Source organism: Podarcis muralis, chromosome 6 (assembly GCF_964188315.1).
Source record: "Podarcis muralis chromosome 6, rPodMur119.hap1.1, whole genome shotgun sequence".
Classification (NCBI taxonomy): domain Eukaryota; kingdom Metazoa; phylum Chordata; class Lepidosauria; order Squamata; family Lacertidae; genus Podarcis; species Podarcis muralis.
In genome coordinates this window covers 86,155,924-86,226,347 of record NC_135660.1, presented here as the reverse complement: position 1 = coordinate 86,226,347, position 70,424 = coordinate 86,155,924, and the positions used below count along the sequence as shown (strand labels likewise).

General features: G+C 44.4%; 3 protein-coding genes and 1 long non-coding RNA gene across 4 annotated transcripts; 3 read left to right on the top strand and 1 right to left on the bottom strand.

Annotated features, from left to right (window-relative positions):
- The first annotated feature begins 284 nt into the window (after positions 1-284).
- TM9SF3 (transmembrane 9 superfamily member 3) lies at positions 285-24,686 on the top strand. Its single transcript, XM_028729014.2, has 15 exons — positions 285-447; positions 7,257-7,452; positions 8,463-8,585; positions 10,132-10,292; positions 10,979-11,056; positions 12,088-12,219; positions 14,600-14,766; positions 16,556-16,650; positions 18,253-18,383; positions 19,412-19,551; positions 20,895-20,963; positions 21,053-21,199; positions 21,884-21,967; positions 22,105-22,181; positions 22,795-24,686. The coding sequence occupies exons 1-15, from the start codon at positions 370-372 to the stop codon at positions 22,860-22,862; spliced, it is 1,746 nt and encodes a 581-aa protein (XP_028584847.1). The 5' UTR covers positions 285-369; the 3' UTR covers positions 22,863-24,686.
- Positions 24,687-26,715: 2,029 nt separating this feature from the next.
- EIF3F (eukaryotic translation initiation factor 3 subunit F) lies at positions 26,716-37,134 on the top strand. The gene is made up of 8 exons (XM_028729015.2): positions 26,716-27,295; positions 30,350-30,420; positions 30,799-30,878; positions 32,096-32,233; positions 33,224-33,315; positions 35,192-35,328; positions 35,430-35,543; positions 36,768-37,134. Exons 1-8 carry the CDS (start codon positions 26,731-26,733, stop codon positions 36,843-36,845), a joined length of 1,275 nt encoding a protein of 424 aa, XP_028584848.2. The 5' UTR covers positions 26,716-26,730; the 3' UTR covers positions 36,846-37,134.
- A 5,684-nt stretch (positions 37,135-42,818) lies between these two features.
- ANXA7 (annexin A7) lies at positions 42,819-70,007 on the top strand. Its single transcript, XM_028729026.2, has 13 exons — positions 42,819-42,978; positions 49,359-49,413; positions 53,963-54,185; positions 55,390-55,485; positions 56,803-56,840; positions 58,568-58,670; positions 59,859-59,953; positions 60,615-60,728; positions 63,299-63,469; positions 65,277-65,447; positions 65,553-65,628; positions 66,563-66,675; positions 69,693-70,007. Exons 2-13 carry the CDS (start codon positions 49,360-49,362, stop codon positions 69,813-69,815), a joined length of 1,377 nt encoding a protein of 458 aa, XP_028584859.2. The 5' UTR covers positions 42,819-42,978; position 49,359; the 3' UTR covers positions 69,816-70,007.
- LOC144328065 (uncharacterized) lies at positions 67,451-68,272 on the bottom strand. Its single transcript, XR_013393309.1, has 2 exons — positions 68,061-68,272; positions 67,451-68,000 (listed from the first exon to the last, which is right to left on the bottom strand). It is a non-coding gene; the product is annotated as an uncharacterized LOC144328065 (long non-coding RNA).
- Positions 70,008-70,424: the final 417 nt, after the last annotated feature.

Genomic DNA, 70,424 nt, shown 5'->3' with positions numbered 1-70,424 from the left:
CTCACTTAATTCAGCAACAGCGGCCCCCGCATGGCTTTAACATGCCGTTCCTACGCAGCTCCTCCCCGCACGCGGGATTGACGGCTCACCTCGCCCCGCCCACTCATTGGAAACCCGGCGCACGTCGGGCGCCTCCCGCACTCTCTCTTCTATCTCTCGTCCCCGCGTCACAAGATCGCGCGGGGTGGTGCTTGGCCCCTCCGCCGACGCCTCCCTCCCCCCACTCTCCCGCCTGCGCCTTCTGAGCCTTTTTGGGCGGCGCCGGCCGCCGTAAGCGCCGGCTGTTCCGGTGTGCGCCCGGATGACGTGGCGGGAACGGCGGAAGCGGCGGCGCCTCCTTTTCTTCGGCGGCGGCTGGTGGAGACGGGGATGGCGCCGGCCGGGCTCCTGTGGTGCGTGGCGGCCTTGCTGGTGCTGCGGGGCCGCGCCGACGAGCACGAGCACACGGTGAGGCGGCGCGCCGCGGAGGGCCTGAGGCGGCGGGGTCGGGCGGCCTCCCCTCTTCCTTCCGCCCTGCCGTCAGTCAGTCGCTCGCTTGCCCGCCCTGCCTGAGAGGGCCTGGTTCGGGGCGGCCCCTCTGCCTCCTCCAGGCCTGTCCTGAGGGCTGCGAGAAGGGAGAGGGCCCAGTGGGGCTTCGCTTGGTGGCGGTGAGGGCCCGTCGCGCGTCTCTCCCAGCGAGGAAGGCTTCTTGCCCTGTTGGGACTTCAGAACCGGGGCGGGGGCGAGGGGGCCTCGTCAGGAGCCGCCTTTTCTGCAGTGGAGGGGGGAGGCGAAGCGGTCGACCGAGCTCAGGATGCCGCGCAGCTCCATCCTGCGTCGCCCGGCCCCGTTAAATTCACCGAGCATAGGATTGCGAGTGAGACTTTCGCAGCCCCGTGTCACGTTGGAGGAGGAGAGATTCGCTGGATATCACCACCCCTTTCGCTTCCTTGAGGGAACGTTGCGCTGCGAGAGTTTGGTGTGTGGTGATGGTGGGGAAACGCCAGCCACATCCGCTTAAAAAAAACAAAAAAACCGTTCGTCTCACATCGCATAACGGGCTTGGCAAGTTTTGAGAACAGCGGCGTGGATGCGCTAGTGATAGTCGTCCCTTCACGTGAAAGTTGGGAGAGGCAGCAGCTTGCCTCTCTGCGTGTCTTGGCTTCTAGCATGGCAAAAGGTGGTGGGGGATACCTACGTTTCTGTGGCAGGTTATTGCCCCATTGGAGAGCTGTTAAGCAAGGGACTTGCATGTGCAATCTTGGATATGCTGCCATAAGTCATGGCCAACCTGCAGCGCTGTGGGGTGCACGTAGACTATAACAACACACAGGAAATGCGCAGCACATAAAATACTGACCTGGTTCGGGTGTCAAGTTAAGCCATTTTTTATTTTTATCTACGGTCTCATACAAGCAAGCAGTGTGTTGATTCACACTGTTCAAGTTTTCAGTTTTCTCTTTCCCCTGCTAACCCTTTGCTGCGGTGGGGAAGAAGGAAACCAGAGGCTGGCTTAGCATTACGGGTGAACCTGCAAAGCCATGGAATTGTTTGATTCTGGGACTTCCTGTTCATGTGTGCTTACTTTTCCCCTCTCTATACCTTTCTATAAAAAGAATATTCAAAGTGGCAAAGGGTGTAATAGGAAATTAAAACAACATAAAACATAAAAACCCACAGTACATATTTACAAAGTAAATTTGTAAAACAACAACAAAAAACAACCCCACAAACAGTATATTTATTTATTGTAAAGATTTGTGCTCTCCCTTTCAAGCAACCAACTGTAATGCACAACTCTCACATACACATCACCTGGCAGGCCTTGGTTTTCTAACTGGTGGATGGTTCCAGAGTTTGTTATCCTTCATTAAAGTGGAGCTGAATGTTCTTTCTGGCAGCAAGTGGGGAAGCAAACATCCTGCAGCCTTTCCATCCATAGCGAATGGGGCCAAAGCAGTCTTCCTGGAGGTGGGTGATGGTCATTGGTCTTCAGACCAACAACCAGAATTCCTTTTTAAAAGCCAATACCTGTTGAAAACTATTGGAAGAGGAATTGTAGAATTGGAAAGGACCCTGAGGGTCATCTAGTTCTAGTCCATTCACCTGCAATGCAGGACTCTGAAAAAACCTATCCATGATGAATGGCCACCCAACCTCTGCTTAAAAAACCTCTAATAAAGGAGAGGACTACCTTTTGAGGGAGTGTGTTTCACTGTCGAACTGCTCTTGTTCTCAGAAAGCTTTTCCTGATGTTTAGTCAGAATCTCATTTCTAGTACAGTGGTGCCCCGCAAGACGAAATTAATTCGTTCCGCAATTTTTGTCGTCTAGCGAATTTTTCGTCTTGCGAAGCACGAAATCCCATAGGAATGCATTGAAAATCAATTAATGCGTTCCTATGGTCAAAAAAAGTCCAAACAAAGCCAAATTTGGTACAACAACAGTTTATTAACTGCTCTTTAAAATCACACATACTGTAAAGAGCAGTTCAAAAATTGAAGGGAAAATAAATTAACTTTATAAACAAAACATGTCTTTGTTTTTAGACAAAGAAAACAAAGTCGCGAGATGTTTTCGTCTTGCGAAGCAAGCCCATAGGGGAAATTCGTCTTGCGAGGCAAATCGAAAACGGAAAAACCTTTCGTCTAGCGAGTTTTTTGTCTTGCGAGGCATTCGTCTTGCGAGGTACCACTGTAACTTGAATCCATTGATTCAGGTCCTACCCTTCTGAATGGGAGAAAACAAGCTTGTTCCATCTTTCATGTGACAGGCCTTTAGATATTTGAAGATGGCTCCTCTCAGTCTCCCCTAAACATACCCAACTCCCACAACCATTGGTTTCCAGGCCCTTTATCAGGGATATCCTGGTTTATTGAAAGGCAAGCAGAAGCAGTGATAGCAGCAAGCAGCTTTTTTTCAACAAAGAGTTGTACAGTCTTGGTGCCACTACAGAAAATGGCCAGATCTTAGACTAAAGCTGTGGTCCTATTCCTACTCAGAGGTAAGTCACATTGAATTCAGTGGAGCTAGGACTGCAGCCTTAGCCTATGTAGTGCTGTTCAAAGGCTACCCTCTGTCAAAGACAAGGAGGGATGAGTGTGTTCTGGCACATAGCATATGCCTTAATCCCTGGTATAACAGTGCTACTAAACCAACAAAGTTTTCCCTGGCAGAATATTGAATGCTTGACTTTACAGGTAGGGCAGCTGTTAACAGTTTTTGATAAATGGCAGGAATGCTTGTAACATGTACATAGAAACAAGGGGTTGTCTAAGGCAAATAGGAAAACTAAATTGTTTGTCATACTGATGAAAGCTGATTTTTTTAAATTGTGAATCAAGCTTCTCTATGAACATTGGTTAAACATTGGCTATTGGGGATGAATATTCAATAACATTATAGGTATCCTATGAGGATATATAATTTGTGGGAGCTATTCCATGCTTGGAAAAACAGGTTCTCTTATCAGTGTGATATAACTGAAAGTCTGGGGAACAATGGTATTCTTAATGCTCTTGTGTTGATTTTTAGGCAGTATTCTACCACAGATCGTCCTGGTTTGCACGTTATGCTAAGCCAAACATTAGCTTAACATGAATGTGTGGGCTCCCATGGAGTAGCTGGTAGCTGATTTTCTTTCTGCCATTGTTTCTGGAGCTGTGCTGCAATAAGTGAAGCCAAGATTTGCCTTGCCATGTTGTCTGAATCAGAGTTAATTGTTTAGCTCTCCCAGACTAACCATGGACTATAAACCAAGAACAAACCTTGGATTCACCTCGCTGAACCGGAAGCCCTGGTTTGGATGGTCCGCTAAGCCAAACCGGAGCACAGCGCAGCAACAAAAGGGCCCGTGGAGGAGTAAAGTGACTGCAAGCTTTTTCGGGAACCTGCTTATTTCTGCTAAGGCATAGTTTGGTTTTGTGTAGCTGATTTCACTTCCATAGAATCAAAAAGTGTGCAGCTTCTTGGAAGGAAGCCACAACTCCTCTTGGGTGTGATGAATGGGTAAACACAGAAGAAAACACTGGTTTCAGTGCAAACATCTTGGTTTGTATATTAACCAAGAGTTCTGTGTTTTGTCAGACGGTACCTCCGGTTACGAATGGGATCTGTTCCGGAGGCCTGGCTGCATCCTGAAAACTTTGTAACTGGAAGCGCCCTTCTGTGTACGCGCGCGGTGTGATTGAACGCTTCTGCACACGCACATGGCGAAACCCGGAAGTATACACTTCTGGGTTTGCCACGTTTGCAGCCCGAAGTTTACATATCCATAGGGATACGTAAGCAGAGGTACAACTGTATAGTTAAATTGGGAAAAGAAGCCAGGACCAGGCTTATTTCTTGGTTGGTTAACAGACATTAAGCCAGAATTGCCTGTTCTGGGCAAAATGAGGAATTGGCTTAATACAAGCCAGGATCTTTGTGCCGGTCAATGCACAGCGGGAAGGGCAAGAGAAGTGTTTGGCCCTAGTGCCCATTGGAAGCCTCAGAAATAATCCAAACTAGTCTTTTCTCCCATTTAAAAACAACATATCATGAAATTTGCATTTCATATAAATTACTATATTGTGGGCTTCCTACAGGACAGAGGGACTAGCTGGTCATTGCAGCGTAGCTTGTATCAGCAGGAAAAGCCACAGAGTCCATGTGGATGATACTGTATCCTATTTTATACCTTATAGTTATCTGCAATGTTTTAAGCTCTTTTTCCCATGGTTAGCATAGGTGGCATGGAACAAGTGTTTAAAAAATAAGATACGCCAAAAGAGAAATAACATGGTAAAAAGAAAGCTTCTGAGTTATGTATCGAATAGATTTCATTAACTTTGCAAACCTACATGCCAGAAATCATTTTTGTGGCTGAGAGATGTTGTCTTCACTGAATTCTCCTCCCACCTCACTAGCAGCCACCTGCCTTATATCCTAGACCAGGGCAGTCCAACCTCTCAGTTTAAGTGAGCCACAAGAGTACTTTGACACAGAACCCGTGAGCCATACACTGAATTAAATTACCATATTATAAATTAAAGTTTTTGCAATATAGTTAATATATATAACTAAACATACAATGTATAGATTTAATATATTTATTAAATAAATTTAATACACAAACAGATGTGAGAGCTTTCAAACGACACAGACACTGAATCCCTGTCAGGATAAAAAGGTGGGGTATAAATAAAGGTAAAGGTAAAGGGACCCCTGACCATTAGGTCCACTCATGACCGACTCTGGGGTTGCGGCGCTCATCTCGCTTTATTGGCCGAGGGAGCCAGCGTACAGCTTCCGGGTCATGTGGCCAGCATGACTAAGCCGCTTCTGGCAAACCAGAGCAGTGCACGGAAACGCCGTTTACCTTCCTGCCGGAGCGGTCCCTATTCATCTACTTGCACTTTGACATGCTTTCGAACTGCTAGGTTGGCAGGAGCAGGGACTGAGCAATAGGAGCTCACCCCGTCGCGGGGATTTGAACTGCCGACCTTCTGATCCGCAAGTCCTAGGCTCTGTGGTTTAACCCACAGCGCCACCCGCGTCCCCAGGGGTATAAATATGATGATGATAAACAACTTATTTTAGAATGCTCCTAGTTAAAACAGTTCGATCCTCTTGTGAAGCCAATTAACAAACTCAGCCCATTGGTTGTTACCCTGGCATGAACCAACTAAGAGACAAGGTTTCTCTCTGACCTTACTGTTCATAACACACACACCCCAAAAGCAATGTATATGTACCTGTAACTTGGGATAATATTTTATGCATCTGATGGGGGGGAAATGTAGTCCACAAAAGCTTATGCCACAATGAATTTGTTCATTTTTAAAAGTGCCGCAGGACTCTTTATTCTTATTTACCCTGCTAGCTTCTTTTAATTGCTTCTCTCCTCTGAAGCCTTCGACATTTGTTCCCATCTTAAAATGCCATATTCCAGCTAGATTTCTAACCCACGCCTCTTTAACATCTTCCTTGACGATTACATGACCCGTGTACTCTTATTTAAAAAGGAGTACAGATACTACTTGCTTTTTGCATAGGAAAAAATATATTTAACTGCACTTTTTTTTACACTTAGCAGCCCAAATTAGGTTGAAACCTAGTGCACTTTGGTCACTTTCAGGTAGGTAGCGAAAACCTCATTAAAAAATCTCATAAACTTCCCTGTGCCTTGTTCAGTTGCTTTTCTCCTAACTATCTACCCACTTGCTGCAGCCCTGCCTCAGCTTTCTGACACTGCAGTAGCCCTATGCTCCAAGATTTCCTTTGCCTTGTGTGAGGGTGCATGGACAACTGCCAGGGCACTGTGCTTGGCAAAGCTGAGGCCAGCTTCTATTAGTGCTGTGATCTGCAACTGCTGTGCCACCAGTAGGGAGCTGTGTGTTTTGGTGGCAAACCACCAATAATTGTTTGTCAAAGGAAGTCGAGATGATAAGCAGAATGTACCGGTACCCTTTTTTGAGAAAACTCAGCACCTTACTATCGTCTGCTGAATGTGAGCAGCCATCAGAAGTAAGATGGGATTCTTGGACATTTTAATGCCCATACATAACAAATGACAAACACTTCATTATCCTGCTAAACTTACACAATTCAGCCAACAGCGTGCTACCTGGTGCTGTTGGTCCTGACTTTTAAAGCCCTAAATGGCCTCGGCTCAGTATACCTGAAGGAGCGTCTCCACCTCCATCGTTCAGCCTGGGCACTGAGGTCCAGTGCCAAGGGCCCTCTGGCAGTTCCCTCCCTGTGAGGTTACAGAGAACCATGCAGAGGGCCTTCTCAGTAGTGGCGCCTGCCCCGTGAAACACCCTCCCATCAGATGTCAAGGAAATAAACAACTATCTGACTTTTAGAAGGCAGCCCTGTTTAGGGACGTTTTTAATGTTTGATGTTCTATTGTGCTTTTAATTCTGTTGGGAGCCTCCCAAAGTGGCTGGGGAAACCCAGCCAGATAGGCGGGGTATAAATAAATTATTATTATTATTTGCAGAAGATGGATGCAAGAGAGAAAAGGATTTGAATATGTAGTGCAGTCCTAATTTTAAAGTAAGGCTGTACAAGCTTGGCCTAATTTCATGTGAGTGGCAAGGAGGGAGTCTATAATTAGCTCCAGCTCAGTTGGCCCTCAACAGTTTACTTCTGCGGGAATGTGGCCCTTGAAAGCAAAAATGTTCCTCACTGTGTTTTGCACATTCTTCACAGATTTTCCTGTGAATATTTGCTCCATTCTAAATAACACATTTATTTATAATCCTTTTATTTTTCAATATGCTTTCTTTTCAGTACCAAGATAAAGAAGAAGTTGTTTTATGGATGAATACAGTAGGACCATACCACAATCGCCAGGAGACATACAAATACTTTTCTCTCCCTTTCTGTGGTGGATCCAAAAAAAGCATTGGTCACTACCATGAAACGCTTGGAGAAGCACTGCAAGGAGTTGAATTGGAGTTCAGTGGTCTGGACATTAAATTTAAAGGTAAACTGCTTTTGTTAATGTTTTCTAAATTTGCACATGACTGTTCCAGTCTTAAACACACACTTGGAATTATGTTCAGAAATTTGTTTACTGCAGCTCAGTTACTTTGTCATTAACCCTCCAACACCATCATTGATACTACTTTTGTTCACAATATTGTTAAGGGTTCAGAAGCAGACCACACTCCTGTTCCCTTCCATGGGCCTTTCCCACACCTGTCTTCAGCATCATAAAGGCTAATGCTGGTGTTGACCTTAAGATTAGGAAAAAGGTTTAGTGAGAATTGCTATTAACCAGTACAGTGGTACCTCAGGTTACATATGCTTCAGGTATTCCACTAACCCAGAAATAGTACCTCGGGTTAGGAACTTTGCTTCAGGATGAGAACAGAAATCATGCGGCGGCGCAGCAAGTGGTGCTTCAGGTTAAGAACAGCTTCAGGTTAAGAACGGACCTCCGGAACGAATTAAGTACATAACCAGAGGTACCACTGTATTTGAAACCAGGGTTTTAATTTGGTTCCCATTTAACCATGATGAAGGATGGCTGGAAAATTTGCACAGGCAGAAGCCTATCTCCTAAGCATAGGTATACTCACACACTTTTTTGTGGGAGTCGTGTGTGTGTGTGTGTGTGTGTGTGTGTGTTTGATCTGGTGATTTGGTTACTAGTTTGGAGAAAAGCATGGCAGGAATGATGGTCTATTCAGCCTGTGTGCTTTGAGGGACTGAGAGCTGTATATACTCAAAGCCAAAAAGCTGGATTTGGGTTGTTCTTAAGTCCTTAAGCACTTGATGCCCATCAATAGACTTTTGGGGCCTTGTGGGTGGGTTTAGTTTTATTTGTACTTCAGCAACAGTGCAGTGTAAAGGAGCTCAGCGGGGTTGAAAGTGGGGAAATCATCTTTGAGTGACTGATCTTTTTAGTAAAATAATGTTAGTGTAATATCCAAGGCTCAATTAACTTTCAGTTAATTCACTATTAATGCATTTTTTTAATAATTTCCACAGATGATGTGATGCAGACAACTTACTGTGAAATAGACTTGGATAAGCAAACAAGAGATGCATTTGTTTATGCTATCAAAAATCATTATTGGTATCAGATGTACATAGATGACTTGCCAATATGGGGTAAGAAATGTTTGCCTGCGGAACCGGAAAAGATTTAAATAAGTAGTATACCCTTGATCTTATCTGAAGCCTTTCTATCCTGCTTTATCCTACTTTCTTCCCTATTTGATCAAGCATTGCCACTTCCACATGAACCTTGAATAACTGGCAGTGGGAATTGGCACAAGCTACTCAGGCTTGCTTCTGTGTTTGTAGCTCTGAGTCATGCTGGAAGGAATGGGTATGTGTTACTCAGCTGGAGTGACACACATGATTACAGTTTTTTACTGTTTTATGGGTAACCTTGAGACCGGATTACTGCAACATGCTCTACATGGGGTTCCCTTGGGTTTAACTTGGAAGCTGCAGGGGATGCAGAATGCAACAGCTTGTTGACTGGGGTAGCCAGACAATACGTTACTGGGCACAGTTCAGGGTCTTGGCTTTTAACATTTGAAGCCCTAAATAACTTGGGACCAGGATATCTTAGGAACCACCTTGCCCACAATATCCCTTCTTGGCAACTGTGCTCCTCAAATGGGGCACTGCATGCTGAGACCACCATATGCCCCAGAAGTGCACTTGGAAACTGGGATTTCAGTGTGGCAGCTCGCATCTTTCTGGAATTGGTTCCCAGCTGATGGTGTTTAGGCACCTGCTGAATATTTTTTTAGGAAGGCTGAGGTGAAATTTTATATTTGATAAAATGATTTTGTTGTTTTAGAGTTTGCTGAATTGATTCGATTGTTCTTCAAGTTTGTGTTTCTGAGTTTTACTCTGTTTTTACTGTGTGCAACACTTTGATGGCTGTGTGCTGTGAAGCGGTCTATGATTTTTAAAGGTTTTTTTTTTAAAGCCGTGCAAGTTTTCCAAGGATATGGTAATGTTCTTGAGACCGTTGATTTGAGTAGGGGTGCAAGCTTTAATTTGTCTGGTTGATAGATTAATCTACTGCAGATTTAGTTAATTTAGTTTTAATCTATAATGATAAACTTGCAGGCATCTGTTTAAGGCCACTGGGGTACTGCAATGAGATTGTTAAAATGGAAGCCATCCCTTCCCAGTGCGTGATAGCTCTTTTTTATTACATTGTAAGTTGATTTTAAACTTCCAGGTTTAATGTTTATATCCAAATTCACTTTTAATTGATCAGTTAATGGGCAGCAAATTTGGTGAAATCTCAGAAGGGAAGTCAGAGAAGGTGTAGCTGAATTGAATCAACAGTGCTCAGAAGAGTGCGTCAGTGCCTATATTGCTCCTTGTCCCTGTCCATGACTAGCGGAAGCAAAATAAACTATGCACATTTGTTTTATGTTGTGTAATTTAGCTTTCTTACCCAAAATTTGGATTCCTGTGGGATCGTTTTGTGTGCGTGGAATGCAGAGTTTGCCTGCAGGCTGCAGCTCTCTCTATCTCTGCAACAGCAGGGAAGTATCTTAACTCTTGAAGCCCATCTTTATTGCCCTCAGGGGGCTGCACTTGTAGATGGCAGGCCTGCTGCAAAACAATACCTGCTTTGGTGCATGAATTAATAATATTACTTATATCCGTTCCCCGCTCTTTGTAGGTATCGTTGGTGAAGCTGACGAAAATGGTGAAGATTACTATCTCTGGACGTACAAAAAACTTGAAATAGGCTATAATGGAAATAGAATCGTAGATGTGAATCTGACAAGTGAAGGAAAAGTTAAACTAGTTCCCAACACCAAAATCCAAATGTCTTACTCTGTAAGTAATTCAAATTCATGGGTAACATTATTTATACTCTTACTTTAGTGGTGACTAGGCCATTCAGCGAGCTGAGCTAATCTCTTCGTTTTAGCCTTGCGTTGAGAGCTAACTGGTGTGCTCGTCACTTTCTACCCTATTCCCAGCAATATATAAAAATAGAGCTGGCAGTTGAATATAACTTCAAAAACTTACTCTCTCACCTCATTCTCTGGATTGCTGTATGTTGGGCCTCTCTGCATGCTTAGGATTTCCAAGTCCAGACCGTGAAAAGCACCTTTGTGCTTTAAAGGGTTTTATAGAAGCAGAGTTTTTCTTGAGTTTGGCTCTTGCATATTAACGGTGCTCTAGCACATGGTCTTCTGCTTCAACAGCCTTCTTCCTGTATGGTTGCCAGCTTGCTGTTATTTTTTTTGATGGCCCTTTCCCTGTGCCTTCAGCAGCAGTTGACATGGAGAAAATAATGACTGAAATAAACAAGTGATTCTTTATCTCTGTCTCCCTACTAGGAAAAGGTTCTCTTGCATGTTAGGCACAGGAGTAGGGTCACGAAGAAAGGTGGCAACTCAGATTGCCAGTTCACTACCTGTTTTATTTTTTCCTAACTATAGGTGATTTGCTGAACTGGAATTCAGTAGACCTATAACCAAATATTGTCAGCTTTCCAAGTGTTAATTTCTTTCTAGGTGAAATGGAAAAGGTCAGACGTGAAGTTTGAAGACAGATTTGACAAGTACCTCGACCCATCTTTCTTTCAACACAGGGTATGTTTCCTTTATTCAGTTTATGTATATACACATTATAATAATTAGTAACCCAGAAAACTCCTGTCCTGGTTAAATCTTGAATGGGTAGTGTCCGGATCAGACAGTGAACTCTCCTTCAGATCTTTAACCAGGGTTAAGGTTGGGGAGGTCACTTAAAACCTGCGGCATTTAAACAGCAGCATGCAACAAGAATTTCTTCTTCTTTTTTAGTGTCCCTAACTTCCATTAGCTTTATATATGAGCTCTTCTTCTAGGATATATTCCTTCAATCTTTTAATTTCACCTTGCCCCTCCAACCTTATTATTATTATTATTTAAAGGTAAAGGTACCCCTGCCCATACGGGCCAGTCTTGACAGACTCTAGGGTTGTGCGCCCATCTCACTTAAGAGGCCGGGGGCCAGTGCTGTCCGGAGACACTTCCGGGTCACGTGGCCAGCGTGACAAAGCTGCATCTGGCAAGCCAGCGCAGCACACGGAACGCCGTTTACCTTCCCACTAGTAAGCGGTCCCTATTTATCTACTTGCACCCGGGGGTGCTTTCGAACTGCTAGGTTGGCAGGTGCTGGGACTGAGCAACGGGAGCGCACCCCGCCGCAGGGATTCGAACCGCCGACCTTTCGATCGGCAAGCCCTAGGCGCTGAGGCTTTTACCCACCGCGCCACCCGCGTCCCTATTATTATCCCTTATTATTATTATTAGATGTGACTTAAACCTTAGTACAGTAGGCTACATTTCAGCTATGCAATGAACACCCACCACCGTTCTCCATCCAGTCAAACAAGAAGCATTATTATATTTCAAAGTCACATTTTAACCAGGTGGGGGGAGCATTTGATGGTGTGGAGCAGGACAGTGAGGGGCGTGGCTTGGGAACAGTCCCAAGGGCCAAGTTGGGAGGCCTTCTGGGCAGCATTTGACCCTTCTACTTGAGGTCCCCCATCGCTGGGCTACAGTATTTATTTTGTCTTTTGACTAGCTTGCTTAACTAATAAACAAGCTGACACATTTCCACTTTTTTATTTTAGATTCACTGGTTTTCAATCTTCAATTCCTTCATGATGGTTATCTTCCTGGTGGGCTTGGTTTCTATGATTTTAATGAGGACACTGAGAAAAGATTATGCACGATACAGTAAAGAAGAAGAAATGGATGATATGGTAAAAGTCTTGTTTATCTGCTACTATTTCTTTTTAACAATTGCATTTTCATTTCTAGAAAACTTGTCCAAATGACAGTAATTTTTCGGTGAAAGGAAAGGATCTCTAGAACAAGTTTTCGGTCAGATTTCAGTTCCTCTGGGTGTTTCTGTGTAATTTATGTGAGGGCTTAAATGCAGAAAGGTTGAAGTTCCTTGATATGGGGGTGTCTTGCTGCTCAGTTTATGTTCGACTGTCAGAGGTGCAGCTAGTCCTTTTGGTGACTAGGAAGCCTATCCTATTCTGTCAGCTTCCCCCATATAGTCAGTTTAATTGCTTGCATCCCCCTTCCTTCCTTCCTTCCTTCCTTCCTTCCTTCCTTCCTTCCTTCCTTCCTTCCGCCAGTGTGGTGTAGTGGTTAAGAGCAGTAGTCTCGTAATCTGGGGAATCAGGTTCGCGTCTCCGCTCCTCCACATGCAGCTGCTGGGTGACCTTGGGCCAGTCCCACTTCTCTGAAGTCTCTCAGCCCCACTCACCTCACAGAGTGTTTGTTGTGGGGGAGGAAGGGAAAGGAGAATGTTAGCCGCTTTGAGACTCCTTAAAGGGAGTGAAAGGCGGGATATCAAATCCAAACTCTTCTTCTTCTTCTTGGAGTGCATTTCCAACCCCCAACCCCAACATGCCTGGACAGAAAGTCAAGAGAACTCCCTACCACTACAGTGGTACCTCTAGATACGAACGGGATCCGTTCCGGAGCCCCGTTCGCATCTAGAATTAAACGTAACTAGTGATGGCGCGTCTGCGCATGCGCGCGTCGCTTTTCGCCGCTTCTGCGCATGCGCGCGACATCATTTTGAGCGTTTGTGCATGCGGCAAAACCCGGAAGTAACGCGCTCTGTTACTTCCGGGTTGCCGAGGAGCGCAACTCGAACGCGCTCAACTCAAAGCGTATTCAACCCGAGGTATGACTGTATAGGGAATTATTTAGGAGTGCAAGGAGTAGACTTCAAACAAGTGCAGCTGTGGTGTTGGAAAGTCTCAAGAGCATTCCAATATGCAAGGCCTCATAAAAGAAAAGCTGCTTGGAGCAACATTCCTTTTACTCTTTCGACCCTTGTTCCAAAGAAAGGAATGCAAGTGGATTATGGCAAAGAACTTTCTCAAACGCTTGCTGACCTGGCACAGTTGAATACAGATTGAGGCAAGGGCCCAAGCCATTTAATCCCTACTGGTAGTATAGCAGAGTATTGACACTCAAAAGCATGAGCTCATTAGCGAAAGAGCTTTTTGACTCCAGAGCCAATCAACACATAAGTCAGGAATTATGTCCAAGCAATCCACTCTTGGTGATGCTAAAACGGTTGCAGAGAGATCCTCTGAAACACCCAACATTTAGAGCACTGGAAATGAATGACCAAGAGCCACAGTACTCGAATGTTCTCCTTACATCAGAGGTTCTATGCTTGAACTCCTCTGAAAGAAAAGGTTTTTCTCCTTGGGGCAGTCCTTGAGAGCCCTTAGCAAGGTTTCTGGTGCTGTGCGCAGAATGCCCTTCCCCCCTGCCTAAGCTGATTGTCTACGGAGAGCATCTCTCTGGGATCCAGCATTTGAGTGACAGAGCCCCAGGATTTGGTGTTGTTGTTTTTCCAGGAATTCTTACTAAGGGAATGGGTACAGCTGAAATACAAATCTGTTGTAGCACCCTAGTCAAAGAGAATGGATCACAGCCAACCATGGCAACTCACTCTAACCACAAGTAGCCAGACGCCTGGCTGAACTGTCTGCGAAATGCCTCACTGTATCAAGCACTTGCCATTTAATGAGCTTTAGTACTCTCATGTACAGTGCTTTGGGATATTTATTACATCTCATGATACATAGCGTCTCACAAAGTGCTTCCTTCCTATAACAGTTTGGCCATTGTCTCTTTTTCTCCTCCTTAAATGGGTAAGGTAAAGGTAAAGGTACCCCTGCCCGTACGGGCCAGTCTTGCCAGACTCTAGGGTTGTGCGCCCATCTCACTCAAGAGGCCGGGGGCCAGCGCTGTCCGGAGACACTTCCGGGTCACGTGGCCAGCATGACAAGCTGCATCTGGCGAGCCAGAGCCGCACACAGAAACGCCGTTTACCTTCCCGCTTGTAAGCGGTCCCTATTTATCTACTTGCACCTGAAGGTGCTTTCGAACTGCTAGGTTGGCAGGCGCTGGGACCGAACGATGGGAGCGCACTCCACCGCGGGGATTCGAACCGCCGACCTTTCGATCGGCAAGCCCTAGGTGCTGAGGCTTTTACCCACAGTGCCACCCGCGTCCCAGGTCCTTAAATGGGTATTTTTGCTTAACTGGGATTGATTACTAGCCATTTCCTTCCTGGTGATTGTTTTCAAACTTTTTTGTGTGCAGGACAGAGATCTAGGTGATGAATATGGCTGGAAACAGGTTCACGGCGATGTCTTCAGACCATCCAGTCATCCTTTAATATTTTCATCTTTGATTGGTTCTGGCTGCCAGATCTTTGCAGTTTCTTTCATAGTGATCATTGTTGCAATGCTGGAGGATTTATACACAGAGTGAGTATTGCTTCGTGCCTTCATCATGTCTTAAAAGATCTTGGCTGAGATTCAGGAACTCCTTACAGTTTACAAAGTGGATCACATTGGGGCAATTTTTCTATGCCCAGAAGATGAGAACCACCACTGTGTGCATAAATCATTCTCAACGGCCATCATGGTGCAGAACTCTTGAGCGTAATTTCAGAAATGAAAAGTTTAAAACAACATCTTGGATCCTGGCTTTCTTGCTATGAACAAAACAAGAGTTCCTGTCAAGGTTTTCCTGTTCCCTTTGCCCCTTGAGGGCTGGGGAAGCCTTTGGAAATAGTGTGGTGCAAATGGAAAGAGGGAGGAGTTGGCAGAAACCTCCTGATTTTGTACTTTCTATGTGCAGATTAAAAGCATAATTAGTAACACAAACTGATTAATTGGGGGAACATTGTAGAGGCTCAGGGAACCTGGAAAGGCGCATCCCGTCAGATGAGGGAAAAGTTGACTTGGCCATGGACTAGATAAGAACCCAAAACCTGCTGGATTCCAAGACTGTTTTTCCAGTGACTGACATTCATTCAAAAGGTGTAAAGGGTAAAAAAATGCATAGATTAGCAAGAGAGAGCATCGGGCCAGTGGTGAAAAACAGCCTCTTGCAGCTCTTCCACTCTCTCTTCTGGAGAGACACTTTGTTTTTGTGGAAACCCTCTGGAACTGTATGTACAATCCAGAAGCTTCCAAGTGATCCTTGTAGAACAGGGGTCAGCAACCTTTTTTAGCCGTGGGCTGGTCCACCTTCAGACCATGTGGTGGGCCAGACTATATTTTGGGAAGAAAAAACTGAACGAATTCCTATGCCCCACAAATAACCCAGAGATGCATTTTAAATAAAAGCACACATTCTACTCATGTAAAAACACTCTGATTCCTGGACCGTCTGTGGGCCAGATTTAGAAGGGTATTGGGCCGCATCCGGCCCCTGGGCCTTAGGTTGCCTACCCCTGTTGTAGAACTTAGCAGAAACGAAAACTTGTGAGTATCGTTTCCGGACTGCTGTAATCTGAAAAATATTGACATTTCTGAAATTTCACTAGAGGGCTCCTATGACGATTTGCCTTGTGAATTGAAAGACCAACATCGGAATTAGCAGTATCTCCTATGGTTTTGATTCTTGTACTGCTAGGCTACAACAGTGATACCAGCACTTCTGATCTGCAAGGAATTGCGTTTAATTATAAGGGCATAGTTATTAAATAATTTAGATCTTGTAATAGAATTTGGCCAAAAGATTTTTAGGTAAAGTTTTTAAAAATATATTTGAACATAATTTAATGTTGCTTATTTCCAAAACTGTTAAACTGTTCTAGTTGTTACTTTTTTTGCAATGTGATACAGTTTGCATGCCATGGTAAGCTACAAACCATAGCTTATCACAAATGAGTCACACTGCTTGATTATTGCTCCTGCTCATGCTAGGGGAGGAACAAACTACAAACTTTGGCTAACCATGTGGTCTGGGAACATGGGTTGTTTTTCCAATAAGCCAAGGTTTATGATCCTGGTTAGGGGAAGTGTGATTGAGCAGCATTCAGCAGCTTATGGTGACATGTAACTGTGGCTATAATGGAATACTTAATCCAGATGTTCAAAGCACTTTGGGATTTTGTTCTTGCTGCACATTAAAATTGTTGGTGTTTTGCACTAGCTGAAGCTAAACATTCAGCATACCTTCCACAATTTGCTCCTTGTAACTTTTTACATTGGTAGACTTCAGGCAGTCATTTGTGTAGCCAAAACTACATGTCTTTCATTTTAGGAGAGGATCAATGCTAAGTACCGCTATTTTTGTTTATGCTGCAACATCCCCAGTGAATGGCTACTTTGGAGGAAGCCTTTATGCCAGGCAAGGAGGTGAGACTTTTAAAATTACCTTTGTATTAAATATAATTTTGGAAGGAATTTAATATCTTATCACCATCCTGGGTTGCTTTTTACTTTTTTGGGATTACCTGCACCATTATACAGTTGTGAATTTTATGGGTTCTGCAGACAGCTTTGTGCCGAGCAAATTTCTCTGTGGCGAGAATACCTTGAGTAAATCAACACTGTGGCCGCAGTTAGATGTTGCAAATACAGTAGTAGTATGCTGTTGTCTTTGGGATAGATTGCTCCCACCTGATCAGAAAGGAGTCAAGAAGGGCTCGGTAGTTAAGTCAGTGAAGGGTAAGCAAGTTTGTGTCCTGTGGCAGAGGTAGAGAAAGGTTCTTGTTCACAGTACCTCAGCAGCATGATAATCGGAATAGCTGAACAGGTGCTGCAGTATCTTCTCATGTCCCTTTGAGCATATGTGGCCATCTGAAGAAACCCTTTGGAATCTACTGAAGGCCAGACTCTGTTCTCATTTTGGGGGAAATATACACCCCAACCTAAGGCTTTGGAGAGGAATGGGAGGCTGCAGGCATTTCCTAGGTGACAGCAGACACCACAAATAACAAGAGGGCCTTTCTCCTGCAGATACCATATCAATTGTATCTATTCCTTGTCTTGAAAATCCCAGTGGTGAAAGACAGAATTGTGCCAAGATGTTGAACAGTATAGTGCTTAGGACAATGCCCTCTTCCAGGTGGATGCAGATATGTTTTATGAGCGCTTGTTAGCTACGGTTGCTCAACCAGCTGTGGCTCTATCTCATAGCATTGTCTAACCCCTATTTTACCACCTTGTGAGTGTTGCGAGTCTCTATCATGTGCTTTGCTGAAATCAAGATATACTGCGTCCATGGCATTCCCATGATCCACCATACTAGTAACTATCAAAGGAGAGCGTCAAACCATGTTTGGCCACCAGATGGTGAATGTCCTCCATCTGCCCTGGAGTTTACTTTGAGCCTTTTCTAAAAAGATACAGAAGCTATTCCTGGTATTAATGACTCATGATTGTTTTTGTTTTTTTTACCTTTCAAAATACTTATTTGACTATAGCATATACAGTGGTACCTTGGTTTATGAACTTAATCAGTTCCGGAAGTCTGTTCTTAAACCGAGGCACACTTTCCCTAATGAGGCCTCCCGCCGCCAGTGCCCTTCCACCGTTCGGCTTCCGTTCTTAGACCAAGGTAAAGTTTGCAAACCGGGACACAACTTCCGGTTTTGTGGAGTTCTTAAACCGAATAGTTTGTAAACAGGGCTGTTCTTAAACCGAGGTACCACTGTACAAGTAAGGTTGGTGATAGAATCATTTGAGATGTGAGTCTGTTTTAGATCTACGCAAGAAAGATAATACTAGGATCCAGACATTTCCAGCCTAAAAATTATCAGACTTTGATCTTAACATATTAATATTTTCCCTGAACCAAAATTTGTTTTTTCAGGGCTATACTGAATATGCATTATGGTTTCCTTTTACCTAATCATTCCTATATCACAACACAGTGTTTTTGGCTACAGATAGGAACATGTTCACATGCCACTTGAGTCCTGAATCTTAATTTCATTGGGATATTTCTCCTTGCAGGAAGGCGGTGGATAAAGCAGATGTTCATTGGGGCGTTCCTTATTCCTGCAATGGTGTGTGGCACAGCATTCTTCATTAATTTCATTGCCATCTATTATCATGCATCGAGGGCTATTCCCTTTGGAACAATGGTGAGTACATTAGCGCTGTAGGTTTCATCTATTAAATCAAGAAGGCTGCTATACATTGCCTTGGGAAATTAACAGTTTAAAGTAGGCGGGAACTTGCATGCAAAACTTTGAATTCCATCACATCAACAAGAAAGCCAAAAGCTTAGGTTTACTGATGCATCCTGATAATTAGTTTATTTAAAGCAAGGATGGGGGGCCCTTTCGGGGGTCTGCATGTCAATGACTTGCAAGAGCTGTAGTAAGACAGTCCCTGCCCCACAGCGTATAACATAGAATACACAACATGCCAAGAAACAGGGATTGGGGGGTGGGCGGGGAGAGAAGGAAGGTAAGCTCCACCACAAATCTTAGTTAATTTTTAAAAACAGCCAGCTACATAGAAGCAGTTCAGGATGCAAACTAGCCTGATATAATGACTGCTTCTAGATGACCATTGTGGAAAACCAAAGGCAGCTGGCCCCTCAGCAGAGATAGGAATCATCCAGCATATTCCTTTGACATAATTTATATTAAGTTCAGTTTTCACTCCAGTTGAAAACAAACAAACAAAGGGACTTCAGCGGCTAAAATGTTCGCAAAAAATCCCTACTTCCCCCATTTAAAAAGAAGAAGAAAGAAGTCATCCGCTGCTATCTTGAGAGAAGAAGAGTAGCTGGATTAGGAAGGCCCTGGGAATGCAGTCCAAGTTTGGAAATGGGACTTCTCTTCCTGACCCCCAGACAGCAACCTGTCTTTATTGGGGGAGAAGCCAAGCAGAGTGTGAGTTCTCCAACCCTGAGCTCCAGGACAGCTGATGCAGTGGGCTCCCAAAGTTCCCTCCACCAGGAGAGGAGAAGACAAATTCATTCCTGGTGCTGTCCACCACCACCCCTTCAGATACCTATCCTTTCATGGAATGAATCTTAGTGTTGCTATTCTGAATAGGCATGTTAAGATTAATGTTGCTAGGAAGCAGAAGTTGTTATAATGGGTGCATGTGCTTTGATGCATTTTATATCCTCTCTTCTTGTGTGATTATGAGTTTACAGGTGGCTGTGTGCTGCATCTGCTTCTTTGTTATCCTTCCTTTGAACCTTGTTGGCACAATACTGGGACGGAACCTTTCGGGTCAGCCCAACTTTCCTTGCCGAGTCAATGCTGTTCCTCGTCCAATCCCAGAGAAAAAATGGTAAAGTATAAATGGCTTCTCTTGGCATTCATGCATCTGGTGAAGTAGGTGGTTGCCCTTGAAAGTAGGTTTGCCCCTTTACTAGCCAAACTACCAAGGTCAGTTCAATTTTAGGTTAAATACTTGCTAAGAGATAAAAATCCTATGGGTGTCATTGGTAGTTGCCACATCTTTTTATCAGTGGTTGAGGCAATGTACAGTCTTATTTCTGGTCTGTTGCCTGTAATAAAAGGTAAAGGTAAAGGACTCCTAGATGGTTAAATCCAGCCAAAGGTAACTATGGGTTGTGGTGCTTCAGGCCAAGGGAGCCAGTGTTTGTCCACAGACAGCTTTCCGGGTCATGTGGCCAGCATTACTAAATCACTTCTGGTATAATGGGACACCATGACGAGTGCCAGTGCACACGGAAACACTGTTTACCTTCCCACCGCAGCAGTACCTATCTATCTACTCGTGCTGGTGTGCTTTTGAACTGCTAGGTTGGCAGAAGCTGGGACAGAGCAGCAGGAGCTCACTCCGTCACACGGATTCAAACCACGGACCTTCCAATTGGCAGGCCCAAGAGGCTCAGTGGTTTAGACCACAGCACCAATGATGAGCATTGTGGATAATTTGAAGAGCAGGATTAGGGAACTGGGCTACCCTCTGTGGGCTGCTTTTGACAGGTGGGCAGTCACCAGCTGTCAATCAGGTGATCCAAACGTCAAAGGAAGAACTGGGAGCTCACTCTTAAGTGTGTTCCCAATTCTGCCCTTCAGGCTGGGGCTGCAAAGATTTGGCACTGCTGCAAACTCCGCTTTTGGCAGAGATCCCAAGGGGAACCAGTCCCAGTAGGGCTTGCATTTGGTGCCAAACGCAACCCCTGCCTGCCAAGGAACAATTGGAGATGCACATTAAAGCTTCCAGTGGTTCCTTTTGCCTTACTTGCCCCACACATGTTGTCGATGTGGGGACAGGTGGGTGTGGTTGAGGGGAGAAGACCTTGTGTGCCTAATTTGGCCTGAAGAATAGGCGTTCCTTATTCCTGATATACCACTGCTATCATGTTTTTGGTTTAGCAATGATGTACTCCTTGCACAGGTGGAATTCAGGGGGCTGGCGCTCTAATTCCAGAGCAGTAACTGCATGCAGAATGCAACTAAGCCAGCAACAGTTCTGGAGAATCAGGACTCACATGGTCTGAACCTTACTGAAGTGATCACAGCCCTTTTAGATCTTGCCACCAGTGCATCCTTAAATCAGCTATCTGTTTGATTTCAGTGATTCTGCAGGAGCCCCTCTCTTAAGTGAGCTATTCCATTAGTTATGATCAAATGAGAAAGTTAATTCTAATTTCTTTTCAGGTTTATGGAACCAGCTGTTATCGTTTGCCTAGGTGGGATTCTCCCGTTTGGATCCATTTTCATTGAAATGTGAGTCTTCTGCCTAGAGAACTTTGCAAGCGCTTTAATTAATTAAACATTCATTTCTGTACAATAAACAATGCTTCTTTATTCTGCAGGTATTTTATATTCACTTCCTTCTGGGCTTACAAAATCTATTATGTCTATGGCTTCATGATGTTAGTTCTGGTTATTCTCTGCATTGTGACCGTATGTGTGACAATCGTGTGTACATACTTTCTACTGAATGCAGAGGACTATAGGTGGTAAGTATTTTTTCCCCCACTTACAAGTCAGTCTTAAGCAGCAAAAAACCTAGAAATTAGTGCCACAGAAAGTCTATTCTGCACTTGCAAGAAATCTGTCTTTCAGTGGGGTAACATGTAGCCTTTGAGGCAGGCAGGGGTCTGTGTGTTTGTGTGTGTGTGTTTTAAGCAAGCCTAACCAGATACATAACGTCATGCATTTTTATGTGTACTCTTTAAATAATGTAAACTTAAAACTGGTGATTCAATTATATTTTGAATTGTTTAGGTCTACTTATGTTTGATTTCTTTTTATTGACAATTATAATGTGTATTTTGTGTAAAATGCTGGGAAGATTTTTACAGTTAAATGGCATGCATATTCTGTTAGTTAAATATTTTCATTTAAATAATGAGTCTCCAATGTTAAATGCATTGTTTAAAAGTTATGCCTAGAAAAAGAAATCTCTCCCTTTGAAGTGTAAAAAACAGAACTGGAAAATGGTTGTGTTCCACAAAAGTGCACAAGGATTGTGGACAATTTGTGCAACAGTATGAAGAAAGCTAGCTTGTTTTTTCATGCAAGGTGGAAAATAGTTGAACAAATTTTATGACTTCCTGTTACAGTTCTTGTCTAGATTTTTCTCGTACTGTTTGCCAGGCTTTTATTCCCAGTTGTTTGAAATATTTGTGTCTGTTTTTCAGGCAATGGACAAGTTTTCTGTCTGCTGCTTCAACTGCAATCTATGTTTACATGTACTCCTTTTATTACTACTTTTTCAAGACAAAGTACGTAGCCTTTGACATTTTGTATTTTCCTTCCCTTTTAAATTAAGAAAGCTAATACTTCACATTTTAAAAAAAGATTAATTATTGGTAATAAGGGAGATACAAAAAAAATTCCTCTTCCTCTTTTTCCCCCTCAGGATGTATGGCTTGTTTCAGACATCATTTTACTTTGGTTATATGGCAGTATTTAGCACAGCGCTGGGAATAATGTGCGGTAAGTTTTCTGCAGCATACTGAAAAGCTGTCATCTCTCTTTTTTGCCAGGCCCATTCTGTCATATTGTGTTTCAGCCTTAAGTTAGCATGTATCCTGTCTGTGAGTTCGTAGACAATATATTGAGAAAACAGAGAACACAAGCTAGGAAGACTCCTAAATGGGGGGAAGCATTCCATAAATTGGTTTTCTGGACCTGATTCATTCTGGTTGAGGAACATGAGTTTGCTAGCTTATCAGATTTTTAGTCTTTAAGGTTTTTGTCATATGTATGGCTCTTGGCAGCACATGTACAGACACTAAGCCGAAATGCATGTGTTGTTTGAGATGAAAAGAAGCTTGCACTCCAGGGTGAACAAAATGTAATTTAAAAAAAAAATGATATACCAGAAATGACAATGGTGCATATCTTAAGCTTTTTAAGGAAGGAGCTTTTTGCAGGCTATATGGTTGTATGACATAAACATAATTATTGAAGCTTATCTGATGTGCTTTTACTTGGGAGGAAGTCCTAATGAATTCAGTAATACGTATGTGTAGCAGATATGATTGCAGCCATTGCCTTGTAGAACTTAAGCGAATCTAACCTATATATATTTGCCTTGTTTTTGCAGGAGCTATTGGCTATATGGGAACAAGTGCCTTTGTTCGAAAAATCTACACTAATGTGAAAATTGACTAAGGAAAGTGAACTCTGGAACGGTTAACCCTTGGGGTGGGGTGGGGTGGGGGACAGAGTATATAAACTTGCACACCAGAAAGCGCAAGGAGAAAATTGTGTATTTAACACTGGGCACTCTGTGGGTCTCTCTTTTGTGGATCATTTAAAGCAACATCTGTTTTCATTGATCCTAGGTTCTTACTGACTTTCTTCAACTGTTCTCAGCAAAAGCTTGGATTGTATTTGGTAGGCATCACTCCCCAGTACATGCTAATCTTCCCAAAAACTAGCTCACAAAGATGAAATAGACTAGCTCTCTTCAGTGAAGAGGACAAAACTGTATTTACACATTTGTTCCATTTAATTAAAAAAGGAAAATGAAACTTGTGGATCCTAAAACTTTGCTGATTAGTTTCTGGTACTTTAAAATACTGTTCTGGAAAGATTTCCTCCATCCAGCTGTTAGTGCTATTTTACAGGGTAAGGGGACACTGGATGCTACCAGGATAATTTGCAGTATCACCTATTCTAACATTTACATGCATTTGTTTTAAAAAGGCAAATATTTGCATGCAGTATCAGTCTAATAGGACCGACTTTCCATTGGTTCGTCATTAAAGGAATATCCAGCTATATCTGAGATCCATCCAAAGATTCTTAATTACAAAGGTGGAATTCTCTGCACTGCAATTTTTGTACAGTTAGCAAGAAAAAACGGTAAATAAAGATGATGCCATCAGTTTTTATTCAACACTTGGTGGTCTAGGTAACAAAAATAATTGAATGTCTACAATGATTTTTTTTCTTTTTTCCTAACTCAGCCGCCCATCCCCGGTTTGGCGTGTTTACTTGATGATTAAAAGGGGTAACAAGTGTATAAAACATTAAATGATGTAACTTAGATGTAGCTCCCAAATGTATTTGGATGTACAGATTTACTAAAGAATACTTTTTCTGATGATTCAATGTACAAACGTGTGAATTTAGGTGGCTTTTTACATCCTGCCTGCTGTTGCATGAAATTTTGGGGGGTTTCCTCGCAATGTGTGTGTGTGCGTGTGTCATGTTTTCTGTTGACTGAAGCTCTTTCAGAAGCAAAAACTTGTAATTTATAAGTTTAATTTTGTTTAGTTATCTCTGGACACTTGTGTAACACCTAAAGCAGTGCTGCTTTAAGTGTTCAGAAAATTTAAAATAAACTTTTCAGACAAATGTTCTGATTGTAAAAAATAGATAAATTTCGCACTTGGAAATTTTTTTCAAGCAGTACTGCAGAATACCAATTCTTTAATAAAGTGCTACATATTCTCCATATCTCAAACGCCAGAGGATAGGTCACATTCCAATTCCAGTGTGCTTTATTAATTTAGAAAGAAGCTTTCTGGTTCATGAGAAGAGGCACCTATTAAGTGTACAGGCTATGATGGTGAAATAGATAGTGGACAAATGACAATTATTTCTGGGGGTTTGTTGCAGCAAGGCCTTCGGGTTTTCAAAGATGACTGGAGGTTAATTTTAACATGTATCGCCAAGGCAAGGCAGATTCCAAATAATGCAGGTGTTCCCAAAAGACAAATTACTGTGAGGGGAGTTGGTTAGCCCTAAACTGTGTGTATGGTGTATGTATGTATAAAGCAAAAACAGTTTTCCCGAGGTAAGTTCACTTGGATACTTATTTTCACCTTGGAAAATTGTGGAAGAGGAGAAATAAATACAATTTACTGTAAGTGAATTGTGGCTGGCTATCTGAAAATGTTTTATATGTGTAGTTAAATTCCATGGTGGGTCTGCAGTTCTTTTCATATCTAAATGGCAGACAGATATTAAATGATTTTGGCCCTCTTATTTTGGTAGTGTTTGCAGTTCATTTTATAAACACTGGTTTTATTCAAAAATTCTAATAGAGCAGATTAAATCCTCCATACAGTTACTAGACAATCTCTTTTCAGGTAGCAGTGCGTAGGGGTTCTGCACAAACTTCATGGAAATCCTTGCAGATTGCACAGTAGTGGGATGCATAGCACATTATGATCCACAGTAGATTAGATGTTTGCCTCTGTTTGGAAACTGGAAATACTGTTGTTGTCGTTTAGTCGTGTCCGACTCTTCGTGACCCCATGGACCAGAGCACGCCAGGCACACTCCTGTCTTCCACTGCCTCCCGCAGTTTGGTCAAACTCATGCTGGTAGCTTCGAGAACACTGTCCAACCATCTCATCCTCTGTCGTCCCCTTCTCCTTGTGCCCTCCATCTTTCCCAACATCAGGGTCTTTTCCAGGGAGTCTTCTCTTCTCATGAGGTGGCCAAAGTATTGGAGCCTCAGCTTCATGATCTGTCCTTCCAGTGAGCACTCAGGGCTGATTTCCTTAAGAATGGATAGGTTTGATCTTCTTGAAGTCCATGGGACTCTCAAGAGTCTCCTCCAGCACCATAATTCAAAAGCATCAATTCTTCGGTGATCAGCCTTCTTTATGGTCCAGCTCTCCCTTCCATACATCTCTACTGGGAAAACCATAGCTTTAACTATACGGACCTTTGTTGGCAAGGTGATGTCTCTGCTTTTTAAGATGCTGTCTAGGTTTGTCATTGTCAAGAAATATTACTTAAACTAATTAGAACAGTGACCAGAATTTCAATATGGATGCCACTAGTGAGAAATCATTTTATATTTCTCGCCAATTTTTGGTTTGTTTCCTGTTCCAAAAAAAAAATCTAGATTATGTCACAAGGATTATGTTACAGCCCAATTAACGAAATAAGTAAATTAAGTGATGTGGTTATTTTGCATAATACTTGTTTATATTCAGCCCTTTAGTGCAGCTTGCAATGTTTAGGCACCAGGTGAGCCAGCCAGAGGGTGGGGAGAGTGTTTCATAGATGGGGCACCAGCTTACCTCAACGTATGTCAGGTTTATACTGGAGTAAGCAGTCATCGAGGTACCCAGGTCCTGCACCAGGGGTTGCCAAGCTTTTTGGACCTGTGGGCAAATCTTGGATTTTGAGTGAGTGCTGAGACTCAGGACAAACTCCACAGCAGCCATGGTGTGACTAACACAAAAGACTGCCACCCAGAAGAGGGGGCTTGAGACATCACAAAATCAGAGTAGTCAGGGTGATGCTTTTCTTGTAACTGTATTTCCATAATAAGAAAGGTAAGCCTTTTGGATTTCTGACTGCCAAACAGCTGTTAAAGGAACAAGAAAATTATTTCCCCTGCCCTGGCATCTAGGGCTGTGCTCCTGCAGGAAGCAAGCCCCACTTGAGATGTGAATGCTCTGAACCAGTGGTTCCCAATGCACCCAGGGGGACTGTACTGTACTGTATTGGTATTACAAAACAAAACCTTTTAAAGCTCTCTCCCCATCTCACAAGGGATGCGGGTGGTGCTGTGGGTTAAACCACAGAGCCTAGGACTTGCCGATCAGAAGGTCAGCGGTTCGAATCCCCGCGACGGGGTGAGCTCCCATTGCTCGGTCCCTGCTCCTGCCAACCTAGCAGTTCGAAAGCATGTCAAAGTGCAAGTAGATAAATAGGTACAGCTCCGGCGGGAAGGTAAACGGCGTTTCCGTGCGCTGCTCTGGTTCGCCAGAAGCGGCTTAGTCATGCTGGCCACATGACCTGGAAGCTGTACGCCGGCTCCCTCGGCCAATAAAGTGAGATGAGCGCCGCAACCCCAGAGTCGGTCACGACTGGACCTAATGGTCAGGGGTCCCTTTACCTTTAGCTCAATCTCTAGAGCATGAGATTTTAAATCTCAGGGTCGTAGGTTCGAGCCCCAAATTGGTCAAAGGCTTCCAGAATTACAGGGGGGGTTGGATTAGTCCCAACTCTGCAATTCGTATGCAATAACAAGCAAGCTGAAAACCCTGAGTTTCTCCATTGCTGCTCTATGGGCGCATTGAGGGAGAAAGTGAAAAGGGAGCTAGGAAGCTCCACGGCACTCGGGTTGAACGCGTCACTCTGCGATTCTTTATACGTCTATGGTGACGGCAACCAAAGCGTCGCGGGGGATGGGAGGCGTGACGCGCCTCTTCGGGAAGAGGGCGAAGCACGTGACTCTCCCGTCGCCTCGGCTCAGCCTATCAGCGCCGAGGAGTCGCTTCCACGGGTCCCTTTCGCCGACAAGATGGCGGCCGTAGCAGCCAGTTCCCCTCAGAGCGCCGCGACGCCCTCGCCGCCGCCGCCTCCTGCTCCCGCGGCTGCTTCCCTGCCCGCAGCTGCCTCCACCGCCGCCGCCGCCGTTTCGTCGGCGCCTCCCGCGGCTCCCGCTCCGGTTCCCCTCCAGGCCGCCCCGGCGCCGGCCCCGACTCCGGCCCCTGCCCCGCCGCCGGCTCTGGCGGCGCCTTTCCCCGGCGGCCGCGCGGTCCGGATCCACCCGGTGGTGCTCGCCTCCATCGTGGACAGCTTCGAGCGGCGGAACGAGGGGGCCGCCCGGGTCATCGGGACGCTGCTCGGTAAGGCCAACGACACCCTTCCGTCCCAACCGCCGCTTTTCCTCGTGGCCGGAACTCTGCACATGCTCAGAAGCCCGCCTTTCTTTACCTACCTTGTACTCATTCCTAGGCTGGTAATAATCGGCTTGGAGTTTCGCTGGCTTGCTTTTGTTTTTTAATCGACTGGTGTATAGGTTTTATGAAGCGGAAGCGATAAATTAATTAACTGGCATAGTTTTAGTTCGTAGTTATTTCGTAAAATGTATATACAACGCTTGGGTGTTAAAACACAAACGTGAAACTCGGAAGTCAGACATCTGTGTACTCATTTAAATGTAGCTTTGCCAGTTAATAACTTTATGCTTCCTATGTTTTTATCCCATAAAATATATACATCGCCTGGTCGTCAATCAAACGCAAAATTATTATTATTATTATTACAGTGGTACTTCGGGTTACATACGCTTCAGGTTACATACGCTTCAGGTTACAGACTCTGCTAACCCAGAAATAGTGCTTCAGGTTAAGAACTTTGCTTCAGGATGAGAACAGAAATTGTGCTCTGGCGGCGCAGCAGGAGGCCCCATTAACTAAAGTGGTGCTTCAGGTTAAGAACAGTTTCAGGTTAAGAACGGACCTCCGGAACGAATTAAGTACTTAACCCAAGGTACCACTGTATTATTATTAATTAAATTTATATACTGCCCTATATCCAGGGGTCTTAGGGCAGTTCACAGAATAAAATCAAGATGTAAAACCAGCTAGTCATCACCATACTAATTAAAATGTAGCTATGCTAGTTAATATTTTTATGATTTTTTATTTCATGAAGTTCATACATCATTTGTAAACAACAACAACCCAAACCCTCAAAGCATGTTACAAAAAGATAAACCGGTGAAAAGCTACCATGTGTTGAAAATGTACAAGAGGCTAAAATGCTAAAAGCAGCTGCTTGGCAGCATTTATGTGGTGCTTAGTTTAGACTGCTTTGCAGGGTTACCCACAGGCCAGGGGATGAAACTGCATGGATTGCAGTTTCAAGACAGGGATGGGGGAGCTTTTGGCCTCTCCAGACATTGGTGGGCTCCAGCTCCCATCATCTCTTGCCTAACAGTAAGTGGAGGGTCATAGGGTCCCATTCCTCCTCTTAAAGTTTTCCAAGTGTATTTGACAGGCAGAGGTGAAATTTGAATCTGGGCTTCATGCCTTGTAGCTGAGGTCACATGGCAGCTTTGCTGCCGACGCTCCCGTTTTGTAATGGTGCATTATTTATTGCATTTTGTTCCTGCTTCCTCTGTCATTGTTTGGCTGGTGCGCAGGATCATTCCTGTGAAGTAGCCTAAAAGGCAGGCCACCTGTGTATACTGCAGTGGCTGAGCAAGGAATTTGGAAGCCAGATCTCTCTGTTCTGTTCATGTCAACTGTAGTGGCTCTCAGAACACTTCACTCACAATGGTATCTCAACCAGTTTGTCAGGCAAGTGATATGATTATTCCCATATTGCGGAGGGTGTTGAATTTATGACTTTATGGCAAAGAGACAAGGCAAACCAGGAACGTACTGATTTGTAGGTCAAGCCGCTAGGCCAGGGGTCTGCAACCTGCGGCTCTGGAGCCGCATGTGGCTCTTTTACACCTTTGCCGCGGCTCCGGGGCGGATACTAGCGAGGGGAGGAGGCGCATCGTGCGCCCCGACACTCCCCACTGTGGCGGGCGCTGTACTGGCTGTGACGTCGCATGGGGGGCGGTGCGTGCGTTAGTCACGCACCGTCCCGACGTCACCTTCCCGCCCGCTGTCAGATCGTGGCTCTGGAGATATATTTGTTTTAAATGTCGCAATGGTTTTGCGGCTCCCAGTTGTTGTTTTCTTCGGAAACGGGTCCAAGTGGCTCTTTTTGTCTTAAAGGTTGCAGACCCCTGCGCTAGGCTGTGGTACCTTTTGCATGGTCACATGTCTCAGCCCTAGGATGCCCAAATGCAGTGGAGAACTAAATGTGCTTTAAATAGCATCAAGGTTGCAAGTTTGATCCCCTTATGAGATAGCTGCATATTCCTGCATTGCAGGGAGTTGTACTAGATGATCCCCAGGATCCCTTCCAACTCTACAATTCTGTGAATTTACGTGGAAGAGGGGATTTTGGAAGAGGATAACTTGTCATAAAAGGCAAGGGAAAGTGCATCTGTTTTATTGTACTTTTCTAAATAGTTTATTGAAGGAACAGGGAGCTCTTTTTTGCACCAGGTCAAAATACTCAGGCCTTATACTGAAACATGATCCCATGGGCTAGTGTAAATTATGGCCACATTGTTGTACACCACAATAAAAAGCATTCTTTAATAGATACGGAAAGAAACTGAAGTTGGAGAAGAAAGCTGAGTGATGTTTCTAATTCCAGTATACTTTCTTAGCAAACCTGAATCTTCTTCTTTTGGTCAGGTGTGCCAAGGGTGGGAAACCTTCTGTCAAGGGCTGCAATCCACAAGCTGTAAGATGTCAGGGGTTACATTATGTTGGAGACTCAGTTGACTTCATCCTTCCCTCCCTTTCTTCCTCCGAGAGAAAGCAATAAAAGGGAAAGCACTTTGCATTTTGAGTACATCAGATGCTTTGATACTCTACAGCAGCAGCACCCCTAAAAAAACAAGCCCCTTGCTTCTCCCTCCAGCATCCTAAATTTTGGTTTCTTTCTCCCCACAGACCCACAACACTTTGCAATTCAAATTACATCAGACACTCTCCAGCATAAAGAAGGCATTTTGCCTATTAATCTTGGTTTCCTCCCTCTACCCTCCAGCACTTTTGCTTCTCCCTCTAGCTCCCAACAAAACTGTGGAGAGGGCCATGGCAGGGATCTGGCTGATGCTTTCTCATGGAAACATCTCTCTTAATTTCACAGGCACAGTTGACAAACATTCTGGAATTGCAAGGCTTCATGAGCCCAGACCAGCCCAGCAGCTGACAATCGCTCATCCTTGTCTTATACCTTAATTACAAAATTTATCCTTGCATGATCTTGGGGCCTTGGTTAGAAAGGCTTTCTCTTCCAGAAACATGTTGTCCTTAATTTTGCAGGCACCATTGACAAGCATTCAGTAGAAGTCACCAACTGCTTCTCAGTGCCTCACAATGAGTCAGAAGATGAGGTGAGTTCCTGCTTCCTCCCCATGCTGTATTATGTCATGTACTGGCCACTCAGAGCTAAGCCCAGTGTGGTGTTGAAATAGTTGATAGCTAGATTAGAGAATTCTGGGTTTCAAAATCCCTGTGACTCTGGTGCAGCATCATTTCTTGGAAATTTGATAACCTGGTGATTGTTTGAAATGAAGGCAGGGAAGCTATAAGACCATTTGCAGAGAGCAGGTTTTGTGCATGCACAGTTCCAGGTTCAATCCCCAGCATCTACAGTCACAAGAACTTAGTTAACAAGGCAGGGAAGACTGCTTCTGACCTTGGAGAGTTGCTAACATTGCAATAGATGACTCACTGCTACAGATTCTCTTACTTCCTTTCTTTACTTCTAGGTGGCAGTTGACATGGAATTTGCCAAGAATATGTATGAACTGCACAAGAAAGTTTCTCCCAGTGAGATTATTCTGGGATGGTAGGTTGCTATTCTCCTTGTTTCAAAAACAGAACAGCATTATTGGGCTTTTAAAATTGTTGATGTACAGTGCAAGTTATGCTGGGGCAAAAGTGTGTTTACTCCTGTGTTGCATAACTCATTCCAGAGAAGGTAAAATTAATTGTGACTTATCTAAAAATGGCAGAACTACAGCAATTTCCAGACTTCTGTTAGTTCTATGTTAGATTGTCTTATATGATTTTTTTTAAAAAAAAGCACTGCTGCCAAGTCCCAACTTGGGAGAAAGGTGGGATATAAACATGTTAAATAAATACATATTTGTTAATATTTTTATGCCATCTTTCAAAATCCAAAGTCCCGCCCCCCCCCATGATGGCTTACACTCCGCACAAAAACATTTCAAGAGTCCTTTTTTGTACCCAGCAAGAGACTTCAGTGACTGCAGTAAATAACTGGCTGCCCATTTAGTTGGAGGAGAGGAACATCTTGTTCCGTATAGACCAATTGTTTAAATGGCTGGAGTATCATGCGGCTACATTACTTATGAATGTTGGATGTGCCAGTCTCCCCATACCTATAACATGTTCACTGTGTAAGGGCTTGATTCAGACATAATGACAAACTGGGGGCTGTGATTAAAGGAACAAGTGTTTTGTGAGCCTCAGAAGCATATACCTACCTGCTACTTTTTGTCTCCGCACAACCAAGAGGATATTATAAGCTTATCTGCTTTCACTTTTAGATTAACCACAGTTCTCTGTTTTATCCAGACTCGGAGAACTGTGGCTAGTTCTAACTGTAGTTAGTTTAAACAAATGACAAACATTTGATTCTGGTTTATTTTAACTAAGTGCAGTTTCTAATTGCACTGGGCTTATGCTTTCTCCGCAGAGGTACTGGCAAGTCTCTTGCTATCTTTTTTCCTTGTATTTATTTTGTGATGCAACTGGTTTATCAACAAATCATAGAATTGTAAAGTTGGAAGAGATCACAGTGGTAATCTAGTCCAACCCCCTGCAATGCAGGAATCTTTTGCCTCCAAACCAAGTTATGATATATATCTTTAATGTGATTCAGAGGGCAGCGCAAGAATGATTTATGGATGTATCTACATCTGAATTAGCGTTGTTTAATATATCTCACTGGCATATCACATCTGCGTCTAAAAGGTCTGTGTTGAATGAATGGGCTTCATTGTGTGCAGGTATTAATTAGTCTTAATTACGTTTTTGAAGGTATGCAACAGGGCATGACATCACAGAACACTCTGTCTTGATTCACGAATATTACAGTCGAGAAGCACACAATCCAATTCACCTCACGGTGGACACCAGTCTACAAAATGGGCGCATGAGCATTAAGGCCTATATCAGGTATTTAGAAAACAACCTTCGTGTACTGCACTTGTTCTACTTCCATCTTTGTTCCTTTTAACTAGAAATCTGGTGTTTCACAAAAACGGCCTTTCAAAAACAAGTAAGACAATAACATATCAAAAACGAAAATCTAAATGCAATAGAGTAGACCATCAGATATGTATGACTATTTGAAATAAAAATGTTTTCAAAGCATATCTATAAACAGAAAGACTGAGCCCAGTGGAACTTGCTTGGAATAATGTCTCTTATTTAGTCGCTACCATGGAGAAGGCTCTGTCTGTCTCATATACCCAAGGACATTCAATTTATGAGAACATTCCAGGGCTGCTGACTGTAAGTTTCAAATTAACAAAGGATTTGGAGAATGTTTCAGTGGGCATTACAGAGGAAGGAGAGAGGAAAAGATTCGTCATCCTGCTTTTAAGGATCCCAATTGTGTGGGTGGTCCTCCACGTACTATGTATGGAGAAGGGATGGGATGAGAATAGGTGTTCTCATTTGTGCTTTCTTTTATTTCCTACCATTCTGCAATTTCCTTGCTTTTTAATCAGGTATTTGTCCACCGGAGCATTCAGAAGTACTATTTGTATATTTGCAGTTCTTGCCAAAGTTTGGCTTACTGTGTTCCCCGAAGCAGGATTCATAGTTAAACTCTCCTTTCACTAACTTGAGCTGTGTTAACCGAGGTTTGTTCTTGGTGTTAGCTGATGGTTAGTGAAGAGGGAGCTGAACCATGATCCTGTGTTCAGATGACACCCTAAGGCAAACTTAGGCATAGTCTGGTGTAGTGTGGGAACAAAAATGACCTGGGAAGAGCCAAGTGGTTGTGAGCTCCTCCAAAACACCATGCATTGGCACCATCTCGGTAGGCCATAGTTTGTCCTACCATGCTATATGAATCAAGCCAGTTTAACCACCTTCTTGGGTGCTATAAAGCTTCCTCTGAGCCCTTGTTTGTGCTAAGAAAATCTATTTTTCCTCTAGTACTGCAATGGGAGTCCCTGGTAAGACTATGGGAGTAATGTTCACTCCGCTCACAGTGAAATATACTTACTACGACACAGAACGGATAGGTGGTAAGTATTCTTGTCCTTTTTTGATACTTTATAAATGTCTTTGAGTGATTAAAGTACAGTGGACACTCAGGTTGCAAACGTGATCCCTGCGGGATGCACATTCGGAACCCGCAGCGTTCGCAACCTGCGCATGTGCAAGTTGTTATTCGGCGCTTCTGCGCATGCGCAAAGCACGATTTAGCACTTCTGTGCATGCGCGACCACCAAAACCCGGAAGTAACCTGTTCTGGTTCTTTCGGGTTTCGGCGGTCCGTAATCTGAAAAAATGCAACCTCAAGCGTCTATAACCTGAGGTATGGCTGTAGTGTGTGCCTGTCCTCCCAAGTTTCTCTCATTATTTGGGGCTGAGACAAGTAGAGGTTGGCTTGACAGTGTTCTGTGGGATAAAGTAATAGGGCTGTAATCTAGGACGCAGTTGAGAGTGGCCTAACCTGCCACTTATGCCTGATGCTGATCTTACTAGGGATAAGGAGTGGGGCTTGTGTGATCACCCCTTTGCTGCTCCCCGTATAAGTGAAATAGTTGCCACTCATTCCTATGGGTGTTGCTGACCCTTAGGTTGGAAGACTGGGATTTTATTTAATTAATCCACAGCAGCCATCTGGTTTGCTTGGGGTGAGTAGTTATCAAATGCACATATCTGTTTATTCCACCGCCAACTTGACCATAGTTGTGTGTTCCAGTCTAGCACTCCTTTGTGTTACCTCTGCATATTATGGCTGCTGTCTCTGTGCATGCTCTCTCTACTTCCAAGTAGTGGGGTGGGGGTGGTTTGCTGTGGGTGATTTAGAACAAAAGATGGAGGATTCAGTTACCCAACATTCTTTTGTAAGGCTGGAGCTGAATGATGTAGAGTAGTAACAGTTTCTTGAATGAACTGACATTTATTTAGCTCATATTAAAAATTAATTTTAAACCATCTATATCCTGCCTTTCTACCTGTCAGTAGGCCTCCTACTGGCAGCTCACAGTAAAAAATAAAAATGAACCTACAATAAATGTAAGATTCTTTTTCAGAAATAAGGGCTGTGGGAAAGGTATTGTTTTCCAGTTGCTGCTCTTTCAAAGTTCGGCCATGGCCATGTGGGGAAACAGCCTACCACCACCACATGACTCTGTTCCAGGGGTTGGAGAACCTGTTCTTGGGCAGTAGGATGGTGCTGGCTTTTCCTAGCAGCAGTGAGAGCACAATGATAGCTGTCCGCTGCTCAGTGCTTAGATACCACTGTGTTTATAAATATTTGGGTCCAGCTGGGTTTTCGGTGGCTGACAACAGCTGCAAAAAGGCAGTGGGTGCATAGCTTGAATCGAGTGGGTAGAGTGAGAGGCCTTAATCTCCAATTGATTGATTTTTGCCCCTGCAACTTCCTTCCTTCAGCTCAGGTCCTAGATAATATGTTTGCCACATTGTGAGGGAAAGCAGGCGGGAGGAGGGACTTGCAGGGGAACTTGGCTGTCAGGAAGGAAATTAAGCACTTAATAGCAGCTACAGTAGCAACATGCTTGTGTGCCCAGAGACACTGTTCTGCATCGAAACATGTTCAGCTTTTAAATGCTTTCTCTAAATTGGAAGACGCACACTATTGCAAAATCTGGATTTTTAACAATTGGATTTCAGTTTCTAATGAGTGAAAGGCTTTGCCAACAATGCTTTCAGCTGAATAACCATGCAGTGGCCAGGGGGAAGGGATGAGGCAGTAGCATCAAATAGCAGCTGTTGAATTCCCACTAGAAAGGGTGTGGCAATGGATTCAGAAGTCTGCATATGAGCAGTGAAGCATCATTGCTACAGTACATGGCTTTAGGTTCAATTTCTGGAATTGTGAGTGGTGACAAATGCTGTTCTAACAGTCATTCCCACACCCTGTGTTCTCAGTTGATCTCATCATGAAGACTTGCTTCAGTCCAAATCGAGTGATCAGTTTATCCAGTGACCTTCAGCAAGTGGGAGCTGCTTCTGCTCGGATTCAGGATACCCTGAGCACGGTGCTGCAGTATGCTGAAGATGTGCTGGTGAGGATAGTGTTGTGGTCTGGCCAGGAAATAAATGCACCCTTGTTTGTGTGCACCTTTATTTTGAATGACTTGTTAACATTGCCTGTCTTCATATCTAGTCTGGTAAGGTGACTGCTGACAACACTGTTGGCCGCTTCCTGATGGACCTCATCACCCAGGTTCCGAAGATTTCGCCAGAGGACTTTGAGACAATGTTGAACAGCAACATCAACGTAAGTCCATAGAGCTGGCTTGTAAAAGCATCGCTTGCTTGGAAGCTTCCTCCATGCAAGCAATGTGCCACAATTGGCTAAGATATAGATGTATAGGTGGGTAAGCTGGTGATTCCTGTTTGGTTTAGTAGCACCTTTTGTGTGTACTGACTTGCAAGGCTACCTTAGATCTCTGGTGCAGCAACCTTCCTGAACAACCAGAGGGGACTTTGAATTGGCTGCCTTCTATGAAGGCTTATTTCCCTGCAAATCAAGCACTTGCGTTGTATTCGATCATATTCTGAAAAGTTACCCTTTTGGATAAAAATATGGACTCTGACCAGTTCCAAAGTTAGCGTTGAGATGGGGTGTGTGCATACACATGTTGCTTATAAAAGGATGGTAGCCAAGTCAGTATGTTCTATGTATATGCTCCTTCCCACAAGCTCCCTTGAATGCTCCTGTGTGGTTTTGCAGTCACAGCCTAGGTCTTGACCAGAGCCTCGGTTTGCCCAACTGCACACTGCAGTCTTGGACATGTAAAATTATTGGCAGTGGCCATGCAGTTCAGACTGCATAACTCAAGATAGTGGTTAGCTGTCTGGAAAATGGAGGCATGACAACTGTGCAGCCTTTGTGGACAACGGGTCTGGAACATTGGGGCCTGGCTACCCAGGCCACACACCTCATTGACACTGCTCCATGCTCTCTTCAAGTCCTTTTGCCCGGTTGGAATGTGTCATTAGACTTCGATAATTCATCTTGCTTGTTTGGATGGGGGTGTTTGTGTATGAAGAGATGTAAAAACCTCTGGCTTTTGTGTGGTTGGAATTAGTCTACCGTACAGAGAGAAGAGTTTCATTTATTGCTCTGCCCGCTTTTGCTTCTGGCCACGCCAACCATTGGCAAGCGGCCCCCAGAAGGTTGCTTATAAGGGAATGTGGCCCTCGGGCGGAATAAGGTTTCCCTTCCTATACCATATTGCAGAGAATGAGATCAAAATTAGTAGAGCACCTCTCTTCCTGGACTAAATCCCGTTGGTACGAAGCTTCACGATAATGTAACTGTTGGGCAAGGCTTTCAAACTGTATTAAACAATCTGGAACTGGGATCTTAAGAGGCTCTGCAGTCTCTTGGCACAACCAGGTGGACCCATGTTAAATACACTCCTGCAAATTAACAGATTATTATTTTATATGACTGTTTTCTGCCTAATCTTATTGCATGCTCCTTTCTTCTTTTCAGGACCTGCTGATGGTGACTTACTTGGCAAATCTCACACAGTCGCAGATCGCACTCAATGAAAAAATCCTAAACCTGTAATTAACTCCTAACCATCTTATTAGAGGAGAAGGTGAAGAAAACTGGGGAGTTGTAACCTTGTCATTCAGTTCTTATAATTGGACTATAACTTTTGAAATGACTGATAACTAAACTGTCAACTTTATCCTGGCCCCTCTTTCCAACCCTTGAAGAACCGCACCCCCCAAAAACAGGATCACAAAGAGGAAGACAATAATTAAAAATAAGCTAGCAACTCCCAATTTGCTGAGTCTTGCCCATTCATGTTTCGATCTTAATAACCAACCAAGTAAAATCCCATTCTTTTTAATTCATTTTTTGACAAATCTATTCTTAACATCAGCACCTGAGGGAAGAGGAAGAACAACCTACCGTATTTTTCGCTCTATAACACGCACCTGACCATAACACGCACATCGTTTTTAGAGGAGGAAAACAAGGGAAAAAACATTCTGAATGAAACAGTGGATGTATCATTTTTGTGCTTCATGCTGTGGCCACAGACATGTGATCTGATGGTGAATTTGGGGTGACCCAATGCAAAAATCCTGATAATTCCTGTGGATCCATGCTTTGTAACCACGTTTTTGCACCATTGCAGCCCCAGGCAACAGTGGGTGCGTGATTTTTTGGGTGCAGGCTGTAGCCATGGACATGCTATGTGATCTGATGGTGAATTTGGGGTGACCCAATGCAAAGATTCTGAGGATCCATGTTGATCTATGCTTTGTAACCACATTTTAAGTGGGGAGCGAAGGAAAAACAAAGAAGGGACATGAGAGGGGTGTGCAGAGAAGCAGCTGGCTAAGAATGCTGGAGAGGGATTTAACGGGTGGGAGGCAAAAGTTCCCCCCCAAGCCAGCCATCTCTCTCTCTCTCTCTCTCTCTCTCTCTCTCCCTCTCCCTCTCCCTCCCCTCCTCTCCCTCTCCCTCCCCCACTCTCTCTCCCTCTCCCCCAGCAGCACCGGAGCACAGAGACGACACTTTCCCCTCTCCTTGCCTGGAGGGGAGGGGCTTTCCCTGCTCTTTGTTCCGTTTCAGCAATCACAGCAACGAAACAGAGGAGGGTGGGCAGTAAGACCCTGAGGCAGAATACAGGAAAGCTGCCACTTCCTCTTTTCAGGTTTCCCTTCTCCGTGAAGAGCGATTTGACTTTTGCTTGATTTTTTGGCTCCAGGGACCACACATTCGCTCCATAACACGCACAGACATTTCCCCTTCCTTTTTAGGAGAAAAAATCTGCGTGTTATAGAGGGAAAAATACGGTAATAATACATACCACAAACATTTCAAAAACAAACTACATAAAATACTGCTGATCTTTGAAACCTTTCTTCTAAATGGCCGAAGTTCTTTCAGCACTACCCAAACTCTGCTTGATCTTCAAAAGTACTTGGGGTGGGGGAAGAAACCATAAAATATAGTGAAGAATTGTGAGAATCTAATGGAGCGGGAGATATTGGCTGACTTTTCCTTGGCCTAGAGGCTTCTGCTCCAAGACTCTCTAAGAGTTCAATATTATTGGAATCGGGGGTACAGATTAGATTCCAGCCAAGCGGCAACAAGAGTTTATTGGAAGTGGACTTGTTCAGAACAGTGTTGAATTGATGCTAAACCATGGCAAGGAGCCATTGTTTAAAGTCCCATTTTTTCTATATAAAGCACATGTGTCAGCAAGGGGCCAGTCTTGACAGACTCTAGGGTTGTGCGCCCATCTCACTTAAGAGGCCGGGGGCCAGCGCTGTCTGGAGACACTTCCGGGTCACGTGACCAGCGTGACAAAGCTGCATCTGGCGAGCCAGCGCAGCACACGGAAACACCGTTTACCTTCCCGCCAGTAAGCGGTCCCTATTTATCTACTTGCACCTGGGGGTGCTTTCGAACTGCTAGGTTGGCAGGCGCTGGGACCGAGCAACGGGAGCGCACCCCGCCGCGGGGATTCGAACCGCCGACCTTTCGATCGGCAAGCCCTAGGCGCTGAGGCTTTTACCCACAGCGCCACCCGCGTCCTATGCAAAGGAATTACAGGGAATTAAAAGGATGGCTATACCCAACAAAGCTTTGAGTGCTGCCAACAAAGCCAGGTTAGTTGGAGAGAACCTGTTGACAGAGGGGCCCCACCAGTGGTCACTTTGCTTGAGCAGCCCTTTAAACTTGGACATATCTCTGGAAGTTCTACTGCCCTTGTCTGTACTGGGATATTATTTTTTTTACTTGGGCTGTCAAATGGTGGTGGAGGCAACCCATGATTTGTGCTAATGGTAGTGACACAATGGCCCTTGAGAAACCTGAGACGGCAGCATCTGTGGTCTCTTTTGTGATGCTTGTAAAAACATGCCATTGTTAGTAGTCTGTCCTCTATCAGCATATATTGTATGCTTGGCAGAAAGAAAACAAAAGGGAGGAGGCAAAGGTATATCTTGCTTCTGATGCTGTTCACAAGCATGTCCTTTAATGAATGAAAGAACTGCAGTTTCTGCCTATCACCTGCCCCGCTCGACTCATTAATACTAAAAGCTTGCCTTAACAGTTGTCTTCTCAATCAGCAGCCCTTTGCATTCTGCCTGTTAGCAAGACTACAGAGCCCCTTCATAGTCTCAAGACACTGCAAGCTTACTCCCGACTTTCATCAGTGTTACAAATGGAAACCTATTGTTGAACAAAAATATGGAGGAGATTATACATTTCCACCAGTTTTGATAGGTGGTATAGGGGAAAGGAAAGAGAAAGAAAGAAAGGGACCTTTCTCACATATGGTTGGTTGTTACCTCTTGGTTTCCTTATCACAAAATGCACCTATGTTGTGGTTTCGGCAATACTACTGTTTATATAGCACATTAGAGTTGTGAGCTCTAGTGGCACCTATGTGTGTTTTGCTTTCAGACATCTTTTTTATACCTGCATGCTCTTTTGCACTTTGGCATCTTAGTGATGATGAGCAGTGAAAAGTTTCAAGGCAACCCTATGTAGCTTTGGTTTCCTTTTGGATGAGAGTGCACTAGAGATAGAAGGTTAGATAGACGCCCTGTCCTTGTAATATTTTCACTATTTGTAAATATACTAGTGGGGAGTGCTCGGTGCTGCCCAGAAAATTTCAGAAACTGAAAAATACTGTGAGTTTTAAATGGATAGTATGATATGTGAGTCATACCAAAAGCAGGTGATGTCATGTCAAAGTCACATTTCGGTCTGCTATCTTGATTTAAAATGATACCCAGACTCCAAACATTGACAAAGACTGCTGCACCCACCCCAGGAACCCTCATCTCAAGTTTGGTGATGATATCTTGAAAGGTGGCAGAACCTAAGCCTAAAAAATCACACCAAAGTCACATTTCAGTCCACCATCTTGATTCAAAATGGTGTCCAGAGTCCAAAAGTCAGCAGTGTCTGCCACCCCCAGCTTGTGAACTCTTGTGCTGAGTTTGGTTGAGGTATCTCAACAGACTTCCAAACTTTTGGAGAACAGATGGACAAATCATTTTTCAAAATATATAATAGACAAGCAAAGGTCTCAGACCCTCTTCCTCTCCATTTTGCAGTGTTTTCAGCCAATATTTATCGCCTACGAACTCTGATCTCCTACCTAACAATTGCCTCCCACTGATGACACATCAATTAGCCATTCTGGACTATTGACCGGGAATTTGCATAGGGAATTTGCATAGGGAAAGGTCAACCTTCAGCTGCTAAGCTTAAGTTGGATAGAGTGTGGTTATACAATTGTTGCATTTAGTTTAAAGGAAAGCAGAAATTAGTGTTTTTCAGCATTCCTTGATGGCTAGTTCAGAACCAGGCAACAAATTACGCCACCGCTTGGGGTGGTGGGTGAAGAGGCTGCCATTTCCCTAGCTCACCTCTAATTTATTTATTTTTAATGTCTAAAGTGGCCTTCAGCAAACTGCAGGTTGGTATACAATAGAGAACACAATATAATGAAACATGATATTCTAACAACATAGAAGACTGAGAGGCAACAAAAATATAAAGAGACCACCCTAGCAGCAGTTCCTGTGTGAATCAAACCTATTATGAAGGTTGTTCAGGCTATAAGCTGCTGGACTATTTTTTAATTTATTTCAGCTGTGTCAGACCAACACGGCTACCTATCTGAATCTATTATGAAGGATTACTTATGTTGGACTCCCAACTCTCCTCAGCTCTAGCCAGCACATTCAGTAGTCACGGAAGATGGGAATTGTAGCCCACAACACCTAGAGGGCTGCAGGTTAACCCTCAAAATATTTCAAATGGTTGAACTACCGACCACAACTAAGACTCATGAGAATGAAGTTTTTGCCAGGCAACGAATGGATAGCAAAGCAGGTGCCAAAAATGGATTCCTAGGAACTGGAATTCAGTGGGGCTCTACTGCTGAAAATATCCCCCTCCCTAGACATCACCTGCCTCAGCTGAGGGTGAGGGCACCCTGAGGAGTCAACAGATAAGTCCAATGTGTGGTCAGGTTGATACAGGGGTAAGTGTTCCTTTAGCTATGTGGGTTATGAGTAATAGCATAGGTATGCATCACACCAGCACCATAGAATGTTAAACAAGGTAGAGAGAAGGAACAAATGAAGGACCTTCATGGCAATTGCAATCTTTGCTCATTGGGGATTTTAAGATGTGGCACATAACTTGGAACTTTAAAAACGTGAGTTACTGCCTGTTTGTTGTTGTTTATACACACACATACACATATGCACTTCTTTAAAGCAATCTATGCAACTAAAGTCATGTGGTCCTCTGGGGAGCACACCCAGACTGAACATGATCTTTCTGTGGGAGTCCTGCAACCCCATTCAAAACAGGTTAAACGCCACCCAGAGAAGTTTTCCACTCACAGAACCTCAGTGTGTTGGGATTTAGCTTTAGTTTATTGGCCCTCATCCAGCTCATTACTGATTCCAGGAACTGGTTCAGAACTTTAAGTGCCTCACATGACTCCCATGACAAGGAGAAATAGAGGTCATCAGCGTTATTAGTAACATTTCACTCTAAAGCTCTGGATGAGCTGCCTCTGCAGCTTCATATGCATGTTAGAAACCATTGGGGATAAGGTGGAACCCTGATGGGGATCCACAGCCAAGATGTCATGAATGAATCTCCTATCTCTCTGCTCCTACCCACAGAATAATACTGCGGTTAGTGGTATCAAAAGCCACTGGAAGGTCCAAGAAATTTGTTACGCTTGCATTCTGTCTCCTGCTATTAGAGCAACCAAAGCAGTTTAAAGACTGGATTGAAATGGTGTAGATTAGTTGTTCTGAACAGCGTTCGAAACCCCCATTGCTCTAGGCGCATTTTGTGACAGGGAATTTCATTAGCGTGAGCTGTTTATTAGTACTGCGCCTAATATTTCAGATTAAAACTTCCAGAGTGGAAGGAAAGGAGGAACATTTTTATGCCTCCCCATTACCTGCTACTCTCTGAAGCCTGGAGAAGAGACCCTCTTAAGAATATTAGGGAGGTGGGCAGAGGAAGGACTAGACCATGTGAAAAATGAACATAATATTTTAGCTGCAGTTCGTTCATTTTCAGCCTTGCATTCAAAAGCCTGCCTGGACATTCCCTTGTGGCACCCATAACCTAGGCTTAAGGTGCCATTTAGCTCCTAGCTAGCTTTAGCTCCCATCCCAATTTCTAACACTGGTCCTGAACCTTGCAGCCCTCCCATCAACCCATGGTTGTGGATGGTGGGAATGCAATGCGGTAAAAAAATCTTGCGAGTCACAATTTGCCCACCCACGGCTGGTCTAGCTAATCCACCTCTCGGCTAAGAGAGCTTGGAGTCGCGCTCGGCTAAGAGAGCTTGGACATTCGCGAGCAGCTGCGAGCCGTTCAAACGTCCCAGGTTCCTGGGTGGTGGGGAACGCGCCGCCGCGTTGCGGAGCCGCCCTGAACGTGCGAACGTGACGGCGGGGCCCTCCCCGCGAGGCCGGGGAAAGAGCCGCCCTGAACAACAAGGCCGCTTCTCCTCACAGCCGCTGGGGCAGCGCGGCGGGTCTTCGCTTTCTCAAGGCGGGCGGGGCGAAAGTCAATCCCGGCCCCAGGGAAGGGGCGGGCCGGGTTCCGCCGGCCTCCCCTCGCCCGGGCGACGTCTCCATTTTGCTTCGCTGAGCTGCGTTAGCGGGGATTGTCGGCCGCGCCTCAGGTGAGAGCGGGAAGGCGGGAACCCGCGGGGGGCAAAATACCGTAGTAATAGTAGCAGTAGTAATAATAGTAGTAATAGGGGTATTAAGTTCTAGCGACGTTTCCCGTGTTGGGTGTGTGTGTGTGTGTGTGTGTGTGTGTGTGTGTGTGTTTTAAACCAAACCCGTGTTTGTGTTTGTTTTCCTCCTTGACGACGTGGACGTCTCCTCAGCCCTCGCACCCCTTTTTTTGGACAACGGTTTTTCTCCCCGCTTCTGAGCGTGCCAAGTTTTTGAAGTTCAGGGGCTCGAGCAAACAAACAAGCCCCCTCCTCCCCTCCAGACCCTTTCTCGAGAGTTGAACTGCAAACTCTTAATGCTGCGGACATTGCCTTTTTTCTCTCTCTCTCCTCCCTCGGTGGTGGATCAAATTCGGATTAACAGCCGCAGGGCAACCACGACTCTTTTCAACTCAGGGCAAGGTTGGGAATGAGAAGCTTCCCTTGGAAATCAGGCGAACGAGGCTGAGAGCAACTAAGGGTAACGTTAAGGGATAAATGCGCATTATTTTTTCCACATTTCCTCCCCCCCCCCAACCTTGCGCCCCAGGCGGCAGCCGCGGAGATCAGCGCGTGATTTCTTCAGCTGCTAGCATTCTATAAAACCGGCTGCTTGCTCAAGAAAGTAGGGGCAGAGGTGCTGCTTCGCCTAAAGCGGCAGAGGCAGAGGAAGCCCCCAGGAATTGAAGCTTCGTGGGGTTGGTTTGCCTCTGCTGCTAGGCTGGCCCTGAGTCTTTTTTATGATGGTTGTGGCAAGAGATATATATACAGAATATATATATACAGATACACACACACACACACACACACACACACACACACGTGTGTGTGCGTGCGCGCGCGCACTGTGAACCGCCATATATATATATATATATACACACACACACACACACACACACACACACTGTGAACCACCCTGAGACCTCCGGGTGTTGTTGTTTAGTCGTTTAGTTGTGTCCGACTCTTCGTGACCCCATGGACCAGAGCGCGCCAGGCACTCCTGTCTTCCACTGCCTCCCGCAGTTTGGTCAAACTCATGCTGGTAGCTTTGAGAACACTGTCCAACCATCTTGTCCTCTGTCGTCCCCTTCTCCTTGTGCCCTCCATCTTTCCCAACATCAGGGTCTTTTCCAGGGAGTCTTCTCTTCTTATGAGGTGGCCAAAGTATTGGAGCCTCAGCGTCAGGATCTGTCCTTCCAGAGAGCACTCAGGGGTGATTTCCTTCAGAATGGATGTGTTTGATCTTCTTGCAGTCCATGGGACTCTCAAGAGTCTCCTCCAACACCATAATTCAAAAGCATCAATTCTTTGGTGATCAGCCTTCTTGATGGTCCAGCTCTCACTTTCATACATCACTACTGAGAAAACCATAGCTTTAACTATACGGACCTTTGTTGGCAAGGTGATGTCTCTGCTTAAGATGCTGTCTAGGTTTGACCTCCGGGTATAGGGCGGTATATAAATTCAATAAATAAATAGTTGGTTTTGCTTTTTTTATTAAAAAAAAAGTGGTTGCTGAACTGCATTCATGCTCTTTGGAGGAAATTTGTTTGCCGATGCGCTTTCAATGTTAACAGTGACTAGTAGCTGCCTCTTCTTGTTTAACACACTGTGAAAATACTGGAGTTTTTCTGGATTAAGCTGAAGTGAAGCATTGCAGGGGCTTGGATTAAGATGACCCTTGGGGGCACATTCCAACTTTACAATTCTGTGATTCTGTGACTGTGTGCCTTTTGCGATGCAATGATTCTTGACACATTTGCTTTTAGTTGTACAGTATGTCCAAAACGGAAAGCGTGACAGTGGGCAAACACATGAGTCATACAAGGTAGCTGTAACCCTGGATTTGCCATCCTGCCTTGTGTGCTCACAGTGGCCTTCATTCAACAGGTTCTCCCTGCAGAACTTTGAGTTAATATTAAAGATCTGTTAACTGCTGTTGAGTTTCTTTGCAAACAAGCAGGCTGAGTAGTTAAAAGGTGTGGCATTTATTTATATATGGGGTGGAGATTATGAAGTAATCCTGAAATCGGGACTTCAGGCAGAATGAGATTGCACTTTCTCCTTAATCAAACAATGCTATGTGGTCCTGCACTTGCAATTTATTTATTCATATAAACTGCCCCATCTCAAAGATGGGTAAGATTTTAAGTCCATAAAACTGAAATTTAAATAACCAGATAATGACCATTACATGATTCTTTAGCACTTACCTCATATTAAAACTACCCTGAAAAACTAGCCCTAACAGACTACCCCTACAAACGAACAAGTTTTCTGTGTTCCTGTGTGCACTCTTAATGATCACCCCTGATCATACATGAGTGAGCAATTACGCCTGTAGATTTCTAGCTACTATTTCATGCAAAAACATTAATTGAAAGGGTAGACTGGGGGTGGGATTAAAATGATTATCATACATAAAGTGATTTTATGTTCTCTCCCAAAGTGAACCTTCCATATTGATGTTAATAGCTTGTGTTTGAACTCTGAAGCAGGATGTTATGAATTTTGACTTGCCTTTTAGGAGACTCTGTTCTTGAGAACAATCTGAGCACACGTAGTACAGCTTCATAGTACATCATTATTTTCTGTTAATTCAAAACAGCCCAAGCTGAAAACAAACGCAACTACAAGAAAAAAAAGTGGCTGCTGTCTCATTAAAAAACAACAAAATAAAATAAATCAGTCATATAATCTTGAAAGCAATTTTACATACTATATATATGGGTTTCTTAGACACTATCATATAGGAATTAGTGTAGGCTAGAAATCAGTGAGCATATAATCAGATATGTCAAATAACACTATAAATGTTTGTGCACTGAAGCATACATGCTGAAATACATTCATGTAGGGCCATTACATGTGACAATCTGCAGATGAGTCTTATATGATATATTTATTTGTTCTTCAGTGCAGGCAATCCATAAAGGGCCCCCCAGATTTCTACCCATAGAGTATTCATGTATGCCCCCTTGCACATCTCCTCGGTCTTCCTTCCTTCAACTCTTGTCTTTCTACATTCCTTTTTGCTACCTTCATTTGATTTTCCTGTTAAGCTCTGTGTTATTACTGGGCCGACTATTGCATATAGTTATATGTATTTAGGGGTTTTTTTAAGGGGCCCCAAACTGACTTGGAGTAGAGAAGCTAGGGCAAGGCATTACCCTCTGCTGGTGTTAGCCCTGCTGTGGAATGGGACAATTGCCTGCATCATATCTGTCTCCACCCAGAAAGGGCTAATAGCAGATGGTGCTTGATGGGTGTGAAGAAACAGGGTGGGGACGAAAAGGGTTAAAGCGCCGTCACCACCTGCTCTCTCAGTGCTACTCCTTTCATTCAGTTCCTCTTACGGTTGCTTTATTTTTTATTTTTTTATTTTTTTAAAACAAACACTTCATTAGGATAATAAAATATAACTGTATTTGTATTTAAATGCAGCTGATTTCTGTTGCAGCATTCAGCAAACAGGCTCCCCTTTTAAATGAAGGTGTGTCTTCTCTTTTCTTCACCCTCATTTAGCTTATCAGTTTTGCCATTAGCACATAGTGCTTTATCTTCTCAGACTAATTTCTCGTTGTCCTCTGGATTGGGTATAGTTCTAGCTTCTGTTCTCATATGCCTTTGGCAGCATTACTCTCTTGTCTTTAGAGTAAGTTAATAAACATAGTGTTTGGATGTAGTAACCTATTATTTGCTCCATTGCGGTTTTTACAAACAAAACAAAAAAAGAGAGAGAGAGAGAGTATTTATTTCCCATAGTTGATCTCCCACATAATGTGTAGTTTGGCCCTCTTATTCCCTGTGGCTCTGTCCATTTCTGTTGTGAAATCTTACTTACGGAATTCCCCTATTTTTTTCTTCTCCAGTTGTATTGCAGTGCTTATCTAGTAGATGCCTGTAATGCTTATGCAAGAGCACTAGATTCACTGGCATGTGGGAAGAATGTAACTTTCCCAGCAACAAAAATATGATGGTTTGAATGCTTTAAAAAAAAAATGGTGTCTCCTGTCACTAAAACATTACCTTAAGTAGAGGATATCTGGATTCCAATAAACAATTTAGTAACAAGGGTGCATTTATTGCACTTTTAAAAATTGTAAAAACCTTTCCTCTATATTTGTAGCTTAATTTGAAGTAGTGGGCACCTTTATCTCATGTTTGGGTTTCGTTCCATCTCCCATTCCTGCAGTTACTTGATATGATGCTGCTTTGGTGCCTCATCCTTCTCAAACTCTTTAACCATGTTTCCTTGTTCTTGTGTTCATGCTTTTTCCCTGATTAGTCAGTTTTATTTACACCACTACCCATTTTGAAAAGGCTTTGGAAATTAATGCAAGAACGATAACATAGCAAAAATGCCCTAAAGCTTCCCAAAACAATCTCTGACCAGAAATGTGCTTTGCTATCATTCATAGAGAAGACAAGGTTTGAAAAAAGAGGTAAAGGTTTTTCCTTTGAAAATCAGTCTAGCAGAAACTGTAAATGCAAAGTTACCTAGTCCTGGACTGTGGATATGTATAACCATATCTCTGCGTATCTGCTCCCTTGTCAAGATCTCTTTAAAAGGATTTCTCAAACATTGCTGAAGGTCATCACAGCTTTAACAGTCAACTTTGGATTTTGTTTTACTCTTGCATGGCTTGCTAGGAAACAGTATGGAAGGGGAAGAAAGTGCTGAGTGAACCTGTTAATGAATAAACAGTTAATGAATAAGATTTCTGTGTGTGGAATAGAAGAGGTCTGTAGCGATACTTGGGGCTGAAGTAGTGAACAGGCCTCATATAAATAAGAGGAGATGGAAGAGGATCACAGACAAAGCAAGGGACTAGCAACTTCATTGCTAACTGTTACATTCATTGAAGCATATGGCAAAGCGAAATGAAATAGATGGCATAGTCTCACATACCCTCTGTATCCCAAATTTGACCTCGTTAAATGGGCAATGTTACAAGGTTAAATTTGTACCTGCAAATGTGAAAGGTGTAGCCATGGAAGAAGGGGATGTTTTCAAAAACAGGTTTGACTGTAGTCTGGTACAGGAATCTACAGATTTTGACTTGGCTCACTAGCAGGTCATAATTTATGGACACTTCTGACCCCTCACTTCCAAGTCCCCTGTATGTGCAAGAGGAAGTGTATTGCACAATTGCACCGTGACCACCTCCAGAGTGCAGGGTGATGAGAATTGCCTAGTAAGAAGACGGGAATCTTCATATCTGGCCAAGTGACAAACAGGCTGGGGCTCAAAGCTTTGCATTGAGAAACACTTGGAGCTGTTTGTGACATTAAACCTCTCCTCCCCATTCCCATGTTAAAAGGAGTGGAGATTCTACTCCTTGGGGAGTAGATTTGTGGAGACTTGATTTACTGATCCAGCGATAAAGTGCACAGCCATGCCTCATCACTGCTTCTCTTCCAAGATTCAGAATTAGGAGGAATGTCTTAATTTAATTTTCATTGCTATGAGGCTTGGCAGCAGAGAGTCTGTTGTAACTGAATACTACCCAGATAGCCTTAATATAAAAAAGGCAGATCCTTTTAAATTATCTTGAAAGCTTTTAAACTCCAGACTGTTTTTCCTAAAACACACACATAGTTTTCCACAGTCAAATGAACTACTCTGTTTCCTGCTTGGCGTTACGTAACTGCCTTTGTGGAGGGTGTGGTCCTCATTTTTTACTTCAGGAGGATACACTGAAACATGGATTAGTGACTCATTGTGAGATGGAAACATAGCTGGCTGGCCTTTAATAAGCTCATATTATGTGACTTCAGTTCTCTGGAAAAACAGAAAATGCCTGAGAGGCCTATAGGCACTGTGGAGCTTGTAGAGGCTTGACTTCAATTCACCACCTCTGATTTCTAAGCTTTTAAGTCTTTCTCCCTTTTATATGGAGGCAAGGTGCATCTTCTACCCAGTTGCTCAGCAAGGAAAAAAAGAAACCTGCCTTTCTGTATTCTGATGAAAGACTACCAAGGCCATAATATGGATGGCACATGCATTAAAACAGGAGTGGGAAACCTTTTTGGCCAATGGACTAGTTCGTTATCTCCCTCCAGCCCTTGTGGGTCAACTTTGACATGTGGGAGGGGCTACCACCTGTCATTTGCCCAACATCATGGTGGCTGATAGGTGGGTGGGATCACCTAACTGTCAAGTAGACCTGCCAAAGGTCTGCTTTGCTGGCATATTCCGCCACAAGTGAACCAGAACCCTACAGCAAGCAGCACCAACCAATGAAAAGATTGTTATATCCTTCTGGTGGTGAAGTGCTCCCATGAGGAAATCACTTAACTCTTAAGTAAAATCTCTCAAGTGCTTTTCATTTGTCTTACAGAATGTCGTACCCAGGATATCCCCCTTCAGGTTACCCTGCTTTCCCTGGCTATCCTGTAAGTATTTACTATATTTCAGTTCTATCTCTTTTTCACACTTTAGCACAGCAAAAGACAATGATGATTTGCATTGTTTTGCTATGTATTTAGTAGGCATAAAGCTTCAATCAGATGGTGCCTTTAAGCCAGGTATGGCTAATCTGTGGCCCTCCAGATGTTGTTGGAAATGGCCAATAGTCAGGGACGATGTGAGTTGGAGCTCAGCAACACCTGGAGAGTTGCAGGTTAGCCACCAGTGGTTGAAGCAGTCCCAGGGTAGCTTTCTGGATCAATTTTATTTGGGTTTCAGACAGCTCCCAGAGATATTGCCAGTGCTTCTCGTTCAAGACCAGGGCTACTGTAAGAACGCTGAGGCTTGTAACTATATATAATAACAAGCACATATTATTGCTTAATAAAAATTAAATTGAATTTTTCCCTGTTATTGACACAGATGTAATTTGTAAGGTGCAACTGGTCTAGAAATTATTTTATTGTTGTGAGCATTGCTGCATTGTGTTGGTACTGTATTGGGTTTTGAAGTTGCAGAGGAAAAGAAAACGTTAAGAGTGTTTTGAATTATTGTGCTGAAGGATATTGACTCACACACATCAAACTGCTTCTGTCATGCATAATGGCATCTTCTGTCCTCCGAAGTGCTCTGAGGTTTCACCACATAAAAGCACAGTTTGTGCTTCTCCAGCAAATGCTCTCAATGGCACTTTTACTTCTCTATTTTTTTCCTGTTTCGTGTTTACTCAATGGACACACATTGTTTGGCTCTTGTGTTCGTCCACTTCTTTATAATAGTATATTTTACTTCTGTTCATAATTTTTTTCTTGTTTCAGTGTTTATGCTTTAAATTCTTGTTTGGTCTTTTGTTTATGTTTGGTTTTGGCATTTTTGTTTTGTTTTGTTATAATGTTGCTTTTTATTTATAATCTTTAGTTTGGTCTACTATAATGTGTATTATTTTTATCAGTGTTTTTCTCATTCTCTCCCTCCCCCCTTTTTTATTCATTGTGGTGGGTTTTTCCCCTTTTGGCTGCTTTTTGTTTGTTTGTTCCATGTCTACATTTATTTGTACTGCAATTCACTATTTTAACTGTTTGTTTTTATCTTTCCCTTGAGTGATATGGTTGGCATTGTGTAAAGAGTTTTTACTTTTTTATTCTGGTAGCGTAGTGTATTACTAGATTTGTTTGTGTGCGTGTGTGGCAAAATTGTTTGTACTTCTGCATCCAAGCAGGAGGAAGGAGGAGGGAGATGCACCACCACACTCCTTCAGGGCAATAAAATATTAATCAGTCCCAGAACCATATATTGTAAATGTTTGTAGGTCTTAATCTGCCCTGAGACTGAACAGTCTCTACTGTATGATGTGCTTATTGCCCTCACTTCCCTTTGTCTTGATGTTGATACTATATTTTTGGAATAGGAGGGTGTGGAATAAATGAATGAAAATGACTTTTATTCTTAGGGATGGTATGGTGAAGATGAGCATGCCTGCCTTAAGACCGATTCTGTGAACAAAGAGGTTCAAAGGAGCCCCAAGGAGGGCCCCTTTGCAGAACTGTTTATTAGCATGTTTTACAACCTGAGTTGTAAATGTCTTACATCCTGAGTTACTGAGACAAAGCAAATGTTGGACTCACAAGCTTGACTCCCTAAGAGGCTCTTTTCCTGGCTAATGTTAAAATTAAGTAAAGAATGTGTTAGATTGTTAGCCTTGAAAGAGGGATAGATTTATAGTTTAGAGGTGACCTGAGATAACAAGGAGAAATAGCAGATGATAGTTTAGGGACCCCTGACCATTAGGTCCAGTTGTGACCGACTCTGGGGTTGCAGCGTTCATCTCGCTTTACTGGCCAAGGGAGCCGGCGTACAGCTTCCGGGTCATGTGGCTAGCATGACTAAGCCACTTCTGGCGAACCAGAGCAGCGCACGGAAACGCCGTTTACCTTCCCGCTGGAGTGGTACCTATTTATCTACTTGCACTGTGTGCTTTCGAACTGCTAGGTTGGCAGGAGCAGGGACTGAGCAACGGAAATTCACCCCATCGCAGGGATTCGAACCACCGACCTTCTGATCGTTAAGCCCTAGGCTCTGTGGTTTAACCCACAGTGCCACACGCTAGTACGCAGGCTTAAATGCTCCATGAATATTATAAAACACTCCCCTATTGTAAAAACTGCTAATGTGAATGGATATGGGATATCTGTTATTGTTGGGGGTTCATGTTTAGGAGCAAACATGATGTAGGTGGATTGGGAAGCCTGTAAATTGCAATTTCTTAACCAATAGGAATTGTAGGAAGAATATTTGAACCATCTTAGGGTATAAATTATCTGTGATGTGAACTGGAATGTGCATTCCCTCTTTCCAGCATGAGCTGCGGGGTTCTTTGCCCACAGTACTGTGTCGACCAACAATCTGCTTATGCTTGATCGTGGTGTAGACTTTTCCTTTCAAATAGAAATTTGAATCCCTCTGGGAACAGATTTGTGCAACAGAGGGTTTCACAAGTTTTGGAATTGTGACATGCTTACTGTTGTCCATAATAATTAATTGTCTATTTCATTGCTCCTTTGGGATTTCTGATCAATGAAGCTCACACCATATTATGTATCGTTTCTCTTTCTGTATTGATAACAGTAGGCGTTATGGTTGACCTTGCTTCTGTTACTTTAGTCTGAAGTCCAGTGTTGTGGATAGGGTGAATAAGGGCCAGTGTTTACTCAGCCACAACCTCAGAGGTAGTTTCTGTATAGATCTGTATTTTTTCTGCTTCAGTGGTAGACTCCAACAGCTTTGCAGGACGGGATAATTTCACCATTTTGCAAAGTGCTTGGAGACTGGGTGTATGCGATGGAGCTTTCTCTGCCTCTCTGGCAAGCTCAGAGAGGAAGGGAGAAACACTCATAGGGAAGCCCAACTTCCGGCAACCTTGCAGAGCTGGGTATCTGTTTCTTTTCTTTGCAAGACGCTTGTAGCCCTGGTGATAAGCAGGGAGTTTTCTGTCTTTCTCTCCTCTGAGCTTAGAGATCTTCAGTCTAGCTTCCGACATCAAATGTTGCCAGAAGCTGTTCAGGTGGAAGAGGCAGAGGTATTCTCCATATCTGGCGCTTGATGCTATGTAGTAGTGACATCCTCTCAACTGCAGTTGTTTAATCCACTTCTTGAAGAGGTTTGAAAGTGGGGCGTATTTGATTTATATGGTCTGTTTAGTTCCATTTATGGTCTATAAGTAAGCCAATATCTCCCTTGTTAATTTGTAGTGTCCTCAATAGATGTTTATAAAACTATTTGTTCCACATTTGGTGCATTTATGCCAACCATTGCTAGTTTTACTCTGTGCACGGTTTCATTTAAGTAAGATAGACCAGTGATTTGCTTAGGACTATAGTTATTGGATCTCTGTTTCTAAAGTTTCTCAGTATATTGCAACTCCCTTGGATCTTTTATCCTGTTTTGGAGTGAGCTCTTAAACTTACAGTTTCCCACTTAAGATTTCATGGAAAGCATGGTTAAGAAACCAAAGCTAGACAATGTAGTGATGATCAGTAATTTAGATGGTTTTTGAAAGGGATTATGAATTCATGGACGATGAGCATTCCATGTTGGTATTCTGCTATCTTTGGAAGATGCACCTGTTTGCGCAGTCATTCCCTTGACCTATCAACCTGAGTCTCCTGTTTTAACTACTGTGTTGTTTTAATGCGATTGTTTTATGGTGTGTTTTTAATCTCTAGTTACAGCTGATGTTGCTTTCTGTAGAATAGATACTGTTCCATTTGCTTGATGAAAAGTTGCCTTAGTTACATCCATGCATGCATACATATTGAAGAAGTTACGGTAGTTTTCTGAAACGTATGCTTTGAGTACATAAGAAGACTCCAGGATTGGGGCTTTATTATACTGTTTCTGGTCTTGGCAAATGCATTTTGAATTTTACATTTTATTCTACATTTATTGCATTAACTGTTTTAATGGTCAGGTTTGCACTGTATGTATTAGGGTGGCGCTGTGGGTAAAACCTCAGCGCCTAGGACTTGCCGATCGCATGGTCGGCGGTTCAAATCCCCGCGGCGGGGTGCGCTCCCGTCGTTCGGTCCCAGCGCCTGCCAACCTAGCAGTTCGAAAGCACCCCTGGGTGCAAGTAGATAAATAGGGACCGCTTACCAGCGGGAAGGTAAACGGCGTTTCCGTGTGCTGCGCTGGCTCGCCAGATGCAGCTTGTCACGCTGGCCATGTGACCAGGAAGTGTCTGCGGACAGCGCTGGCTCCCGGCCTATAGAGTGAGATGAGCGCACAACCCTAGAGTCTGGCAAGACTGGCCCGTACGGGCAGGGGTACCTTTACCTTTTTATTAGGCAAGCATATTTGTTCCATGTGTGTTGTTGTTTTTTTGTTGTTTTTTAAAAAGTACAACATAGTTGTTTTCTTTAATCCAGCAAGTGGTGGAGCTGAAGTGAGAGCCTCAGTATAGATTTTCAATTTTCTGTGACTTTCTCTAGGTCTTTCTTTCTGAACTGTGTTAACTCTTGATCTACTGCTTGTGTTTAGCCTACAGGGCAAGAGTCTACTTACCCACCTGCCGGTCAGTATACTTACCCTGCTGCTCCTGGAGGCTTCCCACCTATGGGAGGTGGTGCATATCCTGCTGCTCCACCAGCTGGTGGCTTCCCGGGGGCTACAGGATACCCACCCGCACCTGGTGGGTACCCCCCTGCACCTGCTGGATACCCTGGGGCTCCTCAGCCTGGTGGAATGCCAACTTATCCTGGAGGTAATGTGCTGAAACACTGTTGGCTGCTTATCTCTGCTGTAGTTGAACGCCTGTGTTTGGTGGCTTGGGAAATATAAGGTTGTATCCAGCAAAACCATCCTGTTAGTGCAGGACCCTCAACCTGTGCAGCAGGGCTTCTTTTTCTACCCATCTATCCCCACACTCTCCAGATCTGCTCTGGAAGGTTGTGGAAACCCCCCAGAATGGGTTTGCGGGGGGGTAGGCATGAGGAAGAGGAAGTCCTTGACTAACAGGACAACTTCATACTAAACCCTAAGCAAGAAAGAAATGAATCAATGCTCTCAGTGAGGTGGTGGTTATGTTCTCTGTGTTTCAGAAAGGTCAGAGAAGCTTAGATGAAAAGGGCAAACCTAAATGCTCAGCTCCCATTTGTCTTCCAATCAGGCACTGAACAGGCTAGGGAAGGACACTGTGTAACTGAGAGTGACTATTCAAGGCCACACACCAGTCCCAATCCCACATAGTGTTAGCTTACTTCGTACTTGCCACCATTGGCCCCACATGAGTGACTTTTTAAAAACCTACTATAAAACCAGAACCATGTTAAGGAATAGGTAAGCTTCAGACAAAGGCTGGCTTATCCAGACATACCTTTCCTTTGCTCTCTCCAGGCACAGTCCATGATTTAAAGCTCTGTGTCTGAATGTGCCACCCCACTCTCCCCGGAGCTTTCCCTGCAACAATCCACTCTTTAAAGCTGAATTTGAGCAAATGGCAATTTGGGTTTTCTGAGGATTGCCATTTGCTCTGATTCAGCTTTAAAGACCAGCTTTTCGTGGTAAAAGCTCTGGAGCAAAAAGAAAGAAAGGTGCTCAGACATGGACCATGCCTGGACCGTGCCTGGAAAGTGTGGATAAGGCTGGCCCTTGAAACAGCTAGCCTTAACTGTGCAGTGTTTGCTGAATGATTCTTTAACTTGCCCCCCTTCTCTGCCCACAGCATGCAGTGAGCTGCCTGATTCATTTGGGAAAGTTCCTTAACCAATATAAAGGGGGGGAAATATTAGGATTCTGGTAGTGAGCACAAGTAATACAGGTTTTCAAACAGACATTAAACCAACTGAGTATTTTATAGCTCTTTAAATTGATGTATTAACTATATATTTTGTACTTTCTGACTGAAATATTTTGGTTGCACTTGCATGGTATCAGATTTTTAATTTTTTTTAATGTATGTATTCCAGGCGCTGGGTTTGGAGTACCTTCAAATGGTTCTGGCTATGGCTATCCGCAGCCTCCAACCCAAAATTATATGGGAGGTGGACCAGCACAAGTACCAGGTATTGAACGACTATTGTGATTGGATATGGAAAGGAAAAATCATTCTGTTTATGGGTTTAGAGGTGGAATGCACCCTGTAAAATATGAGACTAGTGAAGCAAACTTGTATCTGTAAGTCTTACTGTAAGTCTGCATTCCACTGCTGAAACACAAAATAGTAGTTAAGTACTGTTACCCACTGCCTTGCGGGACATCTTCAGGAGAAGAAAAGGCCAAGGAGCAAACCCTACACAAATTTGAAATGTAGTCCCTAAGATGGCTGGATGGGGCTTTGTACACCTCCTTCTGGCAACTCCTGCAGCCAAGCTGGTGCCAAATGTATTGCTCTGCTTTCCTTGGGGCCACATCCTTGACACCATGGGGTGGGGTGGGGTGGCGGTTCTTGTCATCTAGGAAGCCCAGGACCTCCATACACACCGCCCAGGCCTCTGCCTCAGAGAGGTCACTTTGATGTTGCTAACATAGCAGAAACAATGTGAGAGGCAACAGCTATGAACTACTAGTCTCTGCAGCCACAGCAGGTGCTGTGATTCTCCAGCAGTTTGACTTCAACCCCAGAAGCACACTTCATGGTCTCTTGAGACAGACGAATGCCTGCAGCTCTTGCACCGGCCTCATGTATAATCCCATGTGGGGACAGTGATTCACAGAAACAGCATCTATGCACAGCCCCAGCTGGCTTGTGAGTCCACTAGTGGTCCTGCATGATCATGGATTGCATGGGTGCTGCCGTAGTTGGCTCCTATCGTTAATGTTAATCTGTTCAGTGGCAATGCAGATATAACATGACACCCGAGTAAATACTAACCAGGAAAAGGAGGGGGGAAATTGGTGCAAAAAAGCGAGAGGGAACCTGTGAATTTGTGGCATTCCTCCTCATCTTGGTTATGCTGCTGTTAATGCCACATCTGCACTGGGCCTTACCGTAGTCCCACTTCCTAACCTTGTGTCGGAAAGGACCTTGGAAATAAAGATAGGGAGTTCCAGGCTGCAAGTGATAGTGTTTTAATGGTCAGCTTTGCATCCAGCAAGTATTTGTTCCATGCACAGCTCCCTGAAGGGAGCAGGAGATGCAAGGAAAGAGACAGAAATCCGAAGTGTGATTGAAAGTGACACAGTTTGGTGGGTGCTCATGTCACTGTGAAGCCTACAGGCTTCTTTGCAAGTCCTGAAGTTCTCCCTGATCTGCGTGAGGAAATATTAGCTGAAAACCAGTGCATGAATCAGTACCAGACTTCACATTTTGCTGTGATTATATTTTATGCACACAGCATGGCAACAATAAAATCTTATTTCAATTTTATATTTTTCTTAAGCTGGGTATCCAGGTGGACCAACTCCAACACCACCTCAGGTATGTCATTTGTATTATAAAATGGGACAATATTGTTGGTTTTATTTGATCATGGTGGGAATGCAAATTGTTTTGACGAAGAAAAAATGTTGTGGTCCAGTTCTTCAGATCAGTATAGAAAACTACTCACTTGTGTATGCAGCATATTTGAATACACCTCTTGGAGTTTGGCTTGAGAAGCCAGAGGATGCTGTAAATATAACTGAGTCCTTCAGTCTTAGGGGGCAAGCTTTCCTTTTGAGGGAAATCAAGCTAAGCAAACTATTGGTTAGGTTGTTGCAAGGGCTCTGGGTGGACAAGTAGAACCAGTTTAAACTACAAAAAGGTATGCTTAATGAAAGTATAAGAAAAACTTTCTAAGGGAGGTTGTGGAATCTCAGCTCAGGCATACACCAGCTGTACTTCCGGTGTGTGTCAAATTCCCTACCTCACTTCCTTGTGACAACCATAGTTTGTCATCCATATGTGGCAAACCATAGTTGCTGCATATTTTGCCACCAGGCCTGAATTAGAAACCATGATTTGAAATGGGAGAGGAACTTACTTGCCTGATTTTGAATAAACTATTGTTATCATGTATTGGGAAGGACGGTAGATGAATTGGAGTACACAAGGAGAAGATCGCTTGGGCAAGCTTGAGCTGTAGCCTTCCATGTAAAAGAAAGAGCTGGGAGCAAATAATAATTGTCAAAATAGTAAAATTTAAATAAACAGAGGAAAAAGTTTGATACTAGTTTTTTTAAATCTGCTTTTAAATTAAATGCTAATAAAACCCTTCTGTAGTAGCCATTTGTAAAGGCCTGCCATGTTTTGAGAATTGCAGCCTTGATGATTCCAGTGTGGTAACTTGGAACATAATAGATTTTGGCTAAAGTTACACTTCACAACAGGGTGGTTTCCCCTCTAAGCCATCCCCCTTGAGGTTCAGGCCACTCTTGCTTTGGAGTAGACATAGTGAGCCCTTGTTCTCAGAATTCAGGATCCCAGTTCATCACAGGACCCTCCTAGGGGCTTCTTCTACCACCTCCTTGTGCTCAGATTCCTCCTCCTCCCTTATCTTAGACTGGCCCCTGTACACAGTTGACATTGGCAGTGCTATTGCCTCTTGCCTCACACAATAAACTTTCCTTTGACTCCCAAGGGAGTGAGGGATTGCCACCCTCCTACTTATCATTGAGTCAGCTGCTTTAAAAGAGGGTTAGATAAATTCATAAAGGATGTCAACATTAGCCATGATGCACGTGTTCTGCCTCCACAGTCAGAGGCTGTATGCTTCTGAATACCAGTTGTTAGAAACCGCAGGAGGAGAGAAGGCTGTTGTGCGAGAACAGGATGTCGGACTAGATGGGCCACTGGCCTGATCTGAGCTTTTCCTGCAGCTGCATCTTCAGTTGTTCTCTCCTTCTCCCTCTCTTCGCCTCAAGCCTACCTCTCCCTCTCTGTGTTTCTGTTTTAGCTCTGAATGCTAAGGGAGGAGATGTGTCCTCCAGCCTGAAATAGATTGCTGGGGAAATTTCCTGCAAATACTTATAAAGGCTTGAGCCGATGACAGGCGCCCCATCATATTAGTAAACCAAGTCTGTTCATCTGGAATATATTGGCCTCCTGACTGCTTAGGATGTCTCTCCTTTCCCTCTAAAGTACTGATGCCCAAGATTTCATTGTTGAGATTGAATAAGCATTTCACATGGATCAATAACATGGTAAAACAGATTTCTCAATCTCAGCCTGCAGCAATGACTCAACATATGCAAGGCACAATTCGACCAGCTCCGAACTTTGATGCAGGGCGGGATGCAGAAATTCTGCGCAAGGCTATGAAAGGGTTTGGTAAGAGCGGTTTTGTGTTTCATACAGTGTTCGTGTTTAAACTTGTGTAGGCCCAGAAACCAAACTTCTCTACCTTAATCCTGTATGTCTCTCACTAGATCCTTCCAACACTTGCATATATTTTAACCATAGTCTTTAACATAACTTGGGGTGCAAATCAGCCTTTGACTCTAAAACCTGAACTGTTTATATGGAATATTTTTTCAGCATGGCTTCCTCTTTCCATGGCTTGGTTTCCATTTTGGATTTTTAAAAATAGAAATACTGGGCAACAGTGAAAAAGAGCAGCAAGACTTGGGATAGATGGGTCTGTAGAGCGAGGCATGAAGAATTGTAACCATGAGAGAGGATTGCACAATATGCAGGGCACTATATGCTCCTTGATACTGTCCTTGGCAGGGAACTCCCTTGTCTAAAGTGTATCCAACACTGTCCAGGGCAGATTTTGGTGGTACCTGATTTGGTGGCTGCAGGTGGGAGGAGAGGAGGTGAAGTTCCATTGTATGAGAGAAGTCCACTTGTACAAAGTTGGATTCTACCCCAGAACTTTTGTCAGATGTCCCCGTGTTTGAAATCTTTTCCCTACAGTGTACATTGCTAAATACCTGTTTTAAGCAAGCCTATGAGATCTCTCATAGGGACGCGGGTGGCGCTGTGAGTAAAACCTCGGCGCCTAGGACTTGCCGATCGCATGGTCGGTGGTTCGAATCCCCGCGGTGGGGTGCGCTCCTGTCGTTCGGTCCCACCGCCTGCCAACCTAGCAGTTCGAAAGCACCCCCGGGTGCAAGTAGATAAATAGGGACCGCATACCAGCGGGAAGGTAAACGGCGTTCCGTGTGCTGCGCTGGCTCGCCAGATGCAGCTTGTCACGCTGGCCACGTGACCCGGAAGTGTCTGTGGACAGCGCTGGCTCCCGGCCTATAGAGTGAGATGAGCGCACAACCCTAGAGTCTGGCAAGACTGGCCCATACGGGCAGGGGTACCTTTACCTTTACTTATGAGATCTCTCTGCATTCAAACTCTGCAGTGAAGTGCTAGTTTCATTTTGTAGAGGAAATCTATGAATGTGAGCAGTTTGCAAAGCCTCTGTACTAAAGCAGTGTTTTTGCCCGATGCCTTGGGGTGTACAATAAAAGGGATGAAATTGCTTGATACGAAACTACACTGAGTTGCCTTCTTGCTCCCTAGGAACGGATGAACAGGCAATCATTGATGTTGTGTCCAACCGCTCCAATAGTCAGAGACAGCAAATTAAGGCTGCTTTCAAGACCATGTATGGCAAGGTATGATTGCTGGTGATTTTGTTTTAGTCATAATATTGAAAAGCAAATCAGCAGCTGGTACAGCATATGGACGGCTTGTGTGCTTAACTGTCGTGAGCAGAGTGAGGTCTGTAATTTAACTTCATTTCTTTATTTTGTCAAATACTGGACCCTCCCCTGTAGTGGTTTTCAAGAAAGCTAGGAGTGGGCATAGCCTCTGGCTGTGCTTTACTAGTATAATGTGTAACAGTGAAATGTTGACAGTAGCTTCATGTTCAGTATGTGCTGAGTGATGCAACCTATTTCAGACAGCGGCTCTCTCCTATCATAGAAGATTCCAAATAGCCCTTTGACATAAAAAGTCAGTATGGGCCTTGTTGAGGTACTAGTATTGATATACAAGGCACATGTCTACAACACACCAACTCTTTTGCATTCTGCTGTATAAAATAAAATAGTAATTTCTTCTAAAATGGCTGCCTGTGTTATGATCCCCTAGTTTAATAGAAGTTTTAAATTGGTTTATCATGATTACTGCCTTCATTTTCTGTCTTGAAAATATGTCTCACTAGACTTCAGTAAACATTGATTTGCCAGCTGCTGAACTGTACATTTTCAATCTGTGTGCGCATGCACATTTTATGAATGTATATCTTTTTGATACCACTTTGTAATTGGACAGGATTTAATTAAAGACCTGAAGTCGGAGCTAAGTGGAAATATGGAAGAGCTGATCCTTGCATTGTTCATGCCAAGTACCTACTATGATGCTTGGAGTTTGCGGCATGCCATGAAGGTATGATTTTCACTGGCATTTATTTTCATGTAAAATGATCACATTAACTGTAAAGGACCGTAAATGCTCAACTAGATCAAAGTCATTTCAAAATTTATTTTCAGTAATAAAGGTGAAAATTGTGTTAATAGATTTTAAAATTAAGGAATATATGCAGTGTACATTTCCAGAATATTCATAGACAAATGCAGCCTGCTCCCACTCTCTCAAAATTACAGCAAATCTCTCATAAAAATAGGCCCCAATGCCTGTCTTGCAAAATTAACCATGGTCCTCTGTTTTGCATATTCTCTTGTGCTACTCACAGAACCCCACTTCTTGTTTTCTTATTCACTTGGCTTTCAGTCAGAGAGTCAGAGATGATTGTTCTTCATTCCCCCAGTTCTTTATTCCACCCCCCCACCCTGTTAGAGTTGGGGAATGGGGCACATGTGCAATCCAGGAACAAATAAACCACCAAATTAACACCCTGCCCTGCACCCCCCCACCCCCAAATCCACTGGAATCCACTCCTGGTTTTCTCCTCAGCCCCCTTCAATTTTCCAGAAAGGCAGGTTGGGAGTGGCAAGAGCTGGGGTGGGGAGGCGGGTGAGAGAAACTTTTAATGTCAGGCATACAGAGGAAGAGTGACAATGCTTCTGTCATCCTCAGTCAACGAGTCAGATATGCAGCGCTGGCTTGTCTCCAGTAGCAGGGCTGGGTGACTATGATTGATCTGAATGCAGAAATACCTGTAAGACAACTGTGGGAGTACTTCAGGAGGGAGGCAGGAATGCTCATTCTGTGAATTTAAGCTACAGTCTAGTTGAAAATATTGCTCCACTGACAATGAATGAAACCTGTGCAAAGAGCATAGCAGTGCCCAATTGTAATTTATATGTACATGGTACCAATTCCTAACATGAACCTCCCCACACATCCCTTAGTTATTTTAAGAAATGGACAAGGCCTTCTGTGTTCTGAAAAACTGAAGGATTGATTGGTGTCCTTGCTTTCTTTGCTCAAGCTCCTTACATTTCTGGCTGCATGACTTCTATATATACAGTGGTGCCTCGCAAGACGAAATTAATTCGTTCCGCAAGTCTCTTCGTCTTGCGAGTTTTTCGTCTTGCGATGCACGGTTTCCCATAGGAATGCATTGAAAATCAATTAATGCGTTCCTATGGAAACCGCCTTCAGACCAGGTCCGGGGACAGTCTGTCCCCCGACCTCTTCTGAAGGCTGGGGGGGGGGGGGACAAGGGCTTTTCTTCCCACCCCCAGCATTTTAAAAAACCCCGGGACAGCGGAGGACTTCTCCGCTGTCCGGGGCAATCTTAAAATGCTGGCGGGCGGCATTTTAAAATCGCCCGGGACAGCGGAGGACTTCTCCGCTGTCCGGGGCGATTTAAAAGCCCCTGGGAAGGCAGGCAGGGGGGAGCAAAGATTTTCGCCCCCCGCCCGCCTTCAGAAGAGGTCCTGGACCTCTTCTGAAGGCGGGCGGGGGCGAAAGTCTTTGCTCCCCCCTGCCTGCCTTCCCGGGAGAGCGGAGAAAGGCAGCGCGTTTCTCCGCTGTCCCGGATGGCTTTTGAAGGCAGGCAGGGGGGAGCAAAGACTTTCGCCCCCCGCCCGCCTTCAGAAGAGGTCCTGGACCTCTTCTGAAGGCGGGCGGGGGGCGAAAGTCTTTGCTTCCCCCCCCTTCAAAAGCTGTCCTGGACAGGCTTCGCGGACCTCTCCGCAAGCAGCGGGAGCGCTCCCACTGCTTGCGGAGAGTTGCCAGCATGCCGAAGCCTGCGCGCGCTGAGATCAGCGCGCCCAGGCTTCGCGGCCCCGCCGCCCGGCATCCGAGCTTGGTTCCGATGCCGGGCGGCGGGAGCAGGCGTTCCCGCCCCGCCGCCCGGCATCTGAGCTTCGTTCCGATGCCGGGCGGTGGGAGGAGGTCCGAGGACAGTGGGGAAGACGCGCTGCGCTTCCCCGCTGTCCCAGAGATTTCCCTATGGGCTTTCGTCTTGCGAAGCAAGCCCATAGGGAAATTCGTTTTGCGAAGCGCCTCCAAAACGGAAAACCCTTTCGTCTAGCGGGTTTTCCGTCTTGCGAGGCGTTCGTCTTGCGGGGTACCACTGTACCCAGATATGGAAATATGTATGTGTTAGAGATACAAGTGACAAATGCCCTATAGACACAGTTCCCTGGTTGTAGCCAGCTGAGTTTTACTAACGCATAGACCCATTAAAATTAGTAGACCTAAGTCATGTGCTTGTGCCTGCATCCTGTTCATTTCCAGTGAGACCATCACTGGATTATACTCTTAGATTGTAATACTTTTCTTCTGTAACAAACCTTGGGAACTATTGGTAGCTGGTGGCTAAATGAACCAAGTTTGTTGGGTAGGTTTTTTGCATGAGCTGAAAGATGCACAATGGCTTGCAACATGATCTAGTTGAATGAAGCAATATGGCTCAGATGTTCCTACAGTACAAAAAAGTGACCAATCTTCTTTCTAATGTAATAAAACAATTAGATGTTCTGGTCAGCTTTCTGAGCAGCCTGCATTGAGGTAATGTCTGTAGTGCTTTGTTTCTCTGCCTGCAGGGTGCAGGCACACAGGAGAATGTGCTGATTGAGATTCTGTGCACAAGGACAAACCAGGAGATTCGAGAAATTGTCAGATGTTACAACAGTGAATTTGGAAGAGATATCGAGCATGATATTCGGTCTGATACGTCAGGACACTTTGAACGATTACTTGTATCTATGTGCCAGGTAGGATGAACAACCACCTTCTGTCGCATTTATGTTTACCAAGCACACGTTTACCTTGTTCTCGATAACAAGGCCACCATATAAGTATCTAGTTTGCACCAAGTACAGTTCCAGCTGTAAGTTTTCCACCCCTTTTGAAATGTATCCTGGGTTAGGTACCATTCCTTGTATGAAATAGGATTTGATGATAGGACTAGGCTTTTTCTATCAGATGGAGATTTCAAATACCTATCTCTTGGAGTAAATGGTTTTGACTTAACATGACCCTCTAGGACCCGATCAATGTGACATTCAGCTCTGAAGGAGACCTATTACTGAATATTATTGAATAAAACAGACACAATAGATCAGTAGCTCCCAATTAGTTTAGTACTGTGGACTCCCTTTTTCAAAATCCAAGCCACAGACCTACTTTTGAAAATGTGGTAGTTTTTGTTATGTGAATGGTGCCACCATACACTTCAATATGTCCCAGCACAAAAACCAGGATGTGTGTCTTCTGGGCTGCGCTCCTGCACGAGTCATTTGGCCCACACACAAACATGGTGCCCAAAAACGTGCGTTTTGGGGCACCGCAATGTTGTGTATCAGGCTGTGATCTCACGTGTGAGCATGGCACCCAAAAACGGGGTGTCTTGGACAATTTTTTTTCTCTTAGATGCAACCAAAGTACTGTGTTAAATAGACCTGTTCCATCTTGCCCAAACCAAAACTCTGATTTGGAATACATCTCTCCTAACCAGTTCAACCTGTTAATGTGTTGATACAGGCACAGATCATGGACCAGGCCTCCTCTTTTTGCACATTGTATTGAATCCCCCCCCCAAAAAATAGGCACTTTTATTAATGTGCTGCCACTCTGTCATATCTTGCTCTATGGTGGGGGTGACGGATCCTTTGGTTCTCCAGATGATGAAGGACTCCAGCTCTAGTCCGCATGGGCCACTGACGATGGGAGGTTTAGTCCAGCAACATTTAGAGAGCTGCAGGTTCCCCCATCCTCTTTCTGGGAACAAAATTGGTTTATTTCAGTGTTCACAATCTTCCAGGGCCAAGAAAGTTTGAAACTAGTCTGTCTATCCAGCTCAGTTTAAATTTCTTCCCTAAGTGATTGTCATTGTTGATTAAAATAAAAGTACTGGACTAGTCTGTTGTTAACTGATAGAAAGATAAATAGTTTGGTCATGTTTGTAATATTTATCTTATACCGTGGCTCTGCTTAATTTAGCTACCACTGTAATGTGCAAGTATTAATTTCTAATTTCTCCCTGGTCACAGTTACCAGTGGCTTTAAATATAAATTAAACCGGGGGGGGGGGGGGCGGTAGCGGCGACGACGACAATCTTGCCTTGTCCTCTAGACAGTTTAAATTATGAGATGACTGAACAGTTGATCTTAGGTTTGCTCATTTTGTTTTGCATATTTGTGGAGCCATAGCTGTGTTCAGACAAGGATACTGTAAAGCATAAATGGAGGCCAGATGTTTTATCATTTGATTTGCTATGTCTAAATGAAAGAGAAAAGGAATCGTCATGCTTTTACTTCATTTTTAAATAGTTGAAGGCAACTTGCAAGCAGGGATAGTACAGTAAGCCTGCAACTTACATGCATTTAACCTGTGTGCTTGGCAAAAAAGTAAATTAAAAGAGGGTGGGTATCCAGGGAAAAAGACTTGGCAATCCTACCTGCCATTGAACCCAATGAGTTCTGACTAAACACAATTTCTGCTGTGATCCCTGGAACCCCTGCATAAGTTGTGGGCTTACTGTATATAATAGTAGTAATCAATATTTTTCTCTCTTACAGGGCAATCGGGACGAGAATCAAACTGTAGATTACCAAAAGGCTCAACAAGATGCTCAGCGCCTTTTCCAAGCTGGCGAAGGGAAGCTGGGGACTGATGAGTCTGCCTTCAATATGGTCCTGGCAACTAGAAGCTTTCCCCAGCTGAAAGCCACAATTGAAGCCTACTCTCAGGTAGACAAGAAGGGGAGGGCATTTGTGTGGACTAGACAGGACTGGATTTGGCTTTCATCAGTTCTTTGGCTAAAAAATTAACATTTCCTACTCATATTTTTGCAGGTTGCTAACCGAGATTTATTAAGCAGCATTGGCCGGGAGTTTTCAGGAAATGTAGAACGTGGTTTGAAGGCTATCGGTAAGGGACTTTTCCTGCATTTCATTGCTCAATGAGGTCATTTTTATGGGCAATTTATTTACCAAGCACCTACAACTATTAGGTGCTGGAAACTTCACTGATTAATGACCATCAGCTGGGGCTTCAGTGCCCTTCCCAGACCTGTAAAATAATTTATGCAAAATAAGAGGACTGATGTCAGTTGCTTAATTTGCACATGTGATGTACAGTGGTATCTTGGTTGTCAAACTTAATCTGTTCCGGGAGTCCGTTCGACTCCCGAAACCGTTGGAAAACCAAGGCGCGGCTTCCGATTGGCTGCAGGAGGTTCCTGCACTCAAGCGGAAGCCGTTTCGGATGTTTGGCTTCCAAAAGACAGTCGCAAACTGGAACATTTACTTCCGGGTTAGTGGCATTCAGGAGCCAATTTGTTCAACAACTAAGCTGTTCAAGAACCAAGGTACCACTGCTTCAGATTGCTGGTGGTGCAGTAATCCTTTCCCTCCACTAGGAGGCACACTCCCTAAAGCAAACCCTCACTGGGAACTGGGCTAGATGCACTACCCATCTCCTCCCTTGAACCAGTTAGGGGTGGTCTAACAACATTTAACTCTAATTTGCCTAGTAAGGACATGATTGTTACTTTTAATTACTATTGGGTTGGATAATGTCATATGTCAGGAGTGCTCTGATGGTGTTTCCTGCTTGGCAGGGGGTTGGACTCGATGGCCCTTGTGGTCTATTCCAACTCTATGATTCTATAATTTTATGCTTTTGGACTGTTGGTCTTTGTATTATCTTTATGTTATAATATACCTGGGGGGGTGGGGATGCAATGACAAAAAAATGTAGTTTGGATTAAAGATTCTGGCAGGTTGATGCTGTTAGAATCTTGTGGCTTTGAGCTGTCTGTCAGTGTCAACTTTGAGTTGATCTTAATACTGTTTTATTGCAGTGCAATGTGCTCTGAATCGCCCAGCCTTTTTTGCAGAGAGGCTTTATCATTCCATGAAAGGAGCCGGCACAGATGACTCTACCTTGGTTCGAATTGTAGTCACTCGCAGCGAGGTAAGAATTTATTATTTGTAAATTTTACCTAATATGTACCATATTTTTCGCTCTATAGGACGCACCGGACCATAGTAGGGGGAGAACTGGAAAAAAAATACTTGTTCTCCCCCTCTAAAACAAGGTGCATTCTGTGCGTTCAACCGAAGCCTTTTTGGGTTCCTTTCGACCTGCTCTTTGGGGCTGCGGAGGCTACGAAGGCTGTACGAAGGTGGGGGGAAGGCTGCAACGCTCCCCCCCCCCCCCCGCCAGCCCCAAAGACCAGGTCGGGGAGCAGCACAAAGGCGGCGCGCAGCCTTCCCGCTGCCCCCCGAGCTTGTGGGGCTGGTGGTGGGGGGAAACGTTGCAGCCTTTCCCCCACCTTCGTACAGCCTTCGTAGCCTCCAGAGGGCAGCGGGGTGAAGGCACCCCGCTGTCCTGCGGAGGCTTTGCACAGCCGTCCGCAAGCTAGAACAGCGAGACGGAGCGCTCCGTCTCCCTGTTCTGGCTTTGGGCTTAGCCTGCATTCTCTCTATAGGATGCACACACACATTTCCCCTTAATTTTTGGAGGGGAAAAAGTGCGTCCTATAGAGCGAAAAATACGGTAATTAAAGGCCGGTTATTTAATCTTGTTTGTGTTCATTCTATACACCATCTGGCCATACTTCCAAAGAGGTCAAATGGCTCCTTTATTAAAACGCAAATCCATCACGGTCTTTTACTGTATGAAGTTCAGGCACAATGGAAAGGTAACAGAAGCTGTAAACACTTTTGACAAATTGATAGTTGAAACATTTCTGGTTTTATAAGCAGCTTTCTTTATTAAACTTGTACAACCCAAGTGGCACATTGTATAGATTCAAGGCCATTAGTGGTGATGCCAGTTACCTGAGCTGGCACAGGTCTAGATGATAGAAAGCACTCTTCTTTTAGGTAGCAGACTCAGTGCCACATTGTTCCTGGCAGTGATAGTTGCCCCAACCTCAAGTCTTCATTATTGAGTCATTGCTTTAGAGGCTTTCCAGGTAGAAAGACTGGCTATGAACATGAGGTGGGGGCAGCTGCAGTTGCCAAGACAGGTTGGAGCCATGCACTTTAAGAATGAAATAAGTGTACTGTTTCATGTACAGTGGTGCCCCGCAAGACGAACGCCTCGCAAGACGGAAAACCCGCTAGACGAAAGGGTTTTCCGTTTTGGAGGCGCTTCGCAAAACGAATTTCCCTATGGGCTTGCTTCGCAAGACGACAGCCCATAGGGAAATCTCCGGGACAGCGGGGAAGCGCAGCGTGTCTTCCCCACTGTCCTCGGACCTCCTCCGAAGCCGGGCGGCGGGGCGGGAACACCTCCCGCCGCCGCCCGGCTTCGGAACGATGCCCCGAAGCCGGGTGGCGGGGCAGGAACACCTCCCGCCGCCGCCCGGCTTCGGAACGATGCCCCGAAGCCGGGCGGCGGGGCCGCGAAGCCTGGGCGCGCTGATCTCAGCACGCGCAGGCTTCGGCATGCTGGCAACTCGCCGCAAGCAGCGGGAGCGCTCCCGCTACTTGCGGAGAGGTCCGTGAAGCCTGTCCAGGACAGCTTTTGAAGGCAGGCGGGGGGGGGGGGAGCAAAGACTTTCGCCCCCCGCCCGCCTTCAGAAGAGGTCCTGGACCTCTTCTGAAGGCGGGCGGGGGGGGGGGAGTCTTTGCCCCCCCGCCTGCCTTCAAAAGCCGTCCGGGACAGCGGAGAAACGCGCTGCCTTTCTCCGCTCTCCCGGGAAGGCAGGCAGGGGGGAGCAAAGACTTTCGCCCCCCGCTGCCTTTCTCCGCTCTCCCGGGAAGGCAGGCAGGGGGGAGCAAAGACTTTCGCCCCCCGCCCGCCTTCAGAAGAGGTCCTGGACTTCTTCTGAAGGCGGGCGGGGGGCAAAAGTCTTTGTTCCCCCCCGCCTGCCTTCAAAAGCCGTCCGGGACAGCAGGCAGGGGGGAGCAAAGACTTTTGCCCCCCGCCGGCCTTCAGAAGAGGTCCTGGACCTCTTCTGAAGGCAGGCGGGGGGCAAAAGTCTTTGTCCCCCCTGCCTGCCTTCCCAGGGGCTTTTAAATCGCCCCAGACAGCGGAGAAGTCCTCCGCTGTCCCGGGGCGATTTTAAAATGCCGCCCGCCAGCATTTTAAGATCGCCCCGGACAGCGGAGAAGCCCTCCGCTGTCCCGGGGTTTTTTAAAATGCTGGCGGGCGGCAGCAGCGGAGGCTTCGCTCCCGCCCGCCAGCATTTTAAGATCGCCCCGGGACAGCGGAGAAGTCTCCCGCTGCGCTCCAAAGGCTTCAGCCACGCACCTGCCTGGAAGCCGGAGGAGGAACAGAAGGGGACTCCTTCTGTTCCTCCTCCAGCTTCGCTTGAACGGGCGCTGCGCAGTTCTCCCTCTCTGCGCAGAGAGGGAGAACTGCCCAGGGCCCCTTCAGCCATGCGGCTGCCCTGGCTTCTGCCTTAGCCGCGCACAGCCTCTTTGGGCAGGGGGAGCCTTCATCCCGCTGCCCTGAAGAGGCTTGGCGCGGTTATCCCAGAAGCCAGATCCCTCTTGCTGTTCTGGCTTCTGGGATTCAAAATATTTTTTTCTCTCTCTCCCCCCCCCCCAACTAGGTGCGTCTTATGGTAACACTGCCCAGCCCTAGTTATTATTTGCATGCTATCTTTCCATAGTGAAAACCATGCCTTCAGGAAAGGTGGCATACAAATAACATGAACTTCTCCCCTGATGTGGAAGGTTGCATTACACATCATCCACTGTACCAGAGAGTAGCATATATGCATTACTTACTTGTTCACAGAGAGCAATAATAGAGGCTGGATCGCTAGGCAAACATGTTGCAGACTGTGTTTCCGGTGTCAAATTAATTCTTCCTCATCATCAAACTGGCACTGAAGTTTTAATGACCGGTGCGGGTGAATGGGGCACAATCCACCTGGAATTTCAGTGGCACTAGACCTGCCTGTTGAGTTTAATGGGATTCGTGAATTAAGTTGTGTCTTCTCTCAGTTGTCTGCGTTGTTTCTTTTGGCACAGATTGATCTTGCACAAATCAAACAGATGTTCACCCAGATGTATCAGAAGACTTTGGGCACAATGATACAAAGTGACACAAGTGGAGATTACAGGCGTCTGCTCTTGGCCCTTGTTGGTCAATAGACCACGCTGAAACAAAGAAAATAGAAAATGAGCTGCTTGGGCAAATGACTATCATTGCATATAAGAGCATAAGTTATCCTAGACAATGTAAACAAGTATGCTTCTAATGGATGGTTTATTTTGCACATATAATTGCCTTAATTTCGCACATCATGTACTTTACAATATAAAATAAGACACCTGCTGTCTTGAGTTGTAGTGAAGTGTCTTTTTCTTGTTACCGTGGTTATACTCAATACATTAATATAAATCAGTATTTCTTATTTACAAATATTAAATAACCTTGGATTGTAGCTAAATTACTCAGAGTAGACTTAATGAACCACAGTAGTAGAATACAACCACCCCTTATTCTTGTGAGCATTTCACACATACAAGAAAGAGTCCTTTCTACTTAGGAAATTTTTCCTATATGTACAAAGTTTGTAGCAGTTCAGAACATGCCGGGGTGGGGAGAAAAGGCTATAATAAAGTATCTTGGAATAATGCATGACTGTCTTGCTGAAACCTTCAATAAGTATGCAAAATAACAAAACAGTACTAGAAGCCATGCCAGAATTATCCCCGTCGGAACATTTTGCAAGACAATCACTCACACTACAAAGAGCT

What these genes read in the sequence shown, in the direction of transcription:
- EIF3F (XM_028729015.2), top strand. Translation starts at nt 26,731, where the DNA reads ATGGGCGCATTGAGGGAGAAAGTGAAAAGGGAGCTAGGAAGCTCCACG. An exon ending in GGTCATCGGGACGCTGCTCG is followed by an intron (nt 27,296 to 30,349) that starts GTAAGGCCAACG and finishes TTAATTTTGCAG; the next exon opens with GCACCATTGACAAGCATTCA. An exon ending in AGTATGCTGAAGATGTGCTG is followed by an intron (nt 35,329 to 35,429) that starts GTGAGGATAGTG and finishes CTTCATATCTAG; the next exon opens with TCTGGTAAGGTGACTGCTGA.
- ANXA7 (XM_028729026.2), top strand. Translation starts at nt 49,360, where the DNA reads ATGTCGTACCCAGGATATCCCCCTTCAGGTTACCCTGCTTTCCCTGGC. An exon ending in AATGCCAACTTATCCTGGAG is followed by an intron (nt 54,186 to 55,389) that starts GTAATGTGCTGA and finishes TATGTATTCCAG; the next exon opens with GCGCTGGGTTTGGAGTACCT. An exon ending in CAATTGAAGCCTACTCTCAG is followed by an intron (nt 65,448 to 65,552) that starts GTAGACAAGAAG and finishes ATATTTTTGCAG; the next exon opens with GTTGCTAACCGAGATTTATT.
- TM9SF3 (XM_028729014.2), top strand. Translation starts at nt 370, where the DNA reads ATGGCGCCGGCCGGGCTCCTGTGGTGCGTGGCGGCCTTGCTGGTGCTG. An exon ending in CATCTTTCTTTCAACACAGG is followed by an intron (nt 11,057 to 12,087) that starts GTATGTTTCCTT and finishes TTTTTATTTTAG; the next exon opens with ATTCACTGGTTTTCAATCTT. An exon ending in AGCGCTGGGAATAATGTGCG is followed by an intron (nt 22,182 to 22,794) that starts GTAAGTTTTCTG and finishes TTGTTTTTGCAG; the next exon opens with GAGCTATTGGCTATATGGGA.